Source organism: Psammomys obesus, unplaced genomic scaffold, assembly GCF_907164565.1.
Source record: "Psammomys obesus unplaced genomic scaffold, mPsaObe1.curated_primary_1811, whole genome shotgun sequence".
In the NCBI taxonomy this organism is placed as follows: Eukaryota; Metazoa; Chordata; class Mammalia; order Rodentia; family Muridae; genus Psammomys; species Psammomys obesus.
Genome location: NW_026590767.1, coordinates 4,869,707 through 4,935,146, shown reverse-complemented (window position 1 = coordinate 4,935,146; position 65,440 = coordinate 4,869,707). Strand labels below are relative to the sequence as shown.

Below are 65,440 nucleotides of genomic sequence, written 5' to 3'. Positions count from 1 at the left end.
ACTATATATATATATATATATATATATATATATATATATATATAGTGAGACACTATCTTAAAACTCAAAAAATAAAAAAACAAAACAAACAACCCAAGACTTAAGTTCTGGCTTTTTTACTATGGATAATTATGCTTTTACATACAGAGATTTTTGTCTCATTCTGAAACCTAACTGCAGCATACCCATCAAGCCAGCTGCTTCTGGACTGTGTGTGTGCATGTGTGTTGGAAATGTGGTGCTCTGCAGAAAGCCTCTGAAAATTCTGTCCCCAGACTTTACTTCTACTAGGCAATCCTGGACTAGATGTGGGCTGCATTAGGAAAAGCCACACTTGTCTTTTAGCAGCTCATGGGCTGGTGGTAGGGAGGATGTCTGTGTACTGACAGAGCTATGTTCATGGGAGGCATCTTCTCTGAGTGCCCAACATGCCCAGCCTGACACAGTAAGATTTCTTGGTGTGAGCTGATCCTCAGAGCAACTCTGGAATCCCTGAGCACCTCATATCATCACTGCAGTAGAGGAGGAAGGGTCCACTGCCATGGCTTGGCCATGGTTTGGAGTGTGTCCCCCAAAGTTTGATATGGTAGGATCTTAGTCCCCAGATGCTCATGGAATCTTTAAGAGGTTGGGCATAGAGTTGATGAGTTGTCAGAGGCTCAGTGGAGTAAAGGCCTTGATGCCAACCTTTATAACTAAGTTAAATTCCTGGAATGTACATGGTGAAAGGAGAGGAGTGACTCCCACAGATTGTCCTCAGACCCCAACACATGCTGTGGTGCTCTGTAAACAAACAAACCAATAAAAATGAATGAATGAATAAATAAATGTTAACTTTTTTTAGGGGGGCCTCAGGCTGGGAGGTGACTCAGTGGTTTGGAGCATGTACTGGTCTTCCAGAGGATCAAGTTCAGTTCCCAGCACCCATGTGAAGCAACTCACAACCCCCTGTAACTACAGCTCCAGGGAATCCGGCTTCCTCATCTGGCTTTCGCAGGCACCTGCGCTCATGTAGACACACTCCCCTCCAGACACATATACCCACAGGCAGAAGAAATTCAATCTTAGATGAAAGCTGGGTAGTGCTGGCAGCACACACTTATAATCCCAGCACCCAGGAGACAGAGGCAGGTGGACCTCTGTGAGTTCGAGGCCAGCCTGGTCTACAGAGTAAGTTCTAGGACAGCCAGGGCCACACAGAGAAATCCTGTCTCAAAAAAAAAAAAAAAAAAAAAAAAAAAAAGAAAGAGACAGAGGAGGCCTAATAGGAGGCTCTCAAGTCACTGGGGTGTGCCCTGAGAAGGGAATTGGGGAACTGTGGTGTCTGGCTGCCTCCTTAAAGATATGACCCTTATTCCTAAACATGCTCCTGTCACTGCTGCTGACCTGAGGTGATACAACTAATGAGGGGAGTAGCTTCCAAGGATGTGAGTGCCATTTGGAACTCCTATCAGGCCCACATGAGCAAAATGACAGTGAGAGAAGCTTCATACATGGACAGTGGCACTGTAGCAAAGGCGCTGTGGTGACCCTGGTTGTCTTGCATGGGGTCTTAGAATCTGCTGCAGACTTTCTGATTTCAATATCACATTTACAGTTAGTTTTCTGATTCCCATCCCCAACCCCCACACACACGCCATTCTCTAGGAGGCCTTTTCCATGGAGGGTGCCTGTTCTTGGGGAAGGGCAAGCACCACAGTCAGTGCAAAGGACGCTGGCAGCACCTTCACATGCAGCCTCAGGTGTTCTGAAAAGCCTGTGCCAAGTGTGCAGGCGCTCCAGGGCAGCAGCTGCACTGACTGAGTGCCCCTTTCTGGCAGACTATCCACTATCCCAGATTACAATGTCATTCTGCCATGTGAGGAACAGAGAGCTTGTGCCACGGCACACTGACCCTGTGGGGCTGACAGGCAGCCGAAGAGGAGCCTGTGTTCAGGCTGTCAGTGCCAGCTGGCCTTGATAGTCTGCTTTTAGACCAGCGAAATGGCTGAGTAAAGGCTCTTGTCATGCAGACCTGGCAATCTGAGTGAGTCTGGTGCTTGAAACACTTAAAAGTGACAGAGGGAAGTGACCCCATAGAATTGTCCTCTGAATGCCACATGCATTCCCATTCACTAATCATATGTACACGTGAACACACACATACTAGAAAAGTTCATTTCTGTATTTTTCCCTAAGACAAAGCTATGAGGAACAAAAACCTTAAAATTATGTACAATTGAAATTTCCATAGAAAAACCTTGCTTGTTTGGTGGAATACTGTACCACAGGAGCATGTTTCCTCCAGAAAGCTCAGTGAACAGATTTCTATTCTATTTTTAAAAAAAATGATTAATTTACCAGGTGGTGGTGGTACCCGCATTTAATCTTAGCACCTGGAGGGAGAGGCAGATGGATTACTTGAGTTCAAGGCCAACGTGGGTTACAGAGCAAGTTCCAAGATAGCCAGGGCTACACAGAGAAATCTTGGGGGAGAATGATTCATTAATTTTTATTTCATGTGCATTGGTGTTGTGCCTGCATGTCTTTGGGAGGGTGTCAGATCCCCTGGACCACGAGTTACAGACATCTGTGCACTGCCATGTGGGTGCTGGGCATTGAAAGGGTCCTCTGGAAGAGCAGCCAGTGCTCTTAACTGCTGAGCCATCACTCCAGCCTTTTATTCTATTGCTTTTCTTTCATTGTTTTCAAGGCTGGATGTAGCAGAAGTCTAGTAGAATCATTGTAGCTGGGATAAATATCAGAACGACGTTACTTTGACCTTGAAGAAATCATTGAAGAAAACTGTGGTTGTTTTCTGTTATCTTTAGAGTTGTTTTTCTGAAGGAACTTTACAGCCTTTGCATGACTTTGGTCACAAGACAGTCCTGGCACACCTGGCATGTCTTACATTATTGCATGCTGCAAACAGTGCACAAGAAGGACTGAAGTTGCAGGGCTGTTATGTTTTCCTTCAGGAAACATAGATTAGATGAGGGGCTTTGTTATGAAGAACTTGTTTTACCAAAAAAACAGCTTTTGTGTAACAATAAAAAAATATGCTTTTGTATGGCTCATCGACATTTTATCCGCAGAAGCTGGATATTCCTGCTGCCAGCAAGGCTTTAACTCATCCTTGAGTGACCCTCTGTCTTTGATCTACCCGTGACAGCTGGAGGCTGTTGCCATGAATCTCCAAGTCACACAGTGAGCACAGATGCACACAGTGCAGGAATCACCTGTGAACCTTCTCTGCTGCTGGTTCCCTTAAAGCAGAATGAGGAACAGGTCTCCACAAGTGAAAGGACAGGTACATCCTCTCCAAAAGAAAACAAGCCAGAGCATGGCAGGATTTTCAGAAGTGACCATCTCACAGCTCTAGAAAAGCCTGAACATCTAACTTTAAGAAGCATCTATGGGGCTGGAGAGATGGCTCAGAGGTTAAGATACTGGCTGTTCTACCAAAGGTCCTGAGTTCAATTCCCAGCAACCACGTGGTGGCTCACAACCATCTATAATGAGATCTGGTGCCCTCTTCTGCCCTGCAGGCACACATGCAGGCAGAACACTGTATAAATAATAATAAATAAATCTTTAAAAAAAAAAAAAAAAGAAGCATGTATGATCAGAAGGAAGGAAAAGAAGACCTCCCCTATCAGTGGACTTGGGGAGGGACATGCGTGGAGAAAACGAAGAAAGAGATGGGTTGTGAAGGGAGGGAGCTACAGGCAGGATACAAAGTGAATACAGTGTAATTAATAAAAATTTTTAAAAAGAAGAAGCACGTATGGGGCTGGAAAGATGGCTCAGAGGTTGAGAATACTGGCTGTTATTTAGAAGGTCATGAGTTCAATTCCTAGCAACTACATGGTGGCTCATAACCACCTATTGTGGTTATGAGATCTGTGAGATCTGGTGTCTTTTTTCCAGTGCACAGGCATACAGGCAGGCAGAATGCTGTATAAGCAATAAATAAATCAATCTTTTTAAAAAGAAGCATGAGTGGCTGGATGCTTACTCACCATGGCAGGTGCAGGGGGGATGCAAGAGGAAGAGAAGCCAGCTGAGGCAGTTTTAAAAGGAAGTAGAAGAGACAAGGTGAAAAGGGGGTGCCACTGCTCCTGGGGTGGCTGAAGGAGAGACAACCTGCTGACAGCAGAGCAGGAGGGTCCTCACGGTTGGGGGTCCTTTACTGAATGTTGCCTCCATATCATAAATGTCTCACATATGCTCTTCCATCTCTGGTGCCAGATGGCACTGGTCAGAGCAAGGCCTCAGGCAAGTCAGGCAGGGCTTGGGTGCAGATGGGAACCCTGAGATTCCAGGCTCAGACTCCAGGCACTGAAGGGCTGCCTTTTACTCCCTCTGGCTGTGTAGTATGTTCTAGGCCTTGGTGTTCTAGTTTCTCTTCACATAGACTCACTGACCACAGACTGGGACTCCACAATTAGGTGTATTCAGGAACACTCAGGCACCTTGGGCTTTCTACGGAGTTGTGACACAGGTACAGTGTACATACTTTTCTATAGACATACACATATGTGCCTACAAGAAAATCCACATGGTACTGCCCCACCACAGATCCCCTTTCTTGCACTGGTTCTAAAACTCAGCTTCTGTATGCTGAATAGACATTCTAGTTTTTAAATTACATTATTTACTATTCATATGGGCAGTGAGTATGCTCATGGGGGTCAGAGAGCAGCTTGCAGGAATTGGTTCTCTCTGACCACATGGAGCCAGGGATTGAACTCAGGTCATCAGGTTTGACAGCAAGTGCCTTTAGCTGCTGAGCCTTCTTGTCTACCCTAGACATTCTTTTTATGAAGAAAAACTAGTAAGAATAACAATGAAAATAAAGTCTGAGAAAAAAAATTAAGATGCCCTAAGTAAGACCACTCAGAAAAAGGCGACCTGAATAGGAGTAAACGGCAGCCCCACTCCTAAGAGGCATGTTGTTAGGGCGTCGGCTCGGCCTTTGCAGCAGCACAGGTGTACACCCAGCACTCCTCTCTCTGTTCATTTAAGAGCAAACTCGATCACTAGAGTCAACACAAGACAGCAATCCACAGGTTCACCACTCAGAAGCACTGCAACCCAAGACGAAGGAAGAGGAATTCTTATACCCATGAGAAAAGTGGCCCTGGGGTTTTCAAAGGCAGCTCGCCAGTGCCTCGGAAGCAGCTTGCTAGCAGGCACGCTTAAGAGCTGGGTGAAGAATACTTGCTTGCTTATAAAAGGCCCCCACCACGCCCTACTCCTTAGGAAACAGGACACAGTGAGATAGGACCAGCATCCCAGTGGGGCCATGCTTGCTGCCTCTGTCTTTCATCTAACGTTGCTGCTCTGCTGGCTGGTTACACCTCAGCCCACCCAGCCTGAGCGCCTCTTCCACAGCCGGGACCGTTCGGACCTGGAGCCATCTCCCCTGAGCCGGGCCAAGCCCATTACTGACCTCCAGGCTGCTCAGGTAAGAGGAGACCCTCAGAGCAGCAGCATCTGCATGCACAGACAGTATACACCACACATGAACAAACGCATACACATGCACATAGAGAGGCCAGAGTTCATAACATGGAAGGGTGGGTGTGCAGAGGCAGAGAGTCTGGTTAACTTGGTGTTGTCTTTGTGGAGTTGGGAATGAAACCTGGGGCCTTGCTTATGCTGGGCGAGCACCTCTGCCTCTTGAGTTACACCTAGTTCCATCTAGTGTTAACCCTAGAAGCAGCTGTGTCTAGCCGGGATCAACCCTGCTGAGCACATCTCTAAATGTCAGAGGACATTCGAATGTGGGCATGTGGTGCTGTCAAGAGTCTAAGGCACTGTGCTGGTGGCATCCCTTGATTGGCCTCTTGCCAGTCTGGATAGACAGAGGAAGAACGGCTCCAGCAAAGATCGCTGCACAGTGCTGTTGACTGGCATTCACTGCCACAAAACTCTCTAACTCCAGAGTCATGGGTTGGAGTAAGAGGACTTGAGCAGACCTCCTACCCCTTGATGGCTCCTGCAGTCTGGTAGTTTCCAGGTACCTTAAGGAGACAGATAATCAAGATTTTGGTTGCAGGATATTTGATCCCATTGTGAACTGTAAAACCCTGTTTATTGTTTGGTTTGGTTGAGCCCTAACACACACCTTTAATCCAAGAACGTTGTTTTTTTTTTTGTTTGTTTGTTTGTTTTTGTAAACAGATGATTAATGGTTCACCCAGCCATAGCATATACCTTTAATCCAAGAGTTCTCTGTATACCCCGGATCTAATAAAGTTAGATCCAAGAGCTCTGTATACCAGATCTAAAGTTAACCCTAGGTCAAGAGGCAGAGCAAGAAACCAGCTGACAAAGATTAAAGAGTAAGAGGGCCTTTGAGTTGAGGGGTATTTAAGACAGCATGGAGAAGCTTTTAGCTCAAGCTCTGGCTTTAGCTCCTCAGCTCCCTGGTTTTTGGGGCTTTGAATTAGCAAGCCTTTGGTCTTCTTGGGTTTTTTGGCCTTTTCTTCCTATAAGTTGTAGAAATGTGCCTTTTGGGTTTTCTCCATCCAGACCTGAGCTAAGGTCAGCTAGGTGCTTTCCCTGAGCTAGCCAGTTTTCATCCCATCTGGTTCCTGAGTCCTTATTGGTAAAATAGAACAGTTGGGATTTTCCATCATTTAAACAACAGATTTCCCTTAAACTCCTGGTTCCTGGGTGCATCCAGGGTTGAGGGCAGAGAAGGGATGATGGGTCAAACTTGCCAAGGGATACCCCTTTAGCCCCTGTCTTCCCTGCCCTTACATGCTAGAAGCCTACCTAGCAGGCTCTTAGAATGAACCTTGTGTAGTCCCTGGGAGTCGGAGTTTCAGTTTCCTCGGCAGGCCTCCCTCTTAGCACCTCAGCTCAGGGTGTATCCACCTCTAGCCTTGACCTCTGGAGGCATGAGCCCTTCCCTCCCAGTCCCACCTCCTAGCCGGCCTCAGTTCTGCTCTACCACAGGCCATGTGGCACCCATAACTTCATTCTGGTAAGCCCTGGATGATGCCCTTTATCTCTAGCATAACTCTATGTATCTCCTGCTCCCCAACCTCCTCCAGCACAAGGAAAGTCCCAGCAGGAGGCAACCTTATCAATTTAGGACTTCTCTTTTCCACAGAGATTCCTATTGAAATATGGCTGGTCAGAGATGCCTAGCACAAAGGAGTCAGCAGGGGTCCCTTTGGGCTCCATCTTGGCTCATGCTGTGCGTAGATTCCAGAAGGCAAACAGACTGCCAGCCAGCGGGAAACTAGACTCATCTACACTGGCAGCTATGAACAAGCCACGCTGTGGTGTCCCTGACATATGGCTGCCACCTTCGGCGGCCCTGCCAACCCCACTAGCCGTGGCAACCCCTCTAGGTCCCCGGCCCAGGGCCCGACAAAAGCGCTTTCTTCAAATGCTGCTACCCAAGCCAGGTGGGCAACATGAGGATGCCTTGGACACTGGGGCCAACAGGGCCTTCTCCAAGAAGACACTGACCTGGAGGCTGTTGGGGGATGCCTACAGCAGCCAACTCTCAGGGGATGAGCAGAGATATATCTTTAGACTGGCCTTCAGGATGTGGAGCGAGGTGATACCACTGAACTTCCGGGAGGACCTCACTGCCCCTGGCACCGTGGTGGACATAAAGCTGGGTTTTGGGAGAGGTAAGAGGGGTGCAAACTTGAGATCCTATCCTGCTTGTTCTACAGGCAGCCTCTGATTCTTCCACCAAGGCCCCATGCCCACTGTCATGCTTAGGGCAACCAGGGCTTTGATTGCCTTGTCACCCAGTGGTGTGGTTTCAACTCTTACCTGTTGGCTTCTTCAGAGATGATACCTAAGGGGTTGGCGGAAGGTTCTTTCTACTCTGTAGATTCTGAGGTCTTAGCTGTGGGGGTTTACTTGCCTGCCGCACATCCCAGCTCATCACCCACCCTCCTGGACACATGGAGAAGCAGCAGGTACAGCCTACTGACCTGTGACAATACACATAAAGCCACTACTACCTTTTTGGCAGACTGGACAAATAACCTGACTTCTGTAGGCCATCTGTGAATAGAGATGTACCCATCCACCTTGCTGCTCTGAGTTAATCTCCTGATTCTAGGCTACATAAGACATGGTTATAAAAGTACATCAATACTTTTATACATAAATATAAAAGGGATGGTGACCTTCTCGAGGCTTTCTCCAACATAGGGGCCCAGCTCCAATGCTGTCTCCTCCATCAGCACACACATACACTCAGAGAAAGAGAAACACAGTATCCAGATGTTTCCAGTCTTTTTGGTTGTTTTTTTTTTTTTTTTTTTTTTTTTTTTTTTTCTTAGTTTTCAAGACATGGTTTCTCTGTGTAGCTTTAGCTGTCCTGGAACTTGCTCTGAAGAACAGGCTGGCCTTAATCTCAGACATTGGCCAGCCTCTGCCTCCTGAGTGCTACAATTAAAGGCATATGTGCCAGTTTTTCCCACTTGTTTCTAGTCTTTATAGCCACACAGTTTATGGACACAGTTTATACTTCCGTGGAGGAGCTTATCCAGAGCCTACTGCTGCACTAGCTCCAGGAAGCTGTGGTGCTTAAGTCTGTGCAGTCAGAGAGGGCTCAAGACAGATACCTTCATTCACTGCTACCCTCCCATCTCCCCACATCAGGCCGGCACCTGGGCTGTTCGCGGGTGTTTGACGGGAGTGGACAGGAGTTTGCACATGCCTGGCGCCTGGGTGAGATCCACTTTGATGATGATGAGCACTTCACACCTCTATCCAGTGACGCGGGCATCAGCCTTCTCAAAGTAAGAGGCTCCAGTTGCTCTGGGGAAAGGCAAAACACACTAGCACAAATTCAGAAACACAGCTTTTCCTTCCTGTGTGTATATCCTTCTAGAAAGTTTAGCAAGTCTCTGCTGGTGCTTCCCCAGGAGTCACTTTCTCTCCTAATAAACTCTGCACAGGGCACAGGCCAGGCCTCTATAATTTAGTGACTGGTCCCAGCAGCATCAAAGACTGAGGTTTGGTTCCACACCTGTGGTTTGTGTTCCTTTTCTAGGTAGCTGTCCATGAAATTGGCCATGTCCTTGGACTGCCTCACACCTACAGGGTGGGATCCATAATGCGACCAAACTACATTCCCCAGGGGCCTGCATTTGAATTGGACTGGTCTGACAGGAAAGCAATTCAAAGACTATATGGTAAGATGGGACTAGGGTAAACCCTGACCAGGAGGCACTGAGGACGTTAAAGCTAGCAGGCTCTGCTCAATGCTCAACAGGAGGCCAATCCCTAAACAGTACAGGCTGCATGGCTGAAGAGCTGCCCTCAAACTCTGTGCCTTTTCTTCCCCTTCTTACACACTGATGAGGACGCAGGACTCCCCATGCCTTGGCATCACAGAGCCCTTAGAATGCAAAGTCACTCTCAAAGGGTGTGATTCCAGACATCAGCCTCACCACAAACTTTCAGGCACTTATGGCTATTTAATGCAGACGGCGGGACAGAGAGACGACTCAGCAGTTAAGAGTGCCTTCCAAAAGTTCAATTCATAGCACCCACATCTGATGGCTAATAATTTCCTGTAATATCAGTTCTAGGGGATCCAACACCTCTGGCCCCTGTGGGCAACCCCTGAACACACGTATATTTAACATTTTTAAGTATTAAAAAGAAAAAAAAAGGAACTTGGTTATTATAGCACAGATAGGGAAAGTACTTCCATTCCTAGGCCCTCACATCTGATCCCAGGTCTGTTCTCATGTGCTCCCACTCTTGACATCCAGCCTGTTTCAGCCACATAGGCATCCCCCAGGGAAACATGGCTGTCTCTGTGTGCCCAGAACCAAATGCCTTTCCTCTCATAAAAAGCAGACAGACCATCAAGACCATCAAGAGTCATGGGCCAGCTGCATCCTCCACTGGGTCTGGGAACCCAGTGAGCAGCTTCCTAAAGTTCAGCCTACTTCCTGGCATTCCAATAGAATTGCCAGCCATGCAGTCTCTCCATTCTAGACAATTATGAATGCTGGTGTTCACAATGACGAGTAGCTGGAATTCTTCCCTCCAGGTTCATGTGAGGGATCATTTGATACAGTGTTTGACTGGATTCGCAAGGAGAGGAACCAATATGGTGAGGTGAGGGTGAGGTTCAACACCTACTTCTTCCGCAACAGCTGGTACTGGCTCTATGAAAACCGCAACAACAGGACTCGCTATGGGGACCCCCTCCAAATCCTTACCGGCTGGCGTGGAATCCCTATGCAAAGCATAGATGCCTTCGTCCATGTCTGGTCATGGGGGAAAGATGAGCGGTATTTTTTTAAAGGTAACTATGCTTTAGGAGTGGCTCTATTTCTCTTCCTGAACTTGTACTTAAGATATTTTCCAGCACTTACCAAGGATACATTGTAATGTGCTGGTAACCACTTGCTTTTCTGTTTGATTAAGCAGAACGCAGGCTCAGGGTGGGCTGTATCTTCTGATTTTAGGATGATTTCAATAGTCACCAAATGAGTAAACTTTGTTAGGTGCCTCTAACATGGACTAAGACTCAAGATACTCTGATGTTCATGGGCAACAGAGTGAGAGGCAACAGAGTGGCAGGGCAGACATGCAGGGCAAACATTCTGGGGTCAAACTGAGAAGCCATGCCAGCCTGAGCAGATGGCTGAGTGAGAAATTTCTCTGGAATCATGACAGAGGACCATGGCAGGACTGACTTAGGAACTATCATCAGCTGCCCTTTGGAATGACCTGAAGCAAAGTGGCATGCCAGGTTCTCCTAGGATGGTGGGTGAAGTCTCACTTGGTGGAGTTCAGGATCCTGGGCTTTATCTCTGGCCCATGCCATGTTTCCTGTAGTCTGGTATTAATTAAGTGCATTGACAGTTTTGGGTTGGCTCTCAGGAAACCAGTACTGGAGATATGACAGCGAGAATGACCAGGCAGACACAGAAGATGAACAAGGAAGGAGCTACCCCAAATTGATTTCAGAAGGCTTCCCTGGCATCCCCACGCCCCTGGACGCTGCCTTTTATGAGCGGAGGCAGCAGTTAATTTACTTCTTCAAGGAGTCTCTAGTAAGTATCACTGCATCTCCAACTTCTTAGTTGAAAGATGTTCTCATCATTTTAGATCTATGTAACAATGACAGATTATCAGAGGGAAACATATTTAGAACTTCACATCTACAGAATCCAATGGAAAGTCAGACTGATTTTTACGAGTTTACAACCCTCAGCGAAGTGTCTGCTTTACTTTGCAGGTATTTGCATTTGACGTCAACCGAAACCAAGTACTTAATTCTTATCCAAAGAAGATGAGCCAAGTGTTTCCAGCAATAATGCCTCAAAACCATCCATTCAGAAACATTGATTCAGCTTACTTCTCCTATGCACACAGCTCTATCTTCTTTTTCAAAGGCAACTCATACTGGAAAGTAGTTAGTGACAAGGACAAACAACAGAACTCTCGACTTCCTCTGAATGGCTTATTTCCAAAAAAATCTATTTCAGAGAAGTGGTTTGATGTTTGTGATGTTCATACCTCTACATTGAACATGTAATAAGAACAGGAAAATCATGATTAGGACTTAGGAACAGCTTTTAGAGAAAACCGTCAGCCTTCTTGGCAAAGAAAACAAACCAGATTCATAGTAGCTAAAGCAAATACCGCTTCCTAAGCTAAAACTGATTAAGAAAGCATTACTTGAACTTTAAAAATTGATTTAAGGATCAGATGCTTGGGGAGAAAGTATCTTTTAGAAACATCAAATAATTTATTCTAGGGAATCCCCATTACATGACCTCTGCCATTCAGTCCCAAAAGTGCCAGCAGGTATCCCACCATTGTATGGTACAGAAATGGCTTTTTCAGCACTTAAACTGAGTTCTGGTCTAGACTAGGCTACAGAATTGTAATTACCTATACTGCAAAATGCATGTCATTAATGACGTTTAACATTTGACATGTACCAAAGGTCGCCAATGTGTCTGTCTGGATGACATAACAGATAGCATTCCTAGCATCCCAACACTACCTCTGCACTCTGTGGTGGTTGCCTCCTCCTGCTAAATGCACCTTCTCTGTGCTCAGGGGCCTCACCCCAAATGGCTCTGCTGATCTTGGCTTCTCTTTATCACTGTAATTGGTCTTGTCTCCTTACAAAGCAGCAAACACTTACACAGGCTTATGTCCTGCAGGCCAAGCCACAACAGGGCTCTGGAAGCTAGCTTTCCTAATCTAGGATAAGCATTAACCCTTTAATTTCCATACAATCAATATGGCTTAGTAGTTTATTTATTTATTTATTTTTAAATCTGTGTAGTGCTGAGTGCTGGCTGTCCTAGAACTTACTCTCTAGAACAGGCTGGCCTTCAGTCAGGGCCTCCCAAGTGCTGGGATTAAAGGCGTGCTCTACCACCACCACCAGCAGGCTTATGAATTCTTAACACACAAAAGCCAATGTCATATATGATGATGATATCTGAACAATGAAATTAACTGAAAAAAGTTCAGAAACCTGAGTGGCCAGGCCAGAGTCTTCTAAAGGAACAGCTAAAACACATATACTTCAGGAAGCTTTAATATAAACCAACATAAGTAGTTACAACACATTTGAGAAGGATCTTTCATTTCTCCTACAGAAATGTTCATGTTATTGCTATAACAAGGAAAAAAGCCAGAATTTCTACTTTCCTTAAAAACCATTCTCCTATCGGAAGGCTTTTCAGCTAAGGAGAGGGGCTAGGAGACAAGTAGGTTTTTTTATTTTTATTTATTACAATTTATTCACTTTGTATCCCAGCTGTAGCCACCACCCTTGTCCCCTCCCAATCCTGCTCTGCCTCCCTCCTTCCCTCATCTCCTCCCATGCCCCTTCCCCAGTCCACTGATAGGGGTGTGGTCTCCTCCCCTTCTATCTGACCCTAGCCTATCAGGAGGAGACAAACAGCTTTAACACCCCAGCTGTTTCTGGGGAAGAGGGGAAATCCTGTTGCGTTCACCTGCTCCAGGGGCGTTATGCTCAGTGGAAGCAGCCAGGGCTCCCCAATGGAGGAAGGACTGTGCATTACTATGTGCATACTCACTGCAGGGGCAAAGGAACACAGCAGTCCTGAAATGGGACTGATGAGCTGGTTCAAAAGCTTTGCAATTTCACCAAAACTTTAAGGTTTTCAATGATTAAATAGATGCAAATTTGTTCCAAGGACAATGTAAATCAAACTAGACAAATGGCTAGAGAATCTGCCTTGCTGAAACAGAGGCCTGCTCAAGTGACAGAAAGAAACCCACAGCTACAACAGGGGCTGGTGTGGGAAGAGATGAGCAGTGGCTGGACACTAGAGTGTCACCCAAGCACAAAAGTCTGCCTGATGTAAGTGCTGCACACTTCCTTGAAACTGTTACAGCCCCACATGCAACAGGCTTTGGTGACAGCAGAGTATGTACTCATGCAAGAGGATAAGATCCCCAGAGCAGCATGGCACAGCAGAATGTTTCAGGAGCATGAATTGGTGTGAGACCTTTGCCTTGAACATTAGGATCTATGTACTTCATAAGGTTTTGCTAATCACAAGCACATCAAATCACAGCAGTGTGAAGAATGCAAGTGGGAAATACCAAGGTACTTTAAATAAATAACTTATTTATTCAAAATAGTTCTCTTACTTTATTCACAGTTTCAAGTTTAAAATGAAAAAGTGATAGTACCTATTCTTTACCAATGTCACACAAAGTCAAAGAAAAGTGAGTCCTTTAGAACATGCACTGAATAGAGACCTGCACAATTATCAGTCTTCAGAAACCCCGCCCACAGCTAGAAAGGGTACACTTTGTACAATTTAGAACACATTGATATGCAGAGTGTTTCCACAAGCCATGTGAACCCGTAAAATCACTTCGATAAAAGTTCTCTTGACCAAAGTAACATTTTATCCAAATTAATCTCATCTTATACTCAGGTGTTTTAACATACTGCTAGAATATTTGCAAGAATAATCACATCACAGGAGGTCTTGTTACCACTAAGGAACCTTGTACTTCTCTAGGAAATACATTCGGGAAGCTTTCAGTTCCATTTTGGTTTTTCACCTCCACAGAAAGAGCCAAAGCACCCCACATGCTCTGCCTGCCATAGGAAGTGAGTTTCTACTGCAGAGTTTGTTAAATGGTGTTTCCTCACATTTAATAAGACTCAGCACCAAGTGGACAAAACAGCTCCAGATTGGGAAGGCACTGAAAGACAGTCCCCAGGTACAACTCTGGGTCAGGGGACAACACTGCTACTCAATCCGCTGCTCCCAGATGCAAGCTGTTCCAGCAAACAGATGATGACTTCAATTCTCTCCAGCACAGTTGAGTTTCTGTTGGCAGTCGCTCTCAAAAGCTGGGAGTAGATCTGCTTGTTGGTTTGGAGGACTGTATCTTCTTCAGCGTTACTACTCAGTTAAAAACAGACAGGTAAAAGGAAAAGAGGGAGGAGTTAGTTGGAAATAGCAGGCACTTACTAGAGTAGCCACACTTATTTATGGCTGCTCAGAATCAAAGAAAGACCATTGCCTTAGTGGCAAAGGCACTGGGAAAAGACACAGTGAGCAACCACAAAAACATGGTCAAATCCATGTCATTGAAAAAGTAGAGTGGGACCTGAGACTGGTAAGGGCATGGAGAGGCTTGGTGGCCATTCCTCTACTCACCAGCCCACATCCCAACTGGCAGCTGAACTCTGGCTGTCACAGACTCCTGACTCAATTTCTTACAACTTGTACAGATCATGCCCTTTCTTAACCTACTGTTACCCACTGAACTAAAGTTACTATTCAAAGGCTCCACATGTCAAATGGATCTTTTTCCATTTAGTAGCTTACCTTATTTACCATTTTACTCATAAAACTAATTACTTTATGTATCTGGTTCCATGATGTTATTAATTACTTCTCTGTCCTATACAAGAGGGCTCCATGAGCCTCAGATTTTGTTTTATAGCTTTTCATCTCAAATCCTAAAGCCTGCAAAATGTTAAGAGGTCCCACTCTGCTACAGCAAGGAATGCTAAAATGATGAGAACAGCTCAATTCTTAATCCAAAGTGAAATAAATCCCCTGAAACTTAATAAACAAAATTTGTACTTTGTGAAACAGCACTTATGTAACTAACATACCATGAAGCACACTCTCAACAACCTGAAAAATAATTCTCAATAAGAGAATTAATCTTAATTTTTTAGATCTCACTGTAATTACTAGAAACCCATGTAAGTTAAGCTTTTCAATTATTAAGCCCACTTTCTTATTTGGCCTCAGGCTGGGGGGGGGGGAGAAACAGCAGTCAAAATAAAACAAACTACTAACGTTCCTTTCTGTTTAAGGTCACATTTTGATTTCCTTTTCTCCAAGAAGATAACTAAGTCTGCTTTTTCAACAATAAAATTATTAGCTGTTTTCACCTGCATGAGTGAAACAACGAAAGTCACTGACTCAGTAACCGTAGTGATCTGCTTCAAACTTGCCACAGTATCATGTTTCTTTTGTTTAATATATCTAAAAGCACAAATTGGCTCATAGGACATGTAGCCTGTATGAAAACTTTAGGTTAAAATTTTCTTCAATTCAGGTGTGATGGCATACAACCTTTGATCCCAGCACTCCAGAGGCAGAGGCAGGTGATCTCTTGAGTACAAGCCCATCCTGGTCTATATAGTGAGTTCCAGAATAGCCAGGGCTACACAGAGAAACCATGTTTTGGAAAAAAAAAAAATTCTTCAACATTAATAACCTGATCAGAAACAAAAATCACTAGGTCATACATAGGACTATTGTGATAACATTATCAAAAGACTCAAACAATTACCTGATTTCCAATCACTTAAACCACTGATTCGGGAAAAATCATTGAATTAGCTCACAGAATCCTATATATACTGCCACCTTGTGGACACCAATAAATCTTAAAAACCTACCTGCAGTTAGGTTTTTAGGCAGTAAAAGCCAAGAGCCTCTTCTCCACTATGTGTTATTTACTATATGCTGCCTTCTGGTTCTCTGCAAAGATGTATGGGTATATACACTACATGGTAGTGAACATGCTAACACACCTTGCTGCATACTTGAGACTTCCTCCAATAAAGCCCTCCGTAGGTGAGAGACAATTACTCAGGATGGTGACTGAGGTATGCCCAAATCAACTAAGTCTTGGCTCCCTTGGTCCTCCCTTCCCAAAAAGACTGAAAGACCATGGGAGGAGATGCAGGGTGCAATGTGGCTGGCAGCACCAGCATGTGTGAAGCCAGTCTCTCTGAGATATGGTGTAAAGGGATAGGACACAGCCCAGGATGTTAGGAATCACCTTCCACAGACCTACCTCACCCTAAAGGTATAATCACCCCTTCACCTTCTAACACTCTTGGTGGATCCTGAAACTAGGTATACTGAACCCCAGAGAAAAGTATATTTCCCCTACACATGATAAAACTGAGCTTATAGTAGACACAGTCAAGGATCAGCAAGCATAGGTCTTAGCAACCCACAGACAGCATTTGTTTTCTTTCTTTACTGAGAACTTTCATCCCTTTTCATTTAAAGCCGGCATATTAAACTGTTAGCATCACTGCCCTTCTTGCAGTCTGGGGCCATTATGAAGCAAGACAGAGGCTACATGAATACAAGCCATCAGCACTACAACACGCTGATGCCTGAGAAGCTACTAAATGGCTAACAGACTTAACAGTGTGTATGGTGCGGATATGCTGGACAAAGGCATGATTTACATCCTGAGACAGCATGCACTTTATCAGGCTGTGCAGTATGGTACACAACACTTAGAAATTGTTTACTTCTGGAATATTCCACTTAATAATTTGGACTAGAGTCAACTAAAGTAAAACTTCAGAGGTAGAACTTTAGCCATGGACATCTATCTACTATTGTTAGAACTTGGGTCCTACGGTATACAAAAGGTTGTCATGGCAAGAAGAAATTTTCAACTATGTAACTTGAATTCTCTCTGGGCATGTTATAAAAATGAGCTCAACTGAACACCTGGCGGGTAAAACTTCTCAGACAGACCAAACCAGCCTCTCCTGTCCTAACAGATGTCCAGTTTTCATCACTTCAGAGCTAAGCAGTACAGGCAATTAAAAAAAAAAAATTAGCAAACAGGGCAGAGACAACATTGAGGGGCTACCTCATGGGGGCTTGAAATGACCACAGTTAATGAGAGAGGCACTAAGAGAAAACTCTGAAACTGCACAAGATCAGATTGCTTAACATAAGCAAAAAGCAATTTGTGGAGTGATGGACTGTGTGTCATGGTTCTAGTAGACAGAAACTTTGGAATGCTGAATGCTGTCAAAACTCACAACACTGAGTCACACTGCGTATAAAATTAACACATAAGACAAAAATTATCTTACGTATACCCTAAGATAACTGGTAAGACAAACTTAACTACTAACAATGATGTATGTGGGTGCATTTTCATTTATTTTTCCATGTTTTGTAATGTGGGTTAGACTGCATTTGTGGTTTTATATCATGTTCACGATGTTGTAGTACTTAGTACTCAATTTCAAGTTAATGATGCCAAAGAACAGCTCTGATGAAACAGAACACTGCACATATCAGCCGAGGAACCTGGGAACACTCTGGCTGTGTACTTGATAGTTTTTCTCCCCACCTTAACACCCCAGCTTCCGAGACTAACATTCTACTATACCTTTAAGGGTGCAACTAGCCCTCAGCAGTCCTGAATTCACATAAAAAGCATGCTTATAAGTGTTACTACAAACAATTTAGGGTCTTCATTCCAGGGCTACTTGTCTCTCCAATGTTGTATTTACCCTATGAATAGGCTGTAGGACATGGATAGGACTCTTACCCAACAAGGGAATACTACTTAAAAATTTTGCATTTTGTATGCACAACATAAAAAAATACAACCTACCTGTTCTTTAAATCAATGGAGATTTCACGTTCTTTCCATAGGTGAAACATTAGCAAAGAAGGTTCAATAAATAACCATGTAATTTACCTCATTTTCCTTTTAGATGTCGAGAGCAGTTTGATGGATTGAAGGAGAAGGAATGACAGACGAGATTCAAATATACTAAGGAGTTTGATCACTTCCTCTCGATTAAGATTAGGTGAAGAATCAGCAGCCGGTGTAGTTTCATCATTCTTAGACTAAAGACAGCACAGTTACTTCATCTAAGCTGCCCTCCTTTCATGTTTTATATACACTGATGGCAAAGCTGCCTCTTCAATCCAGCAGATTATGGAATCACAAACAGAAAGCAGACCCAAAAGCTCTCTAACAAATATACAGATAAACCCCCACACCTAAGAAGTGCTGACATAAAAGAAATGAATCCTGCATGGGAATTTTATGACTACCCAACACTGACTGGTTGTTACAGAAACAACATGGAAACAGATACCACCTAGCCAGGACCCAGGGATAGAAAAGTAAGGGAGGCAGGAGCACAGGGCACTCAGCAGAAATGCTGGACTATGCTATGGAGCTTGTGGAACAAATAAATGCTCCTGGGAAGCTGGCTAGAACTGAGAGCATAGCCTTCCCTGCTCTTGGAAAGCAAAGGCAAAGACACCTCCAAACAAGAATAAAGTTACAAGGCTTTGTAATTTGCGAACAGGTCCCTCTGTAACTATGGCTACTAAAGATCATTCTATATAAAAGATATACATGCATTAAAGTGAGTCAGTCAGTAATGCAATCATGCAAACATAACCACTGGCCTTTGCCTGAACTGTCCAAGGCTGTGCTTTGAGGCTCCTATACACTGTGTGGCCATGAGCTGATGAACTTACAACACGGACACAGGGAAGGTGTTACCTTCTCAGTGTTGTCTCTGGAGACTGCACATACAGCGCCCCCACCCATGTAATTGGTGTAAACTAAAGTTCCCAAGGGGTGGGTACATGGGTGGGGGAGCTGTATGTGTGTTAATGTTAAAGATTCTATAGGACTGATTAAAACTTCCACAACTGTGAAGCGCTGGAAAGCTGCAGGTCAAATCATCTTAGACTATCTTTGGTACCCTTCAGAGACACTCCCTGCCCACCTGTGTCTTACTTAACATCCATCCTTGTGACAATGAGGTAAATTCTTTTGTAATTTACTAATAGATTCCTAGCTTCTGCCAACCCAAAGGCTAAGGATACTATCAGCTAGCATCGGAGGCCTACCTGTAACAGAGATGCCCCACTTTCTTTTATTGTAACTCACCTGTATGATATTCCCACCAATGTATTTAATTGGTTCTATTACTATATGCCTTCAGAAAACTGATGATACTCATCTGTGTTCCCAGGCTATGATCAGCCATGTGGCTGCAGTATAAACTTATCTCATTCCTTCTTAGTGATGAGAGCTATGTTTCTGCATCAACAGTGGGCTAGTTCCTACAAGTGTATATGTTACAAAGAGGCTACTTCATGTCCTGGCTCATTCTGCACGTGGCCTATTCCCTTTCCATTTCACCATGTTCAACATAGAGAACCTTTACCAGGACAATGGTGCCATGGTACTTGGATCTGCTAACGTGGATCACAATTACGGGCCAATGAGCTTCTTTACAACTTACCCAGCTTCCAGTATTTTGTTATAACACACAAACAGACTAAAGCTTTAAACAAATTAGTACTGTATTTTCATGCAATGCTATGTATACAATGTTATGCAAACATTGTAAGTATGTGCCATGTGCCTGTTATATACATTTACCATTTAGCATAAGACATATAAAAAAAAATGTTTTCTTCAATTACCTGGTCACATTCCTCCATGAGCTCCTTCCGGATGAGCTGGAATGCATGCTCAGTTTTCACCATGATATCAAGCGCCCCAGATAATGTTTTTAACTTTCCAACATTGCTATTCTGACCTAAAATAAATACAAATAATCATTTCTAAACTACAAACCTAGGAAGCCACCCAGTGTTAATGTTACTTTCAAGCACTATAAAGGCAGCTTGTGACAATCCTAACAAACCAAAAACTAACCTGTTTACTAATTTTTCTTTTGAAAAACTCAGCCTAGCCAAAGCATTATACTACAATAATACCTTTAACTTTTTAATGTAGTTGTAGTAATGTTCTCTTGCCTCAGCATTTGACTCTGTATGGTGAGCTCACAATTTCTCTGCAATAGGAGCCAGTGGCTAAAGCATTAGGTTACAGGGGACCAATAGACAAGTGCCTGGAGTTCAAAGGTCACCCTACTATTTAGTTGTTTGAAGTTGGTTGGGTTAGTTTAGCCTTACTATTGGTTGTCCTACTGTAAATGGAGGTAAGTTGAGTGTCACACTTGTCTAAATCTTTCAGCCACTGTAAGGCACCTTTACCCCTGTTTTCTGTCCACATTCAGTGTGTGTGGTGCACTGCTATAAATAAAGGATTAATCACCATAGAAAGGCTGGCCATTCTCTGTGGCTCCCAAGGCCATCTATATATAAGTCCTCTGAATAGTGTATATGACAAAAGTGCCTGTCTAACTGAGGACACTATAATAATACAATTTCTATGGAGTCCCTGGGCTGCAGCGTGATATCTTCCAGAGAAGCTGGAGTGTAAGTTCAACCACATACCCAAATACCAACGTACACTCTGGACTCCACAGTTACACATCCCTGCTGGCAAGAGGTGGGGTCAGCACTACCCATAACTATACTGAGAACACACTACAGAGCTTTACTTCTGGGCACTCCTGCTCTTCCTTGGCTGGTTTTGCTGTAAAAACAGTGAGTTCTCTAGGTCCTTCTGCAAACCACTAAAACCCCCAGTGTCCTCAGGTGTGCCTAGCATCAGAAGTGAAAATGGGCTTGGGAATTGCCCACCATAGTTTCTTATACTAATGGTCACCTCCCTTACAGTATCATCTCAAGCTTTCAAAATAGCCCACTCCCCTTAAAATCAATGGACAAATAAGATGTCAGTGCAGATGTGGCATCTGGAAGGTAAGCTCTTGATTATGTGAACTGCCTTTGGGGCAGGGAGCAGATAGCAGGCATAAGGAAGGTAAGCAAGAGCCCCATGTACTAGGGTAATCTAAGATGAAGTAGTGTCAGTAATGACAACATTTACTAATGTCGCTGAGAAATCCCACCAAGATGGCTAACTCCTCTTAAGTATCTTCATTATTTTTCTATGGTATTCTCCATTACTTTTCTAAGACATTCACAGTACTATAATGGTTTGAAACTTGTTAGTACATTTATTGTGTATGGGGAGGGTACACATGTGTCATGGCACACATCTGGAGGTCAGATGACTACTTGTGGGTCCCAGGAATAGAACTCAGGTCATCAGATTTGGTAGCAAGTACTGTTACCTGCTGAGCGATCTCACTTGCCCTTAAATGTTTTCCAAAAGGAATTAACTACACCAATCCAGTTATGTCTCCAGTGTCTAATTTTTTTATTAAAAAAAAAAAAAAGAGAAAAAGAAAAAGAAAGAAAGAAAAAAAGGCGATCCTAAAGAATTCAAACAAGTCAGAAATTTGCAAGATGAAAGTGAAAGGTTACCCAGAGCCTAGTCCATCCCATAGCCATGCATACACATTGGTGGAAAAGAAACAATAAAAATTGCATAGAATAGTTGTAGAAACGGTCCTCCTCTCCTTCCAGGGTCCCTACATACAGGCAATAAACCCGCAGTTTCTTATGCCACTCTCAAGGGCTCTGTACCTCACACAAACTAAGTCACATGTTTACAGTACACATTAACAGCCCTAATCACGAGTGCCTGGGCACAGAAACAATTTAGATCTTGTCTCCCTATTTTGGAGAAGGTGTATAGATTTTACAGGCTGAGCTCCCCTAATTCCAAAATCAGATTATCAGGCATGCTCCAAAATCCAAAGTTTTAATAAACTAAATTTGTAACACCGAAAAAATCAAGATGAGGGCTGCAGAGATGGCTCAGAGGTTAAGAGCACTAGCTGCTCTTCTAGAGGTTGAATCCAATTCCCAGCAACCACATGGTGGCTCACCATCGATACTGAGATCTGGTGCCCTCTTTTGGCATGCACATCTTACATGCAGACAGATCATTATATACATAATAAATAAATAAAACAAAAAAAATCAAGATGAAATAAAATGAGTTGTAGTACTTCAAATAATAGTTTCCTTACCGTAAGAGGTATCAAAAGCTACCACTGCAGGCAAGGGGAGCCCTGGGCAAGAACCTCAGGGAGGGAACCCGGGAAGCATTAAGTGGCCAAAATGTTGACTTAATCTCTCCTGTGAAGATGACACACGATGAAGCCCTCTCACTTCCTGTCACCCTTCCCCACTTTCTTATCCGTTGAGCTCAAGCAGGGATTATTACAGCAGCATTCTCTTACATACTATGAAAGCTGCCAGGTGTCACTTCCATAGTTAAAGGGAATGAGTGATCATGCTGCTGCTTTTCTATCCCAAGCTTTCCAGACTGTTTCAGTCTTAAAAATCTCTACTCACTCCTCAGGTTTTAAAAAGTATTTCAAAAAGCGTAGGGAAGAATCTAACTATGGGCAAATTAACAAGACAATGGTTCTCCTTATATCCAAGAGCCATACACACAGCTTGGCCTCCTCCTAACATGATGCAGAAAACAGCCACCACACACACATCTGAGAAGTCAGACTTACTGCTCATCTGAAATTCTGCAAATGCCACCCTTTCTAACTGCACTCTAAGCATTTCACAGGGAGCATCTTTGAGAAGCTGAAAGAGCTTTGCTGCTTTGCTGTAGTGTAGATCTGCCAGCACTCGGTGTTGCTTCCTAAGGTGCTCATCACCAACCTACAAACAAAAATAATATAATAATAATAATAAAAAAAAAAAATCCTAAGGCTCAGGCTTCCGTATTCTTACTCAATTCTGCCTGCATCATTTTTATTACTTATTGTGCTATAAGTTTTAAGTTCATTGAATTAGAATCCTACTTAGTACCTGCTATGGACATCCTAACATGAATAAGATGACCATGAGAACCATGAGTTCTCAGTAAGCCAACTACTAAACAGTGGGTTCTAGGTAGTCTGAATGGCACAAACAGTCCTTGTTTCAAGACACTCAGGTAAAAGTAAGTAAAATTCAGCCAAAGAAACAAGGGACTGCATGCATCAGTGCAGATGAGTCTCAGAGACAAGATGGTCAATGACAGGTAGTGAGCCATGAGAGAAAAGGCAGTATAACTCCTTCCTTCAAGCTCTTAGCAAATCAAAAATAAATAAAACTCAGTTGTAAAAATACAGGGGATCTAAACATGAAAGAACACTTAGGAGGGAGACCAGGGCTTTATAGAGCAGTCTTCCATTCTCTGACCTCCAGTCCAGGCACACTGGGGCTTCCTTATCATTCTTTCAACATGTATTTTCCATTTCACAAAAATGGGAAAACTATATTTAAATTTTTATTTAAAAAATTTTAATTATGTGGGAAGAGGAGTATATGTACTTGAGGGTACGAGCCTCCTGCAGGGGCCAGAGGCACTGGATCCTCCTGGACCTAGAGTTATAGCTGTCTGATGTGGGTGCAAGGAATAGAACTTGAGTTTTCTGAAAGGTCTCTCTCCAGCCCTAAGAATAGCATTTTAAAATGTACACAGAACTATTACTATACAAAGCCTAATTACATTTAAAACAAGTATTAAGTAATTTAGCCAGGATTTCCACAGTAAGACCCAATTATAGTAAGTACATGTTATAGATGGAAAGGGAAAGGCACTGTCATGCTAAGAGGAGGCAGCATTTAAAATAGACAAAAAACAATTAAAAGGGGTGAGGAATATTTTTAAATAAAGGAAGCATGGAATTCAATCTGGGATAATCATACCTGGTTCCTCAGACAGCTGTGGTACATGGAGGCCAGCCTGTGATGGATGGTCGCAGCTCGGTACTGACAGAGGGGCTGCCGAGCAGTTGCAGAGTCAACGTCACAGTGCTTCAGGGACTTCATCATAGCCTCGCTAACTTCTTTCTCAATCTGTCCATATATTTCAATGGAAAGGGGAGAACAAGCTTATAATCTTTTAAGAACTTTCATATTAAATATTGCTTTCTAAAAAATGATTACTGATGTGCAATATTAAATAAAGAAATAAGTACTGTTGACTTCAGTTTAAAACCCAGAAACTTTTATCACCTGCTCCTGAGCTTTTCTGGACAATGGAGCATAATCTTGCTGTAGAGTTGCCATGGTAAAGTATGTAGTGGACAATTCCCAATTCACAGAATCCCAAACAACTGGGTGCATGTCTCTCGTTCCCAATGACCTTAGAGCTTTCAAATAGTAATCGACAGCCTGTGAAGAGAGAAAGTGTGAATTTAGGACTCTGTTAAACATGTGCAAAGAGTACACTGAAATGAAACATGTTTTAAACCAACTGGACGTCAATTTAATCTGAGAGAATTAACAAAAGGACAGTTTCACAAAGAAGGGAGACAAGAGAATCAATGTAAGTATTTTAGTAAAAGATGTCTTTGAACAGACAGAATGCCTCTCCAGGGACTGTCCTTGGTGCAGCTTTCTGACCCAGGCTAATGGAGGAAGATGTACTCTGTTTTTTTATTTTTTCTTTTCACTCTGAAGGAAAATTATTCTGTATAGCTAGTAAACTACAAAAAATTACTTTTTTTAAAAAAATGAATTTACTCACTTTCATCTTCAAATACCTGCCCACAATATTCTCACAATAGTCATATTAAGCTCCATCACCCAGCGATACTTGCTACGATTCAGGTAACCATTAACTGTTGTGGATACATAGGTTTTTGGGTGGTTTTTTTTTTAAGTCACTTTTATTTAAAAATGTACTATGCCAGTATATTTTCACGAGTGCTTAATTTAGTTTCAACAGAGCTGAAAATTTAAGTGGTCATGTCAAAGACTACTTTTTTGGAGTTGGTTTTCTCCTTTGACCATGTGAGCTCTGAGAACTGAACTCAGGTCATCAGGTTTGGTGTCAAGTGTCCTTACCTCCTGGGCCACATAGGCTCATTTCTTGTACTCTCTCCAACACTAGAGACAATGTGCAACATGGTAAATAAAGTCAATGCCTGTCTCTGCTAGGTAGCTTACAATCCTCCTGTGCTTTAGTCTTCAGTGTGCTAGGGTTACATGAACGCAGCAAACAGCTCAGAGTCATTCTTTCGACTGACTTTCTCTTTTGTGTCTGTGTTTGCTACATGTGTGTGGGTACATGCAGAGGCAAGGAGAGAGCTTTGGGTCTTCTGAAGCTATAGGCAGTTGTGATCTGTCCAACATGGCACATAAACGCCAGTCCTCTGGAATACCACCAAGCATTTTCAATTTCTGAGCCATCACTTCAGGTTCAATTTTTATGTGTAATATAAATTGTAATTTTTAAATTAAAAAAAACATTGAGCATTTACTTTAAAAGGTTATTTTCCCTTTTGCATATTCAAATTTCTTAACTTTTCTTCCTACCTTAAGGGTGTATTCACCTCTGACCTTACCTGTCATTTGTGCTCTGATCACTGCTGCTAGACTTTGACCTGCTTCCACCTTTACTCTCTGATGTTCATTTCTATCTCCCATGCTGGGTGGGGCACATACCCTTCCATCTGCATCTTCTGGTACTTTCCCAGTTTCACTCTCTCTTTGCCGATCTTTAGTACACTGAACTCCAGCCGCATCAACACCACTTACTGAAGCATCTTCCCCCAACAGTTCCATATGCCATCCTCAGCACTAATACCTTACTATTCCTATGAGCTGTTTACTCCTTTGCCATCAGAATGCTATAATCACTTTTAGTTTTATTTAGTGATGAAATTGAGTAGATGAGGCTTGATGTAAAGGCAACCACCTTACCTTGCTGTAATACAAACCCTCTTCTGGAGAGAACTCCCGTTTGAACTCATCCTCTGCACCACAGTGCGCCTGTGCACAGACCCGCATGAGTCTTCCTGTGTTGCACAGCAGAAGGGCAGCATTTGTAGCATCGTCAATCGACTCAAAGTTGTGAATCCCCTTTTCAAAACAAGAAAAGCTTTTTTTCCACAATTGTTGCTCTGCAGCAGACACAGATTTGCTCACTTCACAAAGAAAGAAAGAAAACAATTGCATAAGCAGAGATCAGTGTGAACCCAATGGGGTCAACTGTAGCACTCTCTCTGATGCCTGTCACATTCTTCATGAGTCACTAAGGTGAAGCAGTAACTCTCACTAGCTTACAATGTGACTATACTTAGGATTAGGTCTTTGAAGAGAGTGATTAAGGTTAAATGAGGTCATTTAGAATAAGGCCCTGAGCCATACTAAAATCTTCAGACCTAAAGAAGCTAAATACCAAGAAGGATCCTAGGGAGGCTGCTTAAATCTCATTCAGAATGGCAAACAGGATAGACACCAGAAGCAGTGGAAGAGAGCCTACTATAGAAGGTCCTCTGAAAGGCTCCACCCAACAGGGAATCAAAGCAGCCGCTGAAACTCACAGCCAAACTTTGGGCAGAGCACAGGGAGTCTTACAGAAGAAGGGGGGGAGGGAATACAAGACACGTAGGGGATAGGAGCCCACAGGGAGACCACCAAAGCTATAAAAATCTAAGCCCAGGGGGGCCTGCAAAGACTGATGCACCAAGCAAAGACGATGCATGGAGAGGCCTCGACCCCCTGCTCAATGTAGCTGGTTGGCCGCTCAGTTTCCATGTGGGTTCTCAAGTAAGGGAAGCAGGGGCTGCCTCTATCATGAGCTTGATTGCCTGCTCTTTGATCACTCGCCCCTAGTGATGTGGTCTTGCCAGGCCACAGAGGAAGAGGATCCAGGAAGTCCTGATGAGACTTGATAAGCTATGGGCAGATGGCAGAGGAGGAGAACTCCCCCTTTCATGGACTAAGGGAAGGGGATCGGGGGAGGGGTGAGCTGGTAGAAGTTGAGGGAGGGGGGCTTTAATCAGGATATATAATGAATAAATTGTGAAGAAAAAAAATTAAAAAAAAAAAGAAAGAATGAGGCGCCCTGAGCTGATATGACTCTGATCTCCGCAAGAATGGGAAGAGACACAAAAGGTATACACAGGGAAAGGACCTTATGAAAACACAGTGGCTTTCTGAAAGTCAGAAAAAGAAATCTGAGAGAAATCCAATCCTGATGGTGTCTTGACCTTGGACTTCCAGTATTCATAACTAGCAAGTGTAAATTCTATTACTTAGCACTCTCAGCAGACTAACACATTTAATCACAGCCAATCAAAACCAACTAAGTAAAGATAACTGAGCAAAGCACTGTATTATAAAGCTTCAAACACACATCATGGTTCCATAGTTTTAAGAGACTATAGTCTGTGTTTTATCTAGTTTGCCTTGATTCTGACTATACCACATATTCTCCCACTGACAAACTCTAGATGTCCTTTGGGCACTTAAGGTCTCCCACCAACAATGAACTCTCTGGAGGATCATTTGCATCCCCTGGGACAAGGCAGTTCACAACTTAGCAGGCAAATGGAGGTGTTCAGTTTATCTGTGGCCCTCAGTTCCAGCCTGGCCCCTCCCCTTTTCTCCTAGCACCTAGTTTTTGCACTAACAGCTACTCTAGTGGCTTTATGTACCACCCTTACAGGGATGCTTTTCATACTGGATAGCACCCTCCCTTATACAGCTCTCAGAACACTTACAATCAACTAATAAATCAGACCATTCCAGATGCATAGTCCACAAACCAATCCAGTGCAGCCTAAGCCTCTACCCACTGCTTCCTGAACTCACATGTGGCCTTTGGCTGCTACCCTCACCCCAGGCTCCTGTGCTCTGCACACTAATCCTCCAGAGCTTTTCCTTCCTCATTTGCATCCAAAGACTGCCAGGAACATCCAGACACTTCTAAGGGATTGCCTACTCAACAGTAACATCTTTCCTAAAGCCTTCAAATACCCTACAACTGGGACAGCTTCCCCTTCCACTGCACTTCATGTACTTTTTAGCATATTTCCCAGAGATCTGCATTTAGAGCAGACTTTGCCAGCTGCACATCCAATATGGAACATGGCTGTCCTGGCTGTTTCTGAATTGACCGGTCTAAAGTACAGAAGTTAGAATGGAAAATAACAGAAAGAATGAATCCCAGAGGAAATAATGTTTTCTCTAACTTTATTTCTTAAGATTTGCAACAGAGAACCTTGTAGTTACACACCCTCAAGTACCAGTTCATTGCTCCACTCACAATTAGTGCAACTGATTCTCCAAGCACAGGAACGAAGAGAAAGACATGGAGGACACTCACCTACTCGTTCACCCTGCAGTGCAGCAGCCTGATTCATGTAAAACACACCGATTTCGTTCCTAATGTTTCCCATTCTCTTCAACACTTGTACATAGTGTTCTGGATTCTGACTTTTTAAGTCACTAAATTGCAAGATTTCATTAGCAGCCTCATAACATTTACAACTAACTGAAAGCTGACTTTCCAAGTCTGTAGACAGATCTGTTGCCCATGCAAATCCTTAAAGAAAAAAAATATATATATCAACACAAGTGATATTATGAACCCGTCCTCCTTAGTACCTACAGTACCTGACATTTTAAGAAAAAAAGTGTAATACAGTATAAATACAGATTCCATCAATACAGCAAAGCTTTTAAATGTCATAGTAAAAATGTCTATTAATAAAATGGTATTTTTTCTAGATTAATTAAGTATTTTTCTGTCTATAAATATGAAATATTTCTACCACTCAGATTTTCCCAGGCTACTTGTATAAACCAAAGGTCTTTACTACACTTAGGCAACTATGCTGCTTGTGTTGTTTGGATTGATGGGACCAGCTCCTGAAATAAAACAGACGCCAAGTTTAAGTTTTGAAGAGGCTGCGGGGTGACATTAGACTCAGCATGGCACCACACCCAATACTGGGGGAAATGGTGCTAGTCCTGTTGTGACACTAATGCATGGGAGACACTAAACAGTATTATAAATGAAATCACTATGAAGGGAGAAGTAAAATCTTCCAGAATTTTCCCACTGTGGCTATTAAAATAATCATTTCAGAAAGAGAAAGGAAAGAAAGGGTAAAATTACTAGGAAATGATACATCTCTTTCTCTCTTCTAGTATTCTACCCTAGTTATAATTACCCAAGACTAACACTTACACCCCACTGCAGTGTGCTCAGATGGTTGCTATGATCCAAGGATCCTGCTCCTTCAGTTAAATCTTCCTTTAAGCACACATGAAAAAATCATATGGCTATAAGTTAACTTTCTCTTAGCTCCTTGGGTCCACTCAGAAGGTATTTAACCCACTTTCACCAACACTTTTTCTTCCCCTCCAAAACCCTGGCTTGCAGAGTTACCTAGATGTGTATCCATGAAAATCTCAGCAAGAGTACATAAAGCCAACACAACTGTACTCAAACCTTTGTTGGTTTTAATTAATACTTGTAAAATATTTGAACATTGTTTGATATAAACACATGCAATCATACTCAATTTATTTTTGTTTTTGAGACATAGTCTCACTATGTATTCTTGGCTGTCCTGGATCAAGCTGCCCTCAAACTCAAAGAGATCTGCCTGCCTGTCTCCCCTTAATGGAATTAAAGGTGTTTATACTATTCTCACCCATGCTCAATTTTAAAACTTGAAAAGTTATGATATGAAACAGTTAACCAAAAAAACTAATATTCCTGACACTTTTGAAGCATACTTAAATATTCATGAGCTGGGCAGATAATCCCACTGTGAACAAGGGAGGTGTCCACATACCCTGGCAGCTGGACTCTCTGTGGAGACTGTGGAGGATCTCCTGGTCTTCTTTTGTTTGGTAATTAAACTCCTCAAGGTGTGCTGCTCTGTTATTTGCATTCTGGGCCAACATGAGTTGGATGTCACCGCAGAGTGTCAGATATTGAGAAAGAAACAGCAGCACTTCAGAAAGCATGTTGGTGCAGAGGCAGCAGTAAGTATCTGTTTGAACAACGGTGAGAGGGAGAGCCCACAAGGACATCAGAATTGATACTCATGGCAAAGGTGAAGAGGTTGTCACCAGCCACTATCCATATCACATGACACAGGACTTTGCACACTTCACACCAAGATGTTACAACACTAAAATACAACATGCTGGAAGGTGCTGCTTTAAAATCAGATTTTTAAGAAAGAGGAGTGAAGGTGAAGGGTCATTATAACTCAGATGCTTCCCTCCCCGCAGGGCCTTCTGTTATAGTGGCTTACCATGGCTCTGTAGAGCTAGCTTAATGTATCGCAATGCTCTTCCATACTTCTGAAGACTCATGGCAGCATCAGACAAAATGTAGTAGGCCTTTGATGACTTGAGAATTAGCTGAAGTTTCATTTTATGTTGCCAAGAACCAGGGGTCATTCCAGACTGCCCAGAACAATTGCCCTTCTGAAGGGAGCCCACTATAACAGGGAGAAACATCACATTTTATCTGAATCTAAGTCTCAAAAAAACAAAAACAAAAAACCCTTACAAAACTACCGACCAGATGAAACATTCCTGACTCAGGTGCTACTGGCAGGTTGAGTAGGCTTTTCTATTTATGGCAGAGAAGCAAGCAGCAGTTTCACGGCACCCTTGTGTGGGACTTCAGCTTTCCTGCTGTCAGTCACTGCTACTTTCAACCCATGACACCTACCAGCTGTCTCCAATTTCAGCATCAAACTACCAAATAGTATACATTGTAAAGCAGAGGCCCCCAAATATCAGTCCAGCTTCTTTATTCACTGGGGCCCACATGCTAACTCTGTATTCCAGTATTTTTCCTGGCCATCAGCCAAAGCCATTTCTTACCTGTTGCTTGCCAAAATGCTTCTGTACTTTACCATTTCCTCTATCACGAACACTCAAGTTGCCAGGCACAGTGACTCGTACCTAACTCCAGCACTCAACAGCCTATGTTTGAGGCCAGCTTGGATACAGAAGGGCAACCATAATGATCCATAATACAAAACCAATTCTACTGAAGTCCACCCTTATTACCTTCTCCAATCTGTTAAATGATCTTTTTATGCCAACAATGGTATCAGACACAGAAAAACGGTGACACAAAGTTAAAGGATTACTTTGTTAGCACACACTGTCCCAGAATACTCTAACTATACTGATAATATCAAAATACTGTGGAATAAAGAACCCCAGATCATGGCTTAACTTCTTTCTCTTTTTTGATGTAATTTCTTATGTAATTTCTTTATTAATGCCATACATAATTTTTAAGGTATTTTGCTGCTATGACTTATGATGGCCTGGGTTGTGCCTATATCTTTATCTTCTGCTGCCAAAAGCACTGTCTGCGTGTGAGGCACTGTGAGGACACAGAACAACAACAAAGATCTTGTTCACAGCTGTGTACATATTCAGAGCTGTTTTCACACAGGAGAACGGGATATAGGCTGGTTTTAACACACACACAAGCAACATGGACAGCAGAGTGGAGAATGCAAATGTGACCAAGACTGATAACCTTTTCGTCCCTTCCTTCTTCCCTTTTCTCTTCCTTTTCTTTTTAAATTTTGTGTGCATTGATGTTTAGTGAGGGTATCAGATCCCCTGGAACTGGAATGACAGACAGCTGCAAGCTGCCATGTGGGTGCTGGGAATTGAACCCGGGTCCTGTGGAAGAGCTCGTAACTACTGAGCCATCTCAGTCCTATCTTTCTTTTTCTTGAGTCTCACTCTACAGCCCAGGCTACCACCGAATTTGCAATGATTCTCCCTCAGCCTCTCAAGTGACCCAACTACAACTGAGCCACCAAGCCTGCATTGGGGAAGGGTTTTCAACAAGGAAAAGAGACAAGCAAAGACATTTTAGATCACAACAGTGAAGTCCTGGTTCTCTGCGTACACAGAATGAGCCTTGCACACAAGGAGTACCACATAAGTACTGGACAAAGGAATCTACGCCCTCTAGCCCTGTCTTTTCTACATTCATATTACTTCAACAAACAAACACTCTCCCCAAAGAACAACAAAAAATAAGCTTTGAAATGTTTAAAAAAACAAACAAAACAAAAAACTGCAACTGCAGGATGGAGAGATGATGGCTCAGCAGTTAAGAGCACTGGCTGTTATTCCAAAAAGACCGAGTTCTGTTCTCAGCATCCACATGGTGGCTCACATCTCTAACTCCAGTTACAGAGTATCCAATGTCCTCTTCTGCCCTCTGTGGGCACTGCATGCATGCGGAACACTGACACACATGTATACAAAACACCCATACACATACAATTTAAAATTAATAAAATCTCAAAAAACCCAAACTGGAACTAACAGTGTAACTGGAAAGGGAAATAGAACTTACATTAAAGTGAGAAACAAGATTTTTATTTCCAAGTCCACATGGTGAGGGGTGACCTTAGAGGATCTTCTAGAAATTAAAAGCTGCCTATAGCTCATTCAACTATGACACAATAGCAGCCATCTCTTGTAGCTGTTCATCATGAACACAGCACTAAGCACATTATCTAATCATTCCTTTAAATCTTCTACAAGCCTCCAAACAGCAGATGCCAATGTCTGAAGTTCGAGAAAGAAAACAGCTCTACTGAATAGAGATTATGTCCTTCAGTGTCAAAATCTTTGTTGCTGTTGTTGGGTTTTGTTTTGGAAACAGGATTTCTCAGTGTAATAGCCCTGGCTGACCTGGAACTCTCTTTGTAGAGCAGACTGGCCTTGAACTTACAGAAATCCACCTGCATCTGCCAGGCCAGAGCCAAAGTTTTAAATGAATGGCCTGGTTCTCAATTCTTTGCTCTTAAAATATTCTAATATTTACCAAGGGCAGCAATTCCCTAAAACTCTGTTGGGCAGAAAGCTACAGAATCTTGAAATTATCCTTTAAGGAAAGGCTACTTTGACTTTCCATTTACATGCCTTCCTTCGCAACCTCTTCCAATATGTTCCTTGACACAAGCTTTTTCCTGGCTACAATGAAGACATTATCTGCATATCAACCAACTCACTTTTGTCCAGAAACAAGGCCATCTGCTTCTCCAGCCCCTCGGGACCGCCCCTTGTGGATTCATCTTCATATTTTAACGGGATAGGAGTGCTGGGGTCAGCTGCTGGAAGGTCATTTTCCTTTTTGATGCTGCTATCTACAGATTTTAAACCCTTTAAAAAGTAGAAACACAATACACACCTTTATTCCCTTCTTAAAAAGAAAAACATCTGCTATATCTCACTCAATAGTAGTCAACCAAAACCTAAACACACAGCAGAATTACTTTCTCAGATACTTAGAACTACATGTGGTCTGAAAGATTTAGAAAAAACTGGTTTGGTTTTCACTTTAGATGAAGAAAATAAAACCACTGCAGGGCATCATTCAAAATGTTTAGACACCAATAAACATGTGCTGCTTGCAAATAAGGAGACTAATGATCAATGAGGAGCAAACCCAGACTTACCTCCAGCACATAGCTAAGTACGAGTCGACAGCGCTCTTCTGTGTCATGGCAAACAGGAAACGCACAACTGGGCTTCAGAGATAAGCATTGACAAGTTACCAGCATGCTATCACTACAATAAATCAGCTCACTCTCATTTCCCAAAAATTATTACAACGCTGCAAAGCAGTAATTTAGAAAAGCACTTTGTATTGAGGTTGATGAAGTATCTGATAAAAATGTTTTTAAGGACTGTTTCAAATCTTGCTTAAAAGGACCTTTCAGGATCTGTGCAGCACAACACTTAAACTTCTAGTAATTCTATTTGATAAAAACAAAAGTGAAGAGTAGCAATGCTTTAGATAAATAAAAGGCACACCAAAGCAAATAGACCAGCTTAACTTCTATTAACACTGACTGTAGCACACAGGTACACCATCAATTTAACAGTAGGTTAATAGGTACCACCCATCAACCAAGGTCCCTTTATTTGCTTAATTAAGGAACAAAACCAGTTAATAGCCTCAAACTACTAAACAGTACGAAGTGCAAGGGCATTTCATCTTGCTAATTCTTGGGAGACTGAAACCACACTAGCTTTCAGAGGAAAACCCATTCAGGTGACTCAGGACCGTCAGAGGACAAAGTGAACAAATGGAGAATTAGGGTCCCAGGAGCCCACATACTAACTCCTAAGTCATTCAACACAGGTCAGGCAAAGCTAAGACATGTTCCTGTGAAGATGACCACACTCTGTGTGTCTCCAACACTGATAAAGAGTGAACTCTGTAAAATCAGAGGATCTTAACACTCCATACCATCCTTAAATCATCCAACTGTCCTGTGAGTCCAGGGCTCTGTTACAATGCAGTTCCAGATTACTACAGAAGTGTAGTAATCATGTTTTAACTAGAAAAATGTGGGACTCAAGCTGAATTTAAACTAACATTTAGATAGATAGGTAATGATTTATTTGTAGGCACACATTACACGTCCTAGACAGAAGCTTACACTCTGGTGAAGACAGGGAACATACAGTACAAGGCTATCAGTAGAGAAAGGCTCTGAGAGAGATAAAACAGTACGATTTGGCCAAAGTGGTCAGGGAAGGTCTCCTGCAGTGGGTGACATTATGTAGTCAAGACACAGGCCTAGAAAAAGGCAGCTATGAAAAAGTTATCAGGAAAAGCATGTTCTAAGCAGAAGCAACAGCATAGGACCTTAGGTGACTCTGATACTTTTCTTTATGGAAAAGAAAAGGGGTGTGTGTGTGTGTGTGTGTGTGTGTGTGTGTGTGTGTGTGTAAAGCAGGTCAAATCAGACAATGATTTAGGGTATAAAAAAAGCTGTGCTTTCGAAAGTTATTTGGATATACAGTTCCCATCTCAAATGTACATGAGTGTATTTCAGTTTAGAAAGCAGCCAGACCTGTACCTAAACACAGGGAGGCACTGTATACAATAATCCACTGCTGCCAACAGATGGACAATAGAATAGTGTAACTCATGCCAAGAAACAGACCTAATGAGGATGAAGTTGTTAAGGTCCATCTGGTCTCAACCACAGCAGACACAAGAGCACAAAAACAAGTACTGGTAATACAGTGGTAATTCACCAGATTTCGCCACACAGACACCAAACTGCCATCCCTTTTTCAACTCTGACTCTATCCTCATCAAACAAGCTGTAATTCACCAGCAACTCAAATACTAGACAGAAAGAGGACAATGCTGAACACTGGTCACCAGAAAGGGAAATCCCCCTACGTAAAAAGTAAAATATGAATGCCTGGTTAGCACATTTGTTTATCATGGTTTTACATAATGTGGGTCGGTTACTCCAGGCAATTTTACTCCGCTGTGCGGTTTCTAAAGTCAAGTTCTAGAACACACAAAGTGAGTTATAATACCATGTTTGCAAGGCTAACAACATAAATACAAGTAAAGCATGCTTACTCTGATTTGGTGAATCGACTTGTATTTTTCTGGTACTGACAATTCTCCAACAGACTTAATTATAGCCACTGCCTTGTTATCGTCTGCTGGGTCAGAGCTTGTGCCGTAGGAGCCATTTTCATCACTATCAGGCATCTCCTCTTCCTCTTCACTGTAGCTTTCATCCGAATTCTCATTTAAAGGAGAGTCTGAACTTTCTTCCTTTTTAGGCTCATCTAACTGGAAAAGCTCTGATAGCATGTAGTTGGCTGAAGCAATAATCTTATCAAAAAAAAAAAAAAAGAAAAGAAAGAAAGAAAGATACATGTAAAGACAGAAGCTGCCTCACCACACTGAAAAAGTCTTAGGGGGAAGTCTAAAGCTAAGTTGTTTTCACCATAGATACCACAAAAAGAACAGTTCCCAATCAAAGCTACAAATACCAAGTATGCTCTATGAAACCCAGACTGACTGTTTTCTTCCTTCTAGAAATTATGTGTACTCTGCCTCCTTCCTCCTATTCCAATGACGACAAGCTTTCATGTGTAAAGTGTCATAAGTAGAATACTAGCAAATTCCATCTCATCCCAAGTGAGTGTCTCTTTATAACCCGTGACTATTAATCTTTAGTAGGCAACTAACAGTTACTATATAATCTATGACTACAAGGGAGAAACTCAATATACACAAGAGGGGAAATCTAAGTATGGAATGTGAGCCTCCCTTACTGACAAATCTTGCTTCTGTAGTAAACCTATTTAAAAGGCCTTCTAATTGTGATAAAGCAAAGAAAAAATGCACACTCTACTAGGATTACATGAGTGCTCATCACTAAACAGATCTGTCCAAAAGGCATGTTAACAGAAGCCACAAATGAAATTTTATATCTTCTCGTAGTCATGATGAAGACTGGAAATCCAGTAAACAATTTAATGTATTTAATTACACATCTACCAAATGTTCAACACACAACCTTCTCTTAAAATTCAATGTGTATTTTACAATGGCAGATGCCTCAATTCAGATTACACACATCTGTACTGCTCAGCTACATGTACATGCAGTTAGAGGGACACAGTATGGAGAAAGGATCTGACCAGGTTCCACTACAATAATGCTCTCCAGTATGGTAGGACTGGCTTACTCATTAGACATGGCAATCTTACCTGAGGATGTCTGCTTTTGTCCAGCAACTTAACACAGTTGAGCAGCAATGTTCTAATAGTCCCATAGTGTTTCTTGTTTTGATTTTTCTTCATCATCATGTTACAAGCAACCCTGAAAGAAAAGCATGTTAGTTTCAGAACCCACTTAGCGTCTCCTGTAGGATGCAAAAGCGGCTCATCTCGTATACTTCAAGCTATATAACTGACACAAAGATACACCTAATGCTGCACCTTAACCACCACTAAGTTTTCACAGCAAAGCTGAACAGTATTTGGCATAATGTGTCTGTGTATATTTCTTTGCCCCACACACTAACCTTCAAACCAGCCCCATCGTAAGATGTGTTTTGTCACTATAAGTATTTTAAAGCTTTTAACTTAGTGGGACTACTTCCTTATCCTAAAAAAAAATTTTATTTTCAGAAAGGGTCTTGCTCTGTGGCCTAGGTGGGCCTGGAACTGGTGATACTTCTCCCCCAGCTTTCAAGGTGTCACCACCTTGTGCTGACATCTGAGTTCTTCAAATACTCACTTGTATAAAAGGATGGCCACTGGCATTGTGAATGGGTTCTGATACTTGTCTTCAGTTTCTTCACAGAGAGTCGTGAGGTCATAGAGCTTCACAATATCACTGCCACTGGCTGAAAAGAGAAACAATCCACCTCATGCTACCACCCTCATCCAAATCACTCCTGTCCATTCAAGCTTTAGCTTACCTTTAAAGAGCCAGTAAGTATGCCCTTCTTTGGTACAATTAGACTTTAGAAATGATAAGATATTTTGTGCAATGTCTTTTATAACTTTAGTAGAAAAATTAGAGTTTTCCAAATTGGGGATTTCTTCTGTCTTTATCATTTCATACTTCTGTAAAGAACAAATAAATGCAGTTTAGAAAACCCTGAGGCAATAGCTATTTATGGTTAACCAAATAGGTAAGTACCTCCATGTCTTTCCAGTTTGTGTTCTGTGCAACTGCCCTAAACATCTCTTGGCACAATATCTCATGTACATGTAAGACTAGGCATTCCTAATATCAAACAAGGTTGTATCTTATCCTTCTACACTCATCTATTAGTCATCTCCATCTCCAGCATTTCATACTGCGATCCCCTCAATTTCATTTCTTTGTGGAAACTCTAATGTGTGACTTTGTAACAGTCTTTGGTGAAGAAACCTACCATCAACTATCCAGATCAAGTGCCAGCCCCAGCATCCCTAGCAACTGCGCATTGAGAAAACTCATTAGACGCTTTTACAATTTCCTCATCCTGAAATGAATCAATGTCTCTGTCTTAGTCCCCCTATTCTTCCTCCATCCCCACCACTACTACTTCCCCCCTTTCTACCCTCTGACATGAATACTTCACTACAGTTGTCACTTAGGATAAAGGCCCAACAATGGTTCTCAAGCAAGGCTCCAAATCAGAATTGTATACAAAACTTCTTGAAAAGAAAGTTGGTTCACTGGTCCTAGAACTCTAGTGTCCAAACACATATAGTTCTTTAAAAATCCTTAGGTGATTTTGACATTTAGACTCTGATGATGGAAAAAACAATCTCTGCCAAATGCAATTAACCCTGTGCCATTCTCTTAAAGCTTTTAATAGATGGAGTAAGTATATATAAAGAACTTAAGAAGTTAAAAAGCAACAAATCAAGTAATCCAATTAAAAAATGGGGCACAGAGTTAAACAGAGAACTCTCTGTAGAGGACTGTAGAATGGCAGAAAAACACTTAAAGAAATGTTCAACGTCCTTAGCCATCAGGGAGATGCAAATCAAAATGACTCTGAAATTTCACCTTACGCCCACCAGAATGGCTATGATCAAAAACTCAGTGACAACACATGATGGAGAGGATGCGGAGAAAGGGGAACCCTCCTCCATTGCTGGTGGGAACGCAATCAATCCCTTTGGAAATCAATCTGGCGCTTTCTCAGACAAATAGGAATAGCACTTCCTCAAGATCCAGCTATACCACTCCTAGGCATATATCCAAAAGATGCTCAAGTACACAACAAGGACATTTGCTCAACCATGTTTATAGCAGCTTTATTCATAATAGCCAGAACCTGGAAACAACCCAGATGCCCCTCAGTTGAAGAACAGATATAGAAATTGTGGCACTTTTACACAATGGAATACTACTCAGCAATTAAAAACGAGGAAATCATGAAATTTGCAGGCAAGTGGTGAGACCTAGAAATGATCATCCTGAGTGAGGTATCCCAAAAGCAGAAAAACACACATGGAATATATTCACTTATATAGACCTATAAGATAGGATAAATATACTGAAATCTATACACCTAAAGAAGATAAACAAGAAAAGAGGACTCAGGGTAAGATGACCAATCCTCACTTAGGAAGACAAATGGGATGGACATTGGATGTAGGAGAAAACAAGTGACAGGACAGGAGCCTACCACAGACAGCCTCTGAAAGACTCTACCTAGCAGTGTATCAAAGCAGATATTAAGACTCATAACCAAAACATCGGCAGAGTGCAGGGAATCATATGAAAGAAGGGGGTGTTAGTAAGACCTGGAGAGTACAGGAGCGCCACAAGGACCAAATATACCAGGGCACAGGGGTCTTTCATGAAACTGTTTCTTCAACCAAGGACCATGTATAGATATAACCTAGAATCCCTGCTCAGATATAGCCCATGGTAGCTCTAATAAGAGGAACAGGGACTATTTCTGACATGAACTCAACAGCAAGCTCTTCCACTCCCCTCCCATGAGGGAAGAGCAGCCTGGCTAGGCCACAGAAGAGGACATTGCGGCCAGTCCTGAGGAGACTTGATAAGCTAGGGTCAGATGGAGGGGGAGGAGGTCTTCCCGTTAGTGGACTTGGAAAGGGGCAGAGAGAAGACGAGAGACGGAAGGTGGGATTGGGAGGGAATAAGGGAGGGAGCTATGGCTGGGATACAAAGTACATAACCCGTGATTAATATAAAAAATAAAAAAATGTAACTAATAATAAAAATTAATAAAAAAATAGATGGAGTAGATGTTTGCAAAAACAAATGTGTCCACTGTACACCCACTTTCAGTTAATCACCACAGCTGCTTGACATTAACATTGTAGACTCCAGTAGTATTTCGACCTTCCCAAAAATTACTTGTAATGATAGTCTGAAACATCTAAAATTCGGCTTTTACCAACTTAACCATAAAAATACTGAAATTTCAGTTTATTCACACCTATCTTCCTGGTCAAAGACACTCCTTCATATTTAGGGCCTTATGAATTAAAGTTCCCTCAGTACCAATCTACATTTGAGATTAGAACATTCACTCTGTGTCTTACCTGTACAATCCCATTTACATGGAAGCACATCACAAGCTCTGGTACATTGCATATCAAGTTGTCCAACCAATAGTCAATTCCAGTCAAAACATTAATTGGTTTGTTGTTATCCCTGAAAATGTACATTTCTAGTGTTATTTGGCTCAATTAAAATGTCTCATAATGAATCATCTTACATATATTTTTCCATTTAAATATCTTACTCTATTCTTCCTAGAGACTACCATATAAATTTTCTAATCTGAAAACCCAGACACACATAGTCAAAAGTTGTGTTATGTCTAAACAACTTTAACTCTCTAACAGGCATTGCTAAGTTCTCAGTACAAATTGAAGGTGGTATGTTTCTATGACTGTGAGCTCCCTGCATGCTCCTCTCACATCCCAAGGAAACACTGACCACATAAATGACAATGCCCAAGTGAGAATTGACCCTGGCTAATGTGCATGGAGCATTAGGAAAAATGTTCACAAATATGTAAGTGGAAGCTGGTCAGCCACCTCAAGCAATTAAATAAACTCTTGTAGCCTCAAACACATAAGACATCTGGTTTGGTCTTTCAAACAGGATCAGAATGAACACTTGTTTACTGGGCTGTCAGTATTTGCTTCCTTTCTTACTGTGGCCATTTTCATTAGCAAGAGGAGGAAGAGGAAAAAGATAGGGAAAAAGACAACCCAACAGGCAGAGAAGAGCAAATGAGATGTTTCACTTACAGGAAGCTTGTTTGAAAAACAAACAAACAAAGGGGGCATAAGGTGTTTTACCTGAGACGTAAGCTAACTGCTGGATATCTGCCGCCACCAAATATAGGCATGTTAGAACCAACTAGCATATGGATATCTTCAAAAGTCCATAGAATATTCCGGACGAAATCATTTTTAAGACCCTTTAATTTAAAATAGGAAAGATTTATAATAACAATAGATTCACAATTTTTCCCCATGATCCAAAGAGACACCAGGAAAGAAGAAGCAAAGGAGATAAAGTCAATTCCCAAGAGCTGTAAGGCAGAGATATATTTACAAAGCAATTTTGAGGACTAAGTGAAGTTATTCCCTATCAGTTCCAACTGAGACTAGTTTTCAAGTGATGAAATGGATTGGGGACTGGTTGCTTCAGGTGGGCACATGGGAAGCATACCTGACTGTTCTCCCCGTCATTGAACAAAGTAGTAAGGTTTTGCTCTTTGGGTGCTGAGGCCACATGCCCCACTATGCATGAGGGCTCAAGAGGCTCCCTGCCCTGTGGAAAGTGCAAGATAAGGAGTGACTGGGCTGCCAACACGTCTTAAAATTGACCTATGCTTACAGAGTATCACCCACACAGCAGAACACACGCCCCAATCTAGCTACGGAATTAGCCAGTGCAATGCATGGTGTTCATCACTCATGGGGTGATATCAGGTGCTTTGGCCCTGATATCCCACTGCTGCCACAAACTAACCGTATTCATATCTTAAATGAGATAGGTTAAAGATCTTTCAAAGATTTGGTTTCCATTTTTTATTTTTTTGGTTAAGTTTGATTACCACTCTCTGGAAGCCCAGCACATCTCTACTGAACTGAACCCGCAGCACCTCAGCCACAGTTTAAAACACTCTTCACCCCAACAGTCTCCACTTGAGCATGTCCTATGTAAACATCACAGAAGCCTAAACACTGGAGACCCAGAGAAAACTTTTCAGTGGGAAGACCTGCTGCTTGCCATATAATGCTTTTGAAGATCAATATCTATTGAACGTCATTCCCACCACTGTCCTAAAAACAAAACAAAAAAAAACCAAAAACAAATGTTTTAAATGGTATTAGAAAAAAAAAAAAAATCCACCTCCCTCTCTGTATAATCTAATGTTCTCCCATTTATTTAACATTAAAACTTTTCTTTTTTTCTCTCTTTGTAGCTTTGACTAACCTCTTGTTCTTCACAAGAGTCTGTAACACATTTAGAAAAACACCTAAGTGTTAGGTAAGCAGTATATTATCCAGTTTTGTAGCCATCAGACAGCTGTCACTAGGATACACTACTTTAAACTTTTAATATCGATGCTGTCTTTGGGCTTAAGATGTACATATGTACATGCTGCTGATTTCACAAAACCGTATTATTTTTTTGATTGAGAGGAAGACAACTGCTCGCTGGAGCCGGAGTTAAAAATAGTTGTGAGCTGTTCAGTGCGAGTACCGGGAACGAAACTCACACCCTCCACAGTGCAGCATGCACACTTAGGTGCCGAGCCATTGCTCTAGCCACAGTAAACCGAATTTAAAAGAACACTTTGATTATATATAGCCCATGGAATAAAGCATGTACAGGAATAAACACAGAGTTGATATGTCTTCACTTCTTGATGTAACCCCTAAGGAACCTGCCCATTAAGCACCTTTTTATGTTTTCTCTTTAAGGAAAAAAAAAACAAAAACAAAACCCTCAAATTCATTTATATACTTTTGTGAAATATCTTCTCTATGTTAAAACCCCTAAAACTAGAATCAAGTTAGTCTTTTTTTTTAATAAAATCAAATTAAATGTGTTAATTTTTTATAACCCTATAATGTATAAAGACTGAACCAATCTAGATGAATTATCGCTTAGTATATGAAAATACACAGCAAGATCAAAAACAAAAACAAAAACCATAATTTATCGAGTTAAATGCTTCACTTTTATTTTTAGGGGCTTATTAGTATATTTTCCTAGAAAGAGAAATGCCACAGTTTAACATCTGTAGTGTTATTTCCTATGGTAGACACAATTAGTTAAAAAGAAATAGGTAGGGGCTGGAGAGATAGCTCAGTGGTTTAGAACACTGGCTGCTCTTCCAGAGGACCCTGGTTCAATTCCCAGGATAAACATGATAGCTCACAACTGTCTAACTCCAGTTCCAGGGGACTGAATACTCTCTCTTGCGGCCTCTGTAGGCACCAGACATGCTCAGACATTCAGGTAAGCAAATACAAATACACACAAGATGAAAATAAATATCAAAAACAAATACATAGATAAGAAACCAAGAACATGAGACAAGGGAGATAAAACATTAACGTGGGGCCAATGTCAAGAACATCATCCCTTCTGAACAATCTAAATTATAGGCACACCTATTGTCTCAATGTATGACAGGTATTTAATACACACCTGGAGTTAATAATAAATTTTACTGCTATATTCAATAGTACTCAATTTTATGAGAAAAAATTAGTTGGTTACTTTAAAATATTTGTGGTTATTTAATAAAAACTTATCCAACCATCATGTTAACACATGGAAATTCTACTGTGCAAAACTAAAAGTATTTTTGTTCTAATTGTGAGATGAGGTTGATAAAATACTCCTCAACCTTATTTGCCACCTGTTACTTTAGTAAGACTCTGTTTCCCTAAGTGAGTTTGCAGAATCAACATCCAAGGACTAACAAACCTGACTGGAAGCACTGGGATCTTCAGAAACTGAAGAGGGCATTTCAAAGGGCGCAGGCCAGGAAGCCCCTTCAGAATCATGTGTCTGATCAGAACTAGAGGATTCTTGCTGTTCTGCAGGCGATGGGACAGGCTGAGCAGCTCCATCACCATTGATGCTGGTCAAGTCAGAAATGGAGGAGAAAAATTATCACATTTCTGTTACAGCCTACTTCTTGTATAAACTAGATTTTATAACTAATCATACATCTTGCCTATAAGAAACATAATAACATAAATGTTAACAAAACCACGGAAACAAAACTTGAATTGCTAATTTTACCCTATTCAAACTGAATAAATTTCAGGCCAGAATCTCATTTTTCTTAAGATAAAAATAAACAGTGGTCAAGTACCTGTAGTACAAGAACTTGGAAAGAATAGCCTTCTGATACCAGTGCTCCTTGCTCTTCTTCTTTCTCTGCCACTTCTGGTCAATCAGTCTTTGATAGAACTCTTTCAACCATGTCCAGTCACCAGTCTGAATAACATGAGATATTACTGAACAAATATGCACACATAAAACGAATGTGTACATGAATGTGAAACAGTATGTTGAAGGCTCAGCCCATACCCAACGGTGCTCCTAAGAGGTGGAGGAATCTCTAGGAGATAGAACTTAGTAGAAGGGAGTTAGATCACTGAAAGTGTGACCTTGAAGGGGACCCTGGCCCCTCCTTTCTCTTTGCTTTTTGGTCACCATGAGGGAAGCAGAATCTCACCCCAGGCTCAAAGCAGCGGTGCTATGACAGGGTGGAACTTCTGAAGCCACAGGCAGAATAAACCTCATCTCTTTCATGTTGATTCTCCTGGGTGTTCTGGCACTGCGACAAAACACTACTACGCATCCAATACTCTTATTTACAAACAGTATTAATTTCTGCACACTGTTTCATAAGCTTGTACTTATAAAACATTTCCACCTTTCTTCATCCAATTCCCACCTTTTCCAAGAAGCTCACATCTTTCTTTTCTCAGGTAGGCCAGGATACTATATCTTTCCCATAGTACCTTCTTAGCTCCCTGAAGTAGGCCCTACTTTCACGCTTTATTCAAAGCATCTATGTATGTCTCAACAATCAAACTAAACTAAGGAGCAAGCCCAACATCTGGCAAGAGAAAACTATCTTTAGTGTCAATTTAATGACCTGTAACTTATGTTTATTTATCAAAGCATAGGAGAAGCTCAGACTGGTGGGCAGGTCTATCATCTATCATCCCAGCCACTTGGAGACTAAAACAGGTAAGCTGCAAGTTAAGCCCTGGGTGAACTACAAAGTAAGTTGGAGGCCAGCCTGGGCAATTAGCAAGACTCTGTCCAGGGAGAGGGCTGTTTGTGAGTATAGCTCAGTGACAGAACACTTGTCTAGCATGTATGAAGGCCTAGGTTCAAACAAAAGCAACACTGTGTAAGAATATTTTTTAAAAAGCAGTATAGACAAGCAGAACTATCAGCCATTTGTTAGCAGTCCATGAAAGTAAGCGTAAGCATGAAGTAGGCCCCAAGAAGCCAAAACTATCCTAACACTTGGAGGATAACATCTGTTGACCAACAGCTAGAAATCAGTTATATTCATAGAAATAGCTCTTTAACATTGTTTACATTTTTGACAGCCATGTTTCCAGTTATCTATAATAGCCATTAAAAGATTTTTAAAAATTCAACTAGTACCTTTAATTTCACAGATTTTTTTTTTTTACTTCATCCCTTTCATTGTAAGAATCAATAAAAAAGGGGCTAATGAGATGTCTTAGAGGTTAAGAGCATTGAATGATCTTCCAGAGGACCTGAGTTTGGTCCCCAGAGCCCGTGTGGTGGCTCACAAACATCTGTGAGATCCAACACCTTCGTCTGACCTCCACAGATACAGATGTATACATACATCTAAAAATAATATTTAAAAAAAAAAAAAAAGAATTTCCTTCGCTGTTCCTTTCTATTAAAAAAAAAAAAAAAAAAAAAAAAAAAAAAAAAAAAAAAAAGCAGTCTCTCTATGTAGCCCTGGCTACATAGAGATGCCCACTCTGCCTCTTAAGCCTGGAGATTAAAGGCATAGGCCACTAACCATGTCCAGCTTTTTTATTTTTTTAATTAAAGCTTTTTGCTGTTTTTAAATCTTTAATGAAACATTTCATTTCTTTATTGCTAAAGTACTTAACTACAATTCCAACTTGGCATATTTTTAAAAACTGTGTTAAGAGTAAGTATGTATGTATGCATGTGAGTACCTCTGATGCACAGGTGTGCCAGTCTGTTGGAAGGTCAGATGAGGTTCAGGTGTCCCAGTCTACCACTAGCTACACCTCAATGCACCCCAAGCTTTTGTCATTGTTCTTCACCCTCTTTACACTCAGCAAGCAAGCTCCAGAAATCCTGTCTCCAGCTTCCCTTAGTAATGGGGTTAGAGGCCTGCATGACTATTCTTAGTTTTTAATACAACTTCTGGGGATTTGACTCAGGTCCTAATGTTTGCCCAGCAAGTGCTCTTAGCCCTAGTTTGGCTTTTCCTTAAAAGAATGTCTTTTTTTATGAGCTATAAAGAGAAATGTTTTTCTAAATGGTTTTCGCATAATTAATTAATTAATTACCTGAGATGACCTCATAAAGAGTTCTTGAATATCCAGCTCATCTAGTAGAAGAGTTCTTCCTATACGGTGGACAGCCATGCTTACATGAGACTTACTGTAGGGAATCTTCAGGAGCTTTTTTATGTTCTTAAAAAAAAATTTTTAGAAAGGCCCCATTACTATGATCCAGAATCTTTCGGATTTTAACTTCATTCAATTTGAAGCTTAATAAGCCTTATCTTCTCAAGGTTAGACTTTAAATAGGAATACTATCATACAGAAGAGAGATCTTTAAACTTTGAGCTATACTGTCAATGTACATGACAGCCCAACACTTATTTTTACAACAAAATTCCTAATTATAAGAGTAAGCACATACATTCTGGTCACATTGTTGTACCGAAAACAAAAAAGAGCTACTAATCGTACTAATCAAAGATCAACAGCTACTAGAATATAAGTCTGATTTCTCAATTGGTAGCATACGTATAGTAACTTCAAACATAGCATGTTCTAATTATTACTATTAAAATACAACCAAAAACATTCACATTTTTGTCATTGCTACTGTTTTTTGCAATTGTTCCCTCTTAAAAAGAAGATAAAAAGTACCTTTAAAAATAAATATAATCATTAATCACAAAACTTTGCCTTACTGTACTAATAGCAAGACTGTAAAACAAAACTTGGTATAACACCCTTCATCTGCTACCACCCAGCACTGCATATCCCCGAAGTCAGAACTGTGTGACAACACTCACTTCTGAGTCAGAGACGACATCCACATCATTTCCGACCGAGTCAATGAAGTCATATGCCATGCCAAAACTATGGAGGGAAGACGATACAAGTTGAAAGCTGAACAGAGTATCAGGCTGTACTGCTTCTAGGACATGCACAGCTACATCTCACACTTGGATAACAAGGTGCATATTGCCATCATTCAGCTGCCTAGTATTTCCTTCTTAGGTGTACATAAAATAAGGCACACCTTAGAAATACATCTCCAACTTCATGAAACAGTAAGAACCATGAAAAGCGACTAGTATTATCATAAATCCTTAATTTCTCTGATATAAAATAGTTCAAGACTTTATTCTTTTTACACATGAAGAAAAACACAAAAAAGATATATTATGATTTTATGCTTCTTTGGGAGAGCGTGCCCTGCACCTCGCCTGGGCAATACAGTGGTACTGGCCCTGATGGTGAAGGCACTGGTGAGGCAGCCCAGGAGGTCTGAGAGTGAGAGAGCTGGTCCAGTCCCTCACAGGCTGCAGCACTTGGAAGAGTAGGGCCCATACCTTACTGGGCAGGACAGTGGAGCTGGCTCACCTGGACGTGTGCGTGCAGGTAAGCCGGCCCTAAGGGCATGAGAGCTGAAGAGCTGACACTCCTCCTGCCAATGGGGGCCATTGGGTGGCCTAGCCAGAGCAGTGTTGGAGAACTCACCCTGGTGGTGTGGATAAGGGAGAGCTGGTGGGCTGACCAGTTCAGCTACCACCCAGACCCAGATCCAGGACTCTGAATTGCCCCCACCCCAAAATCTATATTATCTGTGAACTGCTATTCCAAAGCTGCAGGATCTCCATAATACAGGATAACCAGGAGTTCCAATGAGGAGACAATATTGATGGTCAAAGATCTTGAACATTCAAAAGTAAGAATGTGTGAACAGAAGAATATACTGTGGGACACTGTGACACTCTACAGCTTCCATAACAAGATGTTTTCTATGCTTTTATTTTTGTTGTTTGTATGTTTTATTTTGGGGTGAGTTTGCAAGGGCTAAGGGTAGATATGAGGGGAAAGGGAGATGAGCAGGACTGGGGTGTATGATGTGAAACTCACAAAGAATCAGTAAAAAGTTTTTTAAAAAGAAAAAAAGATTTTGTGTTTCTAGGAATATATAATACCAATAAAAGAAAAAACTGTACCTGAAATCAACTCATCCATGAGGAGAAAATGAAAAACTGGTGAGCACCTAACTCATTCCAAGTCACCACATGAGCGTCATCTTTGTAATCTACAAGCTTGAAAAGCAGCGAAAATCACCATTTTCCCATTAGTAGGTGGCAGAGTCAGGACATTTACCTAGGACTGCACACTGCATAGGTTTGTATGATTTCCCATCTGCTCTGGGTAAGTAGGTTAACCTTGATTCCTTGTGTGCAAAAGTTAACAGTGTCTATCTTAAAAGACAGTTGTGAGATACAGAGAAGAAAAAACAATCTAGCACAATATTTATACGGTCAATATAACTATATAAACCAACTCACATTTAATATAATTAAGCCATTTTTTAAAATAATAGAAATATATGGTTATTTTCAGACTTTTCATAGTATCAAAAATGCTATAAACAAGCAACTTGTGAAAATAACTTTTACCCTTTGAAGCACCAGGACAATTTCCAAACTACTAGCTCACATGGTATTAATGCACTTATGGCTCTTTCTATGCAAGTTATAGGAAAATGTCTTAAATCCAATCATTCAGGGGAAAAAAGAAAACACAGTTAATGGCCTACAAGAATATGGACACTAGCATGAGGCCCCAGGACACTCTCCTCTTTAAAAACCACCAGTAGAATTTCCAGTGTGGGTCAAGGGTGTAGGTTACCCAGCATGTGGGGTTTTTAACCTCAGGCTTTTTCAAATACTCCTTTACCTTTTAATATAAACTCCAAAGGGCAAGCCAAGTAATGGCTTATATATTGCTCCTCACATGCCACCCTATTTGCACATATTTAAACGTTATACAAATGGCTAAAACAGCTGATTAGTAGTCAACACTCATGTTTGCTATAATAACATGCTGCAGATTTGAAGAAAGCATGTAACTGATTTCTTCTTACTGAATCATGGACTTTGGATGACACCTATAATCTTTTATTAAAAATATCTGAGCAGGTTAATGTACATCTCACATTGAACTGGAAAGCAGCTCTAAGAGCTTTGAGTGGGAGATTAGAGAAAGGGAAAGAAATGACAGCAATTAAAAATTACCTCGAAAATGGTTTGCTTTTCTTACTATTGCCAAGAATGGTAGTTCCTGCTGGCCCTAGTTTGGCACTCTCTCGTAACCAGTTGGCAGGTGGGAGTTTCAAGTCTGTTTTTTCTTCGAGACGTGCAAATGCTGTTCGAGGAGGAGCGGAAGAATATTTCACCACAGCTCTGCTTTTCACCTCATTGCCTCCAAGAAGTAACGCCGATCCCTAATTAACATGTGGAATGAAGCTTTAATGAATACTGTTAGGATCGCCAATCTCACCTTCAAAAAAATGAAGCAAGAACCCACCAAATCAGACTTCACAAGGAGCCTGTGCTGCGTATCGGCTGTAACACTTAATAAACAAGCCAAAATTATTCTTCCCTAGCTGTCTTTTCATGAAACTTTAAAGGATCAGTCACGAAGTGGATAAGGGCCAACCATCCTGCTTTTTAAAATACTGAGCACAGTAGTTGCACACCTGTGCTTCCATCCCCGTGGAGGCAGACACAGAGGGGTCAGCGCACCGTCCAACGCCAGCCTGACTGGTCTGCATTACCAGTTCCACACCAGCCATGACGACCCAGTATGTTGAGTCATAAAAAAAAAAAAAAAATGTAGAATCAGACAGCAGGTGCGTTCAATGGTGTCCTGTGAACTGCATGCAAAGTCGGCCAGGCCTCTGTACTGTTTTAATGGAATATTTTAATTTAACATCAGTCACTTGTAGATAGATACTGGGTCATGTTTATATCAAACATACAACGACTGATCTATAAGCTCATCCTAACACATATTCTGAATCAACTCCAAAGCCTTCACTGCACACTCAGAGGAGTATGCTTCAAGTCTAGACTTAACCGTTCAATCTACTTCTAAAGCCTCTTTAGGTTTGACAAACACTGCGCCTTTTAAAAAAATCGGCTCAGTCAAGAGGCCCTCCCTGCACCGTCCCTCTTTCCTCCGCCTCCGGAGGGCTGTGGCACATTCTCTAACCTGTCAATTATCCCCGAGTGGGAAGCCAGGTGTGTTTTGCATGGAGTGCCTGGCAAGGGAACACCTGGTGACTCATGAATAGAGCTGTCAAGGAGGCGTGGAAGAAAGTTCCCGAAGCTCCGCGATTTCCCTCCCAGGCACGGCGGGCCCGCAAACCCCAGGGTCCCAGGGGTCGCGCCCCTCCGAGGACTCACCTGTGCAGAGGGTTCCTCGGACTCTGCCTGGGATAGGAGGCTGAGCCCTCCTCGGGCAGCCGCCTGTGGAGGAGAAGCCTCGGCTCTTGCTTCCTTGGGGTCCCCCATCATATCCGCCTCTGGGGAGGCTACCAGACGCGCGAGCCCCGGAGTCGGCGACAGGAACGCGGGCCCAGACTCGCAGGAGAACCGCAGAGCGAGAGACTCAGACGCTCAGCAGCTCGCACTTCCGGCGGGTGACAGGAAAAGCTCTAGTTAACCGATCAAATCTCGCGAGATTTGTCCCGAAGGTCCAGCCAGACCTCCGCTTGTAGCCCCTCCTTCCCGGTATGGACAGGCGGTGCAGCGCGCCTGCGCCTGTCACACCATGGGGCGGCCACTTCTCGCGATATCCGACGCCCGGGCTCCTCCCCTTCGCTCGTGGCTAGTCTTTGTTGGCAAACAGTTATTAGGACTTGAGTCAAAGTCGGGCCACCCGGTCGGGGCGGGTACGTGCGGCCTCGGGGATTCGCGTAATCTAAGCCGGTGGCGTCAGGCGCTCAACAGGCGGCCGGTGCCCTCAAGGGCTTCTCTGAGTTCCACACGCGCTGGGAACACCTGTGGGTCTTAGTACCTCCAGATCAGTGGGGCTGGAGGGCTACGAGTCTGCATTTCTCCCTGAAGCCGCTCCAGTGTTCTGAAAAGCAAGGGAGGAAAAGCGATCAGGCTGTTTAACAGTTTTCTAGGCAGTGTCCCATGCAGCCCTGGCTAGCTTTGAACTGGCTGTATGGCGGAGGGAGAACTTGAACTTCGTATTCTGAGCTACATTTCCAGCCCCGCACATAATAACAGAAGACCCTGCCGCAGTCTTCATAAAATATATTTTTGAGGTACAAGGCTTTGTTTTATGGCAAAGTATTAAGTTTTTTTTTTTTTTTAAGATTTTTATGTGTTTGAGTGTTTTGACTGCACATACACGCTGCGTTGTGTGCGTGCAAATGCCCTCAGAAGCCAGAAGAGGGCGACCGATCTGGAACTGGAGTTACAGGTAGTTGGGAATTGCCGGATGTGGGTGCTGAGCGCTGAAAGTGCTCATAATTGCTGAGCCATCTCTGCAGCCCTTAGAGACTACGTTTTCTGTTTTAAATGTTTTGGTCTTTGCAGTTATGGTTATCCTAGGTTATGATTTTTCATGAGGCTCTGAGAACCCAGTAACTTTCAGAATCCTTGTAAAAAGCAGATGCAGATGCAAAGTGTCTTCAAGTGAAAAAAGGCATTTTTATTAATTTACAATTTGTTTTGATTTGGTTTTTCGAGACGGTTTCTCTGTTAAGAGTTTGTCCTGGACTCCCTTTGTAGATCAGGCTGGTCTCGAACTCTCAGAGATCCACTTGCCTCTGCCTCCCCCAGTGCTAGGATTACAGACGTGTGCCAACCGGCCTGGCTGATAGTCAAATATTTAAAATGTAATATAATCCCAATTAAAAATACGGCTATTTCTATGTGTCTAAATGAACAGATCTACGTAAGAAAAAAAATGATTCCACATTTAGTCTTCAAAGTTTTCTTTATGTTCCTTTCTGTTTGTTTTTATAATTAGTTTTATTAACCCTTTTACAAATATAAGTTAAGTTCTGATAATGTTACAGTTTTGTCATATATCATATATGGTGTATCAGTAAGAAAGGATTTACTGAGGTGATAGTAATTTTTTTCCTCAGGACTCAAATATTGCACATTTTTTTCTTGAGAAGTTAACATTTGGACCCTTTTTAATGGTGCTTAGTAGGAAAATGTGCTAGTTATATCCTGCAAAAAGGCAGAAATCAATGAAGCAGAACTGAGAACTTGATACACAGAAAAAGAAGCTGACAGCACCAAGGGGATCATGGGAGCTCAGGGCTCTGCCAAAGCAATCAGGCATCCCAGGACTTAAGGAGGGAGGCCTGGCCATGGGCTGAGTCTCTAGAAGCCACACACAAGCAGGGACTAATTTAGTTGGGAGAGGAGAGTGATCCCTGAGGCCTGGAGAAAACAGGCACATCTGGGTTACATAAGGTTTATCCGTTCCTCCATTTCTAAGAGCTTTTTTTTTAAATCCATAATCAAACACATGCTTGTAGGCTTTTAAAAGTTATCATCATTGCCTTTAATGTAAGTGATTGAAATCCAATGTTGTGAGAAAACAGATCACTCCCCCCATAATTCAAATGTTAAGACATGAACTTAGGCTCTTTTTCATACTGTGCCAGACTTTGCCTGACTTATGTCCCCTGCAGATGGTTTCTGTCACTCTTGCCTCCCTGAACAGTTGTGTTGGCTTAGGGCTTTTGTGTTTCCTGTCTCAATGCCTGATGCCCTCCTTGCTTAGAATACACATGTTAAATGGATGACTAACTTAAATGTGCCACCCCAGCAGCTTGCTCCAAAGCTCCAAGTCACTGGTGCTTTTCATCTGCTTAGAATACCTTTCTCCAAGTTGCCTACCTTATTTCTGCTCATCTTCTAGATCCACCTCAGGATCGTTCTAATAACTCCTTCCTGAGAGTTCCCACTTTATCTTCATGCCATCTTCCTGTCTTGGTCCCTTACGCTTGTACTGCTTTATCCTGCATTTGTTACACTACAAGAAGATGATGTTTGTATCTGCTTCCCTTGCTGTCTGTGAGCTCAAAGGCGCATGTATTGTCTGATCACCTCTGTTTCACCAACAGCAGGCTGTGCATTTGCTGACTGAGCTGTTTCAGGCCTTAGGCAATGTAGGGAAAATTGACTAGTGCTGTCAGGCTTTTCAAATGCTTTCAAAATGTTGGAAACATAAAAACAATGTTGTTTGCTCAAAAAATATTTTAATACTCAAATATCCAGGCTTAAAGTGTTTAATAAAGCAGCTCCAACATAGTGTATCAATGTCATCACTTATTATTAGTACCGATTCACAGTTTGTATCATTCTGAAATGGGTTTCAAGCTAGACCTTCTCAGTTTGCAAAGTTTCCCTCAGCCTGCAGGATGCTCTTAGGGAAGTGCTAGCCAGTCATAAACTGACTTAGTTGCCAGATATGGTAACACACATCTTTAATCCTAGCACTCTGGAAGCAGAGGCAGACAAAGCTCTGAGTTCAAGGTCAGCCTTAGATATGTAGTGATTTCTGGGTTGGCTAGAGATACACAGTGAAAACCAGTCTTTTAAAAAGTCTGTGTGCAATTGCAGCACTCTGTACATTTTTTATTTTGTTTTAAAAAACAAGTCTACATACCCTCAAATGTATCCCATTAAACACTAACTTTTCTCCTTTTTTAGGTTTATTTATTTTATTTTTATTCATGAGAGTATTTTACCTGCATGTATGTATGTGCACCATGGGTATGCCTGGTGCCTTCAGAGCACAGAAGTGGGTGTCACATCCCCTGGAACTGGAGTTACAGAAGGCTGTGAGCAGCCATGTGGGTGCTGGGAACTGAACATGAATCTACTATAAGAGCAACAAATACTCTTAACCACTGAGCCATCTCTCCAGACTCTACTGAACATGAGGCACTATTCAAATGCTATAATAAGTGTGCTACCCACTCTATACTTCCCTCTTTTAGATAGTCACAGTGTTCCTTTGCTACTAAAGGCCCAGAGAAATCCTGTAGCAAAAACAATATTAAATTATTCTAGAAGTAAGTTTTTTGGCTTTTCATTGTATTTTTAAAGAAGACTGATAGTTTGTTTATTTATTTATTTTGAAAATTAACCTTTTATTCTGATGCCAGCTACTATTCCAAGACTCACATCTCAGGAAAGTCACTCTGTCCTCATTGTGATTTTTATACTCCAACCTTAGGGTGGCTTCTCAAGACTGCTTTCCCTTTGCCCTTCTTCCTTCAGTCTGAGACTCCAGGCCGTTGAGTTTCTCTGTGGTTCTTTCAGTGTCCTCAGCAGCACCCCATCAAAATAGGCCCTGCTCTGTAGTAACCCTGTGGATCCTAGATTATTTCAAATCAAAGGTCCATTGTTGCCTTGATGCTACAAATGCCTGAAGGATGCACTCAGAGACAGAAGAATTGCCACCTTCATGAACTAATTCATGTTTGTCCAGTATTTTTTGAAACAGAATTAGAAGTCATTTGTGAAACCTTTATAGTGAGAGAACTGTATGGAAGGTGATTATGGTTAGTGGTACTGCTGAGCCTCATGGGAAATTCGGTGCACTCCTAGCTGCTAGTGGAGGATGCTGGCCTCTGAGAACTTGCATACGAGGGTAATGTTTGAGGATGTGGTCCTAACTTTCTAGTTGAACATTGGAAAACCATGAGCCTCCATTCTGGCTGTGCTCAGAATTGGAAGTGGGATTTGAGGTGATCTGAAGCCATTTCCTCCTTCTTTAAAGAGAATGGCATGGTCCACAAAGACAAACAGAATTGATTCATTGATTGGTGTACAATATTCACTAAAAGCAAAGCGAGCAAGTGCTCAGGTCTACTACTCAGGTGCCTTTAATATGCTGCTAATGTGGGCCAGTAGAATTTCATTGTTTTGTTGTTGTTGTTTCTTAGGATTTCCTTATACAATTTAAGCTGGCCTGTAACTCATGATTCTCTTGCCTCAGCCTTCCCAGTACTGGACCAGTGTACACAGATAGAACTTCAGTTTGTTTAATAATAACTGGCTACACAGCAGACTCTTAAACCACCATCAGTTTTGAAATCAATTATCTCTGGGTTAGGTAATAACTCTTCATTTTTAATGGGATTGCTCATCCTAGAACACATTGGCCTATAGACCACACTTTAGGACAGTGACCTCCAGAGGCAACTCCCTGGTTGCAGGAAGAACTGAAGTGGAAATTTCTGGTTTCCTTGAAGACTGAATTTTGTCTTGTGATATTTTGTTGCAAGCTGGGCACCGTGATGTTTTGCCCAGGTTGGCTTGTGAGAGGGCACATGATGTTTTGCTGTGAGTTTTCACATGCAAGGAACATGACTTTGGTCAGCTAAGAACATCCATGAGTGGACTCTGAGGAGAGGACATATAGAGAGGCCCACACATAATGAGATAAAGCTTTTTGGATCAACACTGTTGTGCTGATCTTTGTGCTTTGACACTTGGCTTCACAGAGAGAAACATTCCAGAGAGCTTCTCCATGAAATACAACTGAGTCTTTTGGCTTTCGCTGTTTCACGTTGGCCTTTGGACTTCTGGTATCCTGATGATTGAGTCTGGTAATCCCCTAATGACCCATCAACCCTGATCAGCAGGAAGTAGATAAAAAGGACTACAGCCCTTTTCCCTACTAATCTCCTACCTAAGGTTGAGGAGGGCTGGAAGGGAAGTAAAGGTGCTTAACAACCCTAAATTTAGGTTTGGTGAAAACTCTGCCTACAAAGAACCATAGCATCTTTTAAAAAAAAATCTGCTAAATATGTGCCCTTTTTTGGGCCATGGTCAGCTGGGATACCAGGCAAGTGAGACTTTATATGCAATGAAAGAAAATGACTCTCAAGTATTAGTGCTCGTGAGGATTGGTTGCCAGGCAAAATATAGGACACCAAGTTAAAACTGCATTTCAGATGAACAATGAAAAAAACTTGTAGAGTGAGAATATACCAAATATTTATTGTAAGTTTTCCCCTTGCAGTGTTTGAGTTCTACTAGCCTATGTAAGCTTTATCCAGGACCTAGACTGCTGGCTCCTTAAAACATTTGGTTAGTGACAAACATACCTGCCATCTAACACACCCGCCATCTACTTTGTTTTAACAACAACAGCAACAACAACAACAACAACAAAATCACAGGACCAGCTGTGGCATTAGTGAGGTAGGGAAGAAGAAGGCATCCCCAAGGAAAGACATTGCTTATAAGCGACTACTGTACAGAATGCCAGAAGTGAAGGCTGTTGGATGCCACTAACAAGGTTAAACTTGGTGACAAAGCCAGGCCTTTCAGAGATCTTTTTTTGCAGTTGTGTAATGGGGTAAAGAATGACCTTGAGACAGCTCATATTACATAGAGGAGTCACAGGTCCTCAGTGACAAAACACTAATGAGAGTTGTCAAGCTTGAAAATGAGTTGCTTTTTTTTTTCCTGTCCCTTCAAGATAAAGGTGATGTTTGAGCAATGAGTGAGAACCTATTTGATTTTCAAAATAATGTCAGCCTACTGAGGGAGCATTTCTGAAGATAGACATTTGGAAAGCTTTGTAGCATTCTATGACTATGTTGTTCAAAATGAAGTCCATGGCTTATCAAAGCCCACATATGACCGGGGAGATTTCTAAGTGAGTAAAGTACTTGTTGTGCAAATGTGAGGACCTGAGTTCAGAGACCTAGAGCTCACATAAATGCCATGTTGCTGGACACTCTGCCTGTAAACCCAGAGCCTAAGAAGAAGTGACGGAATCCTTTGAGCAACCAGTCTAGTAAGACTTGGCAAAATGCCAATGCTCTAGTTGTACGGTAGGTAAGGAGCTATCAAGGACACATGATGTTAACCTTGCATATTCACATGTATGCACATGTACATGCATAATGAACCTTTACATACGTGAACAGGCACATATCACAGACTTGCATAAGCAAGAAAAAAGAAAAGATGAAGAAAAGCAAGAGTTCAAATTGCATACTTAGTGACAGTGAGGTTCTCAGCACAGAGCAGCTCTGGCTTGGGGAGGCTGGATGCTAAGGGGGGGAGGATCAACAAGGTCATGGAGGCAGCCAGCCCATATGCCCCTCTGTCACATTGGCAGCTTTTTTGGGAAAAAAAGCTATTCATACTTAATTGTGTTCCTAGATACCACTACCTGACCAATTCAGATCACCTAGATTAATCTCCTTGTCAGCTGTCAGCCCACCTGTTTATCCCATAGATGCTTGCAAGATCCTCTCTCGCAGCCAGCCAGCCAGCAGGTCTTTCCCCACTCCTGTTACTCATCCTGGTTTTAAATTTGTTCTATGACAACAGCCTGGCAGCCTTTCTTCTTGATGTATGACAAAACACATTGCATGTGAAACAACCGGCTAAGTTAGTCCTTGTTCCTGTGTAACTGTTCTATAAGAAGGGCAGCTGGTTTCCAAAAAAGATGGAAATGTTGCCAGCCAAACTACAGTTAAAAACCTCCTGTGATAGCGGGGCGGTGTTGCAAACTTGTAATCTCAGCACTTGGGGAGGCGGGGGCAGGCAGATCTCTGTGAGTTCGAGGTTAGCCTGATCTTCAAAGTGAGTGCAGGACAGCCAAGGCTACACAGAGAAACCCTGTCTTGGAAAACAAAAAACAAACAAACAAAACCCAAAAGACCAAAACAAAAACCTCATGTGATTTGTGGCTACAACAGAAAATGCTAACTAATATAGTAAGGCTTGAGGCCATCTAACTCTTTTAACTAGGTCTAGTTACCTTTTAAGATAGAGTAAATGTGTCAGGCATCTAAAATCATTTTAATATAAACACACACACACACACACACACACACACACACAAGTTAGAAGGAGACCTCAGCCTGATACAAGTTTTCAACCAAGATTCTCAAAAATTAAAGAAGCCTATTTAAGCACTTTGCTCTCTTTTAAAAAATATATTAGTAAGAAAACAGAACTGATAGGCAATGGTGGCCACTGAGTTGGAAGAAGTTTGTTTCCTAGACACCCATGAACTTGGATTGTTTTGCAAGCTCTCAGCACTGGCTTTCAGACTACAGACAAGTGTTTGTAACAGCAAGCTGTCTTTACTAGCCTTCTCTCTTTCTTTCCCATCTCTGTCTCACTCTGTCTCTGTCTCTCTCTGAGGGTCTAGGGGAATGACTGTGTGGAACCCAGAGGAAGACATTGGGTGTCCTGCTCTATCATTCTCTGCCTTATTTTCTTGAGATGAGGTTTCCCACTGAATGTAGAGCTAGGCTGGCAGCCAGCCCAGTGATCTTCTTCCTTGGCCCCTTTCCCTCCCCCATTGCTAGGGTTATAGGTGGAGGTACAGCCACACCCAGTTAGCACTGTATGCTTAAGGTTTGAGCTCTGGTCCTCATGCTTGCACAGCAAATGCTCCTACCCATTCAGCCACCCCACCCCAAGATATCGCTTCTTATAAGAGCAGTGTTCTTAGAGTATTTGTGTTTTATCCTCCAAGCATGCTCAATACCCCAAATGATTCCTGGGAATAGTTTCAAAGTCACTAACATCTGCTCTCCAAACATGTCAGTGGCTGAGGCCAAAATGCAATTATTTACACAAGCACATAAATGAATGAGAAAAAAAAATGCCCAGTGAACCATCCAATGAGCGTGCCCGTCAACACTGCTGTGACACCCCTCCCCACACATACTCTCTCCCTTCCCAGTTAAGGGAGTGGCTTTCCAGATCCATCCAGATGCATTTTTTAGCTGTTAGATATTTACAAGGAAGCATCTAATGGGGACAACAAAATGACCACTGCCTGGGCCTCCTCTCTAACCATATCATAACATCATCTGACTGTCTTCCCTCGGGCACTGAAGAGATGTGGTTTTTGTTCTCAGAGTCACACAGTCACACAGAGGAGCCCACTGACAAGACCCATTGCTTAGGAACGCCATGCAGGATGGCAGCCGCTGCCTGAACTGTGGGTGTTATCCACATATGACAGTTTTTTACATATTTATTTACATTTTTTTTCTCTTTAGAAACAGAGCCAGAAACCACAGATGTCATTATCCATCGGCACACATTTGTTTACTACCCAAAAGGCAAGATTGCATTTTAAAAGTCTTGGATGAATATTCTTTTTCATCACAAGTGACTTCATGTTCTGACCATTCTCATTGACCCTGGCTGAAAGTCTCTGTCAAAGCCATGCTTCCTGAAGTGCTCTGAGATCCTCCTACAAAAGGCATTTTCCAAGCACAGAGTGGAAAAACATCATTTATATTCATTTGTTGCTGTGGCATTTCTCCCTGGAATCTTCCTCTTGTCTGTCAACATTGGGAGACAGGCACTGACCTCATCTACATTACAAATGGCCTCCTTTTAATGGGAGGTAGGTGAGATATATGCTACACACGCGCGCGCACACGCACACGCACAGAGAGGGGGGGTGGGGGAGAGAAGAGGAGAGGAGAGGAGAGAAGAGAAGAGAAGAGAAAAGAAGAGAAGAGAAGAGAAGAGAAGAGAAGAGAAGAGAAGAGAAGAGAAGAGAAGAGAAGAGAAGAGAAGAGAGGAGAGGAGAGGAGAGGAGAGGAGAAGAGAGGAGAAGAGAAGAGAGAAGAGATGGGAGTCTCAGGCTTGGCTATCTATTAACTGGTTGAACCAAATATGTGTGGGTATTACAAATGTTCTGGGAAGACCTGAGTATTTGAGTATTCAATCAATATGGTGTTTTGTGGATTTTATGGGGAGGAGAAGCACATCTATGCTGAATATTGCACAAGGCTGACTGGTTAGAACTTCCTTGATTATGAATAGCTGAAATGTTGCAGATCCAGAGCCAAATTATTTTGGGCCATCTTTAGTCCCTTTAGTAGCCATCTATCATCTAGTTCTGTGTCTGACCCAAAGTCTTTTTGATGGTCAGGTAAAGCTTCTGTATGTATTAACAGGCTAGTAGCTTCTAGTAACAACAACAACAACAACAAAATTGAGAATATTACGTGACAAATCAGAACACTAGAGCAGAATTTTCTCTGCTTTGCTGTAACCTGCTCATCCCATGTTCCCACCGTTATAATCTAAAGATGCCTTGATTCAGGACTGATATTTGTTCTGTGATAGATAACAAGAGTTCAGGTAACGGTTTCCACACTGGAACAAGTTATTAGGGCATCCTGAATCCCTGATGCTGGGACAGAGTCACGCATATTGGACACGGAATAAACTGTCTCTTTTTTCCTTTGAGGTGAGAACTGTGTTTTGTGTTGACACCTGGCTGCAGAAAGCGTATATTATTTTCTATCTCTCATTGTAAGTTATAGGAGAGTCACCAGAAAGAGGTGAGACTCCCTAAAGGGTCATTTAGAATCTAACTATTCTAGTGGCTGTTGGTCTAAACTGTCCATACTTTCTCAGGACTGTGTCCAGAGTAAAAAAATTTCTAGCGAGCTAGTTCCATAAATATACTCTTCCTTAAAAGAGGGCGAAGCCCTGCTCAGTATGACTTAAGGGACATCAAAGAGAAGAAGGGGTTTACCAACTGGATTAACAGAGGTAGAGCCTGCAACCCAAGGGCTTTGGTTCCCACTTAGCAACATTCTAGGACATGGGGCAGCCTGAGGCAGTACCTGAGACGGTAACACCAAATGAGGGAGTATGCATCTATCAGCAATTGGAGGGCAGGAGTGCTGCCCCAGGGAGGCAGGGGACCAAGGATGGGGGACCCATCCTGGAGCACTTCTCTGACAACCTCTTGGTCTGCATACCAGCTTCTGCTTATTTCTCTTTCATCTTAAAACCTCTCATCACAAAAACATTTCAAATGCAAACTTCAGTAGAGAAGACAGAAAATCAACCCCAATACTTGCACCCAGTCATTATTTTCTGCTTCCTCAATTCTCCATACATATGGGCCATCCAGGTCCATATTCCCACCTTCCTTCCTCCAGAAGATTACTGAAATTGGTTTTCCCTTAATTGTGTTTCATTTCATCCACCCACACGTATTTCTTCTGGCCATGTTTTTATGTTCTGTCAATCACTGTCATCAGTCAGTCTTGGGTTGCCTAAGAAAAACCGTATCTCTAGAGTCCTGACCAGCTTTGAGAGAAGTGTTGGGATTGACCAACACCATGAGGTATGATGAATTTAATGCATTTCAATGATTTCTTTCATCCAACATTTAGCTCTGGTAGAAGATTATTATTCAGACATGATTCCTGACCTCTGAGGTTTAGGTCAAGGTCATGGAAAAGGGCAGTAGCAAGTACTGAGGCATGAAAGACAGACAGTGGTCACTGACAAAGGGAAGATACAAAGCATGGTGAGCACAGCAATTTGGTTATGAAGGCTGTTAGGGAAGTGCAGAGAGTCCGAGCCAGGAAGAAGAGAGAGTGGCTGAGGGTGGGGCAGTAACATCAAAGTGTGGAGATGGCCACAGAGGACAGAGGAACCATCTGGGTGGCTAGAACTGCTCAAGGGGGATAGGAGGAGCCAGGCAGTTAGGTTCACAACCTCAGAGTTCTCTCTAGCTCAGTAATGAGATGATTCTTATTCTTTTACAATTTTCTTCCTCTCTCTCTCTCTCTCTCTCTCTCTCTCTTCTTATATATTTATTTATTATTTGTACAACATTCTGTCTGCATGTGTCCCTGTGCACCAGAAGAGGGCACCAGATCTCACTATAGATGGCTATGAAGACACCATGTGGTTGCTGGGAATTGAACTCAGGACTGGAAGAACAGCCAGTGTTCTTAACTTCTGGACTATCTCTTCAGGCCCAATTTTCTTTCTTTTTAAAGATGTTTATTTTTATTTTATGTTTATGGGTGTTTTGCCTGCACATATGAATGTGTACCACAATTTTCATACATGGAGCCTGGAAGAGGACCCCTGGGATTAGAGTTACAGACAATTATGAGCTGCCATGTGGCCACTGGGAATCGAACCCATGTCATCTAGAAGAGCAGCCAGTGTTCTTAACACCTGAGCTACCTTTCCAGCTCCTTGCTTCTCTTTCTGTAAACTGCCAAGTTTGGGCAGAACACTTTCTTTTTGTAAGTGAAACAGAACACCAACTCAATTCCTCAGAGGTAAAAGGTTTCATTAAAGATGTGGGCACATTTAATGAAGAACTCTCAACAGCAGCAGAATGTGAGGGGGCAGGACAAGCCCAAGAGCATGCTCCTTAGTCTTCTGAGACATGTCTGATTACTCTGGAACACATTTTTAGCATGGGATGGCTTTACTGACCCCATTCATCGTGCTTATCAACGAGTTTGGACAACATTTATTTTTAAATGTTGGAGCCCGTGGAGTTGGAGTTAGTTTAGGTGGCTGTGAGCCAGCCAGGGTGGGTTCTGGGAACCAGTAGTAAGCTCTCTTAACTGTGCAGTCCCAGAACAACCATGGTTTCATCTCTGTGGATGCTAAGTGTCAGTTCTCCTTTAAACTTTGATTCTGAGAGGCCCAGAGGCTACTCTTGGAAGGCAGTCATGTGCTCCATTCTACCTTACCACACCCCACGAGATAATCCTGATATCCCCAAACATAAAGCTTACCTTTAGATACCAAGCCTTGTGAAACAAACACAGGGATTGCGGATGCTTACAAACAGAAGCTCACATGGCATATGTTTACCATAAAGCTTCCTTAGATTGTGTTGTTGAAAAAATAGAACCTAGCTTTCTTCCTTGATAAACACATTTTCATTACAGCCACTCTTTAGAGACGACTAACTAAAATATCTCACTTATTCTCCCTTGGCTGCTCCCTAGGAAGGGGGTTGAATTAATCGGGGCTCTCTAGAAAAGCAGAACTGATAGAACGAACCCAGTGTTAATAGGGGTTTTATTAGAGTGGCTTACAGGCTGCGGTCCAGCTAGCTTAGCAAGGGGCTGCCTTCTGACAGAAAGGCTGAGAGGCCTGTGACTGTTCAGTTCACAAGGCTGGATGTCTCAGGGGTCTTCAATCTACATTGGAACCCCAAAGAGGTAGGGTCTAATGCCAGTGAATAAAATGCCTCAGCATCAGGAGAGGTGAACCTGTCAGTGAGACTAAGGGCACACAAGCAAAAAACAAAAGCTTCCTTATTTCCTTTTATGTGAGTTGCCATCAGAAAATGTGGCTCAGATTTAGTGTGGGTCTTCCCACCTCAAATGGGCCAGTCCAGAAAATCTCTCAGACATGCCCTGCTGCTTGGGTTTTAGTTGATACCAGATGTCAAATTGACAACCAAGATTATCAGCCATCACAGGCATATATACCAAGTACCCCATGAAACAGGGCCTGGAAGCAGACTTGAGCTGTCACTAAGGGCTTCTGAAGCTCCTGGTAGGGTGATCCATCTTTACCCCTAGGCTACAAATGAGCCAGAGTAGGAGCCAAGGCAGGTGCCCTTTTGGTACAATAGTATTGGTACTAAAGCATCTCATTTATTCTCTCTTGGCTGCTCCCTAGGTAGGGAGTTATATTAATCAGGGCTCTCTAGAAAAGCAGAACTGATAGAACAAACATAATATTATTAGAGTGGCTTACAGGCTGTGGTCCAGCTAGCCTAGCAAGGGACTGCCTCCCAACAGAAAGGCTGAGAGTCCTTTCTGGTTTTTAGTACAAACGAGGTAATCACTCTATATTTCCTATGGCAATTAGATTGGGTGCTGGGACACTGGTATGTGAAAAGCAAGATGCAGTGAGAATATCTAGAGTAAGGAGCCCTGACTCTAAGACCCTGTCAGAAGGAGGTTGTTATGCAACAGGAGTGGGAAGGAGAATTCCAGAGAAAGAATGAAAGAGAGAAAGAGGGAGAAAAAAGCTTCAGCAAAGTTCCAGTAGCGGAATGGGGGCATTCCTGGGAGCAGGACCGGAAGCAAGGCTGGCTTGATATAATCCTTCTTTAGACTAGAGGGGACTGGAAGGGGGGTGGTGAGAAAATAGGCTCCAGGGGAAATGAGAGTCAGGGGAAATGAGAGTGGGGTTTGGGAATCAGTTGGATGTGAAATGTGGCAAAAATGAGCAATAATGATCCTTGGTCAGAAGAATGGGGGCTCGGGCTGAGGCATTGGCAGGCCACCAGGTCTTTTGGGGACACGTGTAGCTTTGGAACATCAAAGAGGGCAGCAAGGAGGCAGGGAATATGCTAGCCCAGCTGTGAGGGGGAGGTTGGGGGTTATAACAGGTGGGAGTCATGTCATGTGGCTAGGGGGTGGAGACGCAGAGGTGATACTAGGGCATAACGACCTACTCACTGACAGAATGGAACAAGCCAAGCTCTCCCAGGCAACGGACTTTCAACTCAGTCACACCAGCAGTGAACTAAAATGAGAATGGAGGGGCCAGGCAGTAAAATACTTTATGTTTCTGTCTGAATCAGGGTTTCTCTATGTAGCCCAGGACAACAGCCTTGAACTCACAAAGAACCACCTGCCTCTGCCTCCCAAGTGCTAGAATTAAAGCTGTGTACCACCACCATGGCCTAAGGTACTTATTTGGAAAGTTCAAGGACTTGAATTTGATCCCCATAACTCATGTGTAAAAAAAAAAAAAAAAAAAAAAGGCCATGCATGGTGACCTTCTGATCCTAGCACCGAGGAGACAGGTGAATCTTGGGGCTCATTGGCCAACCAGCTTAGATTACTTGATGAGTTACAGACCAATGAGAATCCATGCCTCAAAAACAAAATATCTTTTGGTATATATGCACGAATACACACACATACCACACACACTACACACATACACACCAAACACATACATACCACACATCTCCACATACACTCAAGTCACGTAAACCATGTACGTGAATACATGTATGCACACACAAAGGATAATGAAAGACTGCCCGGTCACCTTGTGTCATTATAACCAGACTCCTCAGACAAATCATCTGCACCAATAAAGAGGTTCGTGGCTGGATCTGGTCACCATCTCCTGATATCTTCCATGCCTGTGGGTTGAAGTCAGGGTCTCGCTATTCGGGCACCATTTTGCTGTGTGTGTGTTTGTAAATGCATCTCCCTTGCATATTTCATGCTCCAGTTAATTTAGTTGACATCTAATTTAGTTGACATATAAACATAAAATCAATTTTCAGACAAAATACTCATAAAATAAGTGAAATGGCATAATAGGTTTCAAGAAATTAAAATGTAATATATTTAGGCTTCTATTCTAAAGCAATTTCATCTAGAATAGTAGATACTGTAGCTGTAATTTAAAATAACATCCCTGTCAGTTGTACAATAATAAATGTTGCTACATATTCAAAAATTTATTGCTTGGAATACTTTGTTGTAAAAAGTAAAAAAAATAAAAAAAGAAGAAGAAATATTGAGGTGTTCTTTAAAACGTCAAAAAGCCTAAACAAGAATGCTTGGTGCCTTGACGTTCAAGCTGTAATTAAGCTGTGACAATGATTATTACTTTGGATATAAACACTATCACATTTCACTGGGTGAATTCTTTAATTAATGTCGGATTCTGTTCTGTTTATTACCCCGTGTGCTTATGCTTCCTGTCATTTTCCAGTTGTCTGCTTGAATCCTGTTTTTAAATAGTGATTTAGCAACTGATAATGTGTATTGATTTCCGTGTTCCCTCTCATTTACATTTATATCACTTTGGTTGGCGTATTCCAGCTTAATCATTTCATTTTTATAAACAGTCATAGAGTGTGTTAATTTAACTGCATGATTAAGTTTGGTTTCTAAAGAGAGTTTGTTTTAGAAAGTGGTCCCCAAAGTAACTCCATGTTGGGCATTTTCCACGAGTCAAAGGGCTTGCTCTCCTGCCGATAACTGGAAACATAATTCTAGATTTTCAGAAGTGCTTCCCTCATCTGAGGTTTACAGCAGTGTGCCTTCCAGTAGGGGGCGCAATGTGATTTAAAGCCTGGGATCC

The 65,440-nt window shown here is 42.1% G+C and overlaps 2 protein-coding genes across 3 annotated transcripts; one reads left to right on the top strand and one right to left on the bottom strand.

Moving 5' to 3' along the window:
• Nucleotides 1-5,199: 5,199 nt before the first annotated feature.
• Nucleotides 5,200-11,527, top strand: Mmp21 (matrix metallopeptidase 21). Its single transcript, XM_055608972.1, has 7 exons — nucleotides 5,200-5,449; nucleotides 7,106-7,637; nucleotides 8,626-8,765; nucleotides 9,020-9,161; nucleotides 10,031-10,288; nucleotides 10,870-11,042; nucleotides 11,228-11,527. Exons 1-7 carry the CDS (start codon nucleotides 5,288-5,290, stop codon nucleotides 11,525-11,527), a joined length of 1,707 nt encoding a protein of 568 aa, XP_055464947.1. The 5' UTR covers nucleotides 5,200-5,287.
• A 2,078-nt stretch (nucleotides 11,528-13,605) lies between these two features.
• Nucleotides 13,606-50,203, bottom strand: Edrf1 (erythroid differentiation regulatory factor 1). 2 transcript variants are annotated; one of them, XM_055608893.1, is made up of 25 exons: nucleotides 49,961-50,203; nucleotides 48,788-48,996; nucleotides 46,541-46,607; nucleotides 45,801-45,926; nucleotides 43,568-43,692; nucleotides 43,174-43,330; nucleotides 40,897-40,998; nucleotides 40,521-40,642; nucleotides 39,753-39,864; nucleotides 37,154-37,301; nucleotides 36,970-37,078; nucleotides 36,438-36,549; nucleotides 35,293-35,553; nucleotides 33,359-33,430; nucleotides 32,912-33,062; nucleotides 30,161-30,349; nucleotides 29,693-29,893; nucleotides 28,213-28,431; nucleotides 25,803-26,026; nucleotides 24,111-24,269; nucleotides 23,802-23,951; nucleotides 22,613-22,766; nucleotides 19,749-19,864; nucleotides 17,992-18,143; nucleotides 13,606-14,402 (listed from the first exon to the last, which is right to left on the bottom strand). In XM_055608893.1, the coding sequence occupies exons 1-25, from the start codon at nucleotides 50,069-50,071 to the stop codon at nucleotides 14,231-14,233; spliced, it is 3,720 nt and encodes a 1,239-aa protein (XP_055464868.1). In that variant the 5' UTR covers nucleotides 50,072-50,203; the 3' UTR covers nucleotides 13,606-14,230. The 2 variants fall into 2 exon arrangements, with proteins under 2 accessions (XP_055464868.1, XP_055464869.1); XM_055608894.1 differs by lacking the exon at nucleotides 40,897-40,998.
• Nucleotides 50,204-65,440: the final 15,237 nt, after the last annotated feature.

Excerpts from the sequence above, each read along its gene's own strand:
- Edrf1 (XM_055608893.1), bottom strand. The coding sequence starts at position 50,071 with ATGATGGGGGACCCCAAGGAAGCAAGAGCCGAGGCTTCTCCTCCACAG. Across the intron at positions 36,550-36,969 it reads GTGGCCATCCTTTTATACAA|GGTTGCTTGTAACATGATGA; the intron begins GTGAGTATTTGA and ends CTTTTCTTTCAG. Across the intron at positions 19,865-22,612 it reads TGCAGAATTTCAGATGAGCA|GTCAGAATAGCAATGTTGGA; the intron begins GTAAGTCTGACT and ends TATTTATTTTAG.
- Mmp21 (XM_055608972.1), top strand. The coding sequence starts at position 5,288 with ATGCTTGCTGCCTCTGTCTTTCATCTAACGTTGCTGCTCTGCTGGCTG. Across the intron at positions 5,450-7,105 it reads CTGACCTCCAGGCTGCTCAG|AGATTCCTATTGAAATATGG; the intron begins GTAAGAGGAGAC and ends TCTTTTCCACAG. Across the intron at positions 11,043-11,227 it reads ACTTCTTCAAGGAGTCTCTA|GTATTTGCATTTGACGTCAA; the intron begins GTAAGTATCACT and ends TTTACTTTGCAG.